A 50,816-nucleotide genomic window follows, 5' to 3' on the forward strand; every position below is an offset into this window, starting at 1 on the left:
GGAAGGAGTGCACCAGAAGAAAAAAACATTCGGGGGCCTGCTCTCATCTCCCTCCGCCAAACATTGGCGGAGGATCCGCCAATATCCTCAAGTAAAGATTATTTCAGAACACGACTGGTCCCCTCCCTTCTTTGATTTGCTGTTCGTGCAAGGACGTCCTTAGTCTTGATTATTCTTTCAATGAGCGGGTGTTGATAAATTTAAATGTCTGCTGAGCGAGTCTGAGAAGATACTTCTTTCCTGGCGCAATCAATATTAAGAGGGTAATAAAATCAAAAAGTTTTTATCGGTGGATGTTTCCCTTGACATTGGCCGTCAAAGTGGATGTTTCACTTTCCATTGCTCTTGACCTACATTTGAAGTTTGTTTGCAGAATTTCGGAACAGATTGTGCAAATTATTTTTAGTTACATTTCTTGGTTTTCTCAACCACGTCATTCTGCAAGTAGTTGTTAGAGGCTGTGGATTGCAGCTGCAGAATCGTCGGTGGATTAAACAGAAAATCCAGGAAATGTGCACTTCACCAAAATGACGTCTTCAATTGACCATTATCAGTTTAGAGGTCTCTCAAGTTAATCAACTGACCTTTCAGGAAGAAACCATTTAAAATCTGGTAATTTTTTGTGAGTATTCAATTTTGCATTGCACTTTGTCTTAGGTTGAAAGGTGGACCAGCCCATCTTAGGAAAATACAATAGCTTAATTCGAAGTGGCTTATTTACTTCCTAATTGAATAAAATATGTTGGCTAGGCTAATTTATGATAAATACAAAAAGACTCAAAGGTATGTCTCTTGGCCTAGTGTATTCCTGGTTGTGGTCTAAGCCATGGTAACTTCTATTAGCTACATAAGCTGCTAAAGCTAATAGTAAATATTGAGCAGTTCACACAACTGACCTAGGCATACTAATAGAGTGAGTAGCCTATACCACTCAATGCCTTTTTTTTGTGCTCTTTCCGAATAGGCCTAGGCTATAATAATTGCTTTACTCATAGCTAATACTGATATAGATTTAATAAAACAACAATTTCACAATAACTTAACATTGTTTGACAATAACCAGCCTATGTGCCTCTGGCTTGTTAAGAACACAAATGCCTGATTAACAAAGAGGTGTAATAATTTAAGCAGTAAAAATCAACAGGTAAACTTTTTTGGTTGAATACTTCTAAAGGAAAATGTCAATAGATAAAAGTAGTACCATTAGGTTCCTTATTTGGTAAATCTATAGCAAACAGTATTACTGGTTTTTATATAAAGTGAATATACCACTCAATGCCTTTTTTTATGCTCTTTACAAATATAATAATCGCTTCTACCGGAAATTCAGATTTAAGCACTTGTTGACCTCTTAAAAATGACCTAATTATGGAGTATAAACAAGGCTTAAAACATTGGTCTCAGACTTTAAAACACTGGACTCAAACTTACTATTTCATTATAAATCCATTTTCTTAATGTTAAATTATCCACAAGCACTGATTTTTCACAATTAAATTGGATAAATAAATTTTATTAATGTTATGGTGTTTTCTTCTTCCTTGTTGCCAAAATTTCAATTAAAACATGCGTTTTTGGTTGTTTTTTTACAAAACAACAGGATATTTGAAAGTGCAAATCTATAATAGCCTAGTTTAGAAACAAATTTGGGCTATATATTTGCACATCAGGGGGGTGGGGGTAAAGCATAGCATATATTAAATATGTAAACTAACCATTGCTGTATTTAATATAGGTAAATTTATAGCAAACAGTATAATTGGCATTTGTAATAGCCGGCTTTCATATTTTTGACCAAAAATGTATGCTTTTATTTCAAATTCAATGTTAATGAAGAAGAAAACATTATAACATTAGAAAAATTAATTTATCCAAATTAATATTGGAAAATCAGTGCTTGTGGATTGTAAGACATTAAAAAATAATGGATTTATAATGAAAGAGTACATTTGAGATCAATGTTATAAGGTAAGGTTTGAGAACAATTTTCTTATCCTTTTTTATGCCCCATATTTAGGTCATTTTTAAGAGGTCAAAAAGTGCTTAAATCTGAATTTCTGGTAGAAGCAATTATTATATTTGTAAAGAGCATAAAAAAAGGCAGTGAGGGGTATATTCACTTTATATGAAAGCCAGTAATACTGTTTGCTATAAATTTACCCCTTATTTTATGCTCTTTTTCAATATATAGTTGTTACCCTAGAATTGCAAACCCTATCTCTTTATGGCTCCAGATACAGCCTTAGGATACATACAAAACTAAAGGAAAACACTAAAACAGAGGGATCCTTACTCTATAAAATGTGGCATAATCAGATCATGTTTCTTCTATTTGCATCCACATTTTTAAATTATACTTTACCCATTGCAATTACTCAGCAAGCTGGTTTTCACAGGTCATGTTTACAAGAAACTTGTTATAACCAAGAAAACATTATGGATCAGAAGATGAAAGACAATATGGAAATATGTTATTTAGGGCTGTGTTTGGGACCATCATGGGGAATTTGGCTTAGGTTGTGCTGCTAGACTAATATCCACTCTTTGAACAGAACTGTCTAGATTTAAAAGTAAAGCCTGTCTGTTAAGCACATTACTTTAATAAAATTTCAAACATTGACTGTTTTCTTTATGTTATAATCAGTAACTTCAAGAAACAATGAGTATTTTTTAAGCTTAAAAAATCATGAATGAGACCATTTTCTTGATAGTTCTTTGAGAAAATTGATCATGGTAATGGAATTGAGATGAATTTTTAAATAATTTGTTTTTTTTCGTCATTATTCATGATAATTTTTACTTGCTGGTCTTTTTAAGCTAGATTTGCTTTCTATGAGATAGTTGCAGCTGCCAATTCTTTGCTGCAAATAGTGAGGTCTAGGTCAGGGATTGTAACCTGATACTATATCAAGTCTGATGTATATAGTCTGATCTGATGACTATATCTGATAGTCTGATCTGATGACTATATTGGTCTGAAGCCCAAATCCATAACTAGTCTAAATATGCACCCAAATACAAACTTTTATCACTTCAGATTTTAACTGAAAATCATTGCACAGTGCTCTAATTCTTATCTCCAAACCTTCCTAGTATCTACTGAAATGTTTAAATAGTATAAGAATGATGTGTCTCACCCTGCAACCAATAAGCTTATTCTAATTGATTTTTATCATTTCTAGTATTCAGAGGGGATTTTAATCTTTGAGTTATTTTACAAGTGTCTTCCAAGACTTAATGCAAACAATTATCTGCTTACTGGGCTTCAGAGCTCAATAAGGTCTTAATTGGGCATTTACTGATGGTAAACTTGGCAAGTGCAGATACATTAAAAAAAAGAAGAAAATGACAGAAATTATCCCTATCCTTGAAAATCTTCCATTTTTGTAGGTCTATGATGATCCTAATTTGTCTAGATCAGGGATTCTTGAACTATTTTGCAAAAGAGACCCCTTTTTCAAAATGAATAATACCTCATACCCCTATAACCAAATTACTTTAGAAATACTTATCAATTCAAATACTTTGCAGTTGATTAAGTAAATGAATATGATACCATCTTCTCATCAGAATTGAACAAAATAAATAATCAAAGTAAATATAAAATGAAATCAATAATAATTTGATGCAAATTACATTCAAATATTTAAGTAGGTAATATGTTTTTGAAAAAGAAATTAAAATTTAAAGATCAGAAAGAAAATGTGAAGTAAGAAGCTGGAGACTTTGTACCAATCTAGTTTAATCAGGTCCAATATTGCTGAGTTGCAGTCTTGAATCTGAATTTATTGGTTTCAAGGAGCTTCTTTGTTTTTGTCAAAATGCTTATAACCACACTGAATCTTTTTTCAACTAGGTATGATGAAGGAAAAACAGAAAGGCAATTCAGCAATCTTCCATAATGCAGTCTAATGTGTTTCAGTGTTGCACTGGGACAAGAATTTCTAAAAGCCTTTTCTTAACTTCTGCTAGCCCCTTGTCTTTGCTGATTGAGACCAAATCTTCTTCAGTTACCACTTTGGTTTTTTGACATTGTATGGTTTATTATCCATTTAAGGATTTGTAAATTTAGGGTTCTTTGTCTACCTAATATTTTTCATATATGTTTCTCTGATACTCCATCCTAATGAAATATACCAAAGTAAGATTAAATTATAATACTTTAGAAACAAATTTGGGCTATATATTTGCACATTATGGGGGATAGGGGTAAAGTATGGTGGGTCTGTTTCTCTGACACTCAATCCTAATGAAATATAAAAACAGTGACAAAAATTTAATGCTTCATTAACCAAATTATGGAAACTACAGAGGTACTTTATTCTCCTCCTGATGTGCAAATATATACCTCAAATTTGCTTGTAAAAAAACAAAAACAAAAAAAACTGACAGCAAACAGTTATACTTAGGTTGTATTTAAGTGAAGAATATTAGGTTGGAGGTATTTCATACAAGTACCTTTTTTTGCTCAAAATTTCCCATAAAGGCCTATATTTTTGATTTTATTGTAATCTAGTTACAATCATCACCTTGCAGCTGCAAATTAATAATCTCAAATATGCCAAAGATTTCAGTCAAGTTCCAGTTCCAGAAATTATATGAGGATATATGGACTACCATGCAGTCCTTTTACCACTTTGATTTCAAAGTAGTATCTTAAATCCTTCTTTTCCTTCAGTAGTCCATGCAGAAATGGTCAGCAATAATCCTTTGTCTTCATAACAACAACACTTGAAAATAAAAATACACTCCACTTTCCTGTCAATTGAAAGTCACTAATTTGATGATGGGTTGTAGGAAGTGCAAGTATCTGAGCTGCCTATCCCCAGCAGTTTAAGGTCAATAAGCCAGCCAGTACCAATATGGCTCTACCTACTCATTCTTGCTCTCTTCTGCATTTTAGAATTCTATCAATGTTTCGTTGTGTTCTTCATGATTTGAATCATCAAATTATAGATTTGTCTTTCAGTGACCAGATGTAGTTGTAAATTACTGATGGAATCAAATGCTTGGAATATTCATTTTCTGGTAGCTTATCTTAATCTTGGTGCTTTGTGATGCCAATACAAAACACTAAAAAAAAATATGTTGGGGCATTTCTATTGATGTTGAACACCACCACCAAGATTTCCAAGTTTGAAGGAGTCTGAAGGTGAAGGGATACAAGCATTTATTCCTTGGTTAGCTAGTCTATCAGCTGTCATATTGTGAGTAAATCCTTTATGGCTGAGGATATGGTGGAAGCAAATTGAAGTGTTAGCCTTCATAAGGCTTAGGAGAGAACCTCCAAGTGATTTTAAATCTGATTCAGCAGCCTCATAATTTATTTTTTGATTATTTGGATGACAGACTTCAAATCATAAATAATTAACACTTATTTTGAAGCAGGTCTGAGGTTGGCCATAAATTCCAGTGCTTTTTGAATGGCAAATAGTTCTGCTGACAAAATTTGAAGCATGGGATGGGATAGTTTCTGATATATTCAAGGAAACATAAGGAATGCAAACCCCTGCTCATATGTTTGATCCCTTTACTGAGCCATCTGTGTAAACTTGAGTATATTCAGGAAATAGTGAGGAATTTTTATTAGCAAAAGCTGACAAATGTACTGATCAGTATAATAAGTTTTATCCTTAGGGAGCAATTAGAGATGACTCTCAGGGGCCTCCATTTCCCATGGTTGAGAATTTGGAAAAGGGTAACTATCTGCATGTTCATTTTTCCAATTTGGAGGATCTTTCAGATATTTGCTTTTGGTGAATATCCCTATTTTAGATCACAGGACATTTACCTTTCTTGTTGATAAATTTCCTTTTACCAGCTTTTGTTTCACAAGGCATGTGTGAGATTATTGTCTTTATAGCACAATGATCACTCTGTAGATCTGTTGCTCTACTAGTTGACATTTGATCAATAGCAGATGCAGGACCTAGTTGAATGTCTATGGTTGAATGTTTAGTATTTTTGGAATTGTAAAAGGATGGCAGATTATATGATTAAGACCCCCCACTAAATTAATTTTGTGATCATGTTGCTTTGATGGCAGTGGGGAATGAACTAAATTCTAAGCTGTTTATCTTTGCAGTAGCATTTGTATCCTGGTATGGACACTCTTTTAAGATTATTCAAATGTGTTTTTGGAGATAAATTATATCCACTTTCTCTTTATTTAAATACAATTAGAGTTCTATTATTTTCATTTTATTAAGTAAGAATGTGTTCTACTGCAATACAATCAGTTTATCTATGACACTAACTTTGTTAATCAGTTGGGGGGGGGGGCGAGGGCTGTTTTCTAATCATTGGTAAATTTGAATATTCTGAGGAGCAACTACAGCAACTAGCTCCCTAAATTCATCTGTCACTTCTTTCAGCAAGGACTCTGGGAAGTGCTTCTCTAGTGCTTTCTCACATAATTTGCCTTTCATTTGTATGTCATAATTTGATGTTTGAATAAATTCCTGGATAACAATGGATTTTGTCAAATTCCTAAGTTGATTACCAACTAAAATTGTGGGTGTTGGTGGTTTTATATTTCTTCTTGGACGTCCAGTACCTCTAATAGATAAGGAGGTAGGTCATTTTGGTTTCAAAGGAAATAAACCTGTTGAAAGTCCTTCTAGTTCATGATCAAGCTTGGAGAATGAAGGGCTAACCAAACTTATGGGACAGTCATTTGTTGACAGGGATTAAGTCTTTTTGAAGTTGGAAGAAGGTATTTTTCTTTTCATGCCTGGTGTGGATGTCTTCTTTGTTTTTGGGCAGGAGTTGAGGTTCTGGAGGGTGTGTTGGGAAAGTTTAGCTGAGGTTGCCTAGTCTCTTTTCTTATAGCATTTGCAATTATAGTTGCTGGTATTTTTCTTTCCTGAGCTATTTTTATAATCTGACTTCTTTGTTTGTATTTCACGTGTAGATTTATGTTTTCAGAAAGGTGTGAACCAACACAGTTTGCACATTTTGTTTAGTTTTGGCAATTGATTTCTGAGTGACCTCTCAACATACAATTTTCACAAACAACAGCTGTGGCAAATGGACAAAATTTTTGTGTGTGCCCTAGTTTTAAGTAATGCTTACATTGTATTATTTTTTCATCATAGTGTCTAAAGGCAACTCTCCACCAAACAAAAATAATTTTCTGGTGAATATTCTCCTTCAAATACACAAAGAACTGAGTTGCTTGATACTATTTTTTTTTCATTTTTTCTTAAGTCTTGTTGTTGACTTTAATTGGCAGTTTGAAAGGGAACTATCAGTAAGACCTTCTTGGATATCACTATCTGTATATAGAGTTGGTACATTATAAATGACTGGCCTAGTTTCTTTTTAAAGAATTGGTTCTTTTGGTTTGCAAGTTACTTCCATGGTACTAATCTGTTTCAGGTCCAGCAGAGAGATAAGACAAACTGCATCATTTGCTAATACGTCAGCATCTTCATTATTCCTAATGAATAGGTCAAATTCCTGGCTCAATTTCTTAAAAATATTCATTCTGAAAAAAATCAATGTGTTTTTGGGTACAAATTTTGGGGGTAGGGTATTTGTCTGATCTGGTGAGATCACTACAACAAACATTGGGATGAATATTTCATGACCAGGGATTGGGGCTGTTGAATCATCTGAGTTTATGGATAGTTTAAGGCCATCAACTTTACGTTTTTTGTTATTCTTTTTCTTATGTTTTTGACCTACTTGGAAGTCTTCCCAAGCCAGATGGTTTTCCCTACCTAGTAATTGACAGTTAGGGTCACTCAGCTGGGATGAATCTACAGAAATCGTTGTTCCATCACTAGAAGGAGATCGTCTTGATGGCAGTCAAGAGGTGGCTGTTGCTATTTTTGATTCTCAATGTTTGTAGGGTCAGGAGAAGGAGAAATAGCTGCATCACTCCAGGGAATCGCCTGGTCCCCTTTGATGGAGGGATCAGGTGGATCTGGTTTGGACATCAAGCACAGAAACTCAAAATATCTAAAAGGCACTAAATGTTTTAAATAAATCGAAGATAATACTTGATGAGAGGCTAATCCTTTGGGTATTCCACCATAAACAATAATATATTCAATAAATATATAAATTGCCAGCATGTGTTGTAAGTGATAAATATCTGTTTTGCGATTGTTTGGATTTTCTTCTTTTCCTCTTTTTATAATAGAGGCCTCTTGGCAGTAGCCCATTTTGGCCTATTCCTTTTTCCACATCCATTTAATGCTGGGAGTGGCATGACCAAATGATGACTTCACAGAGGTTCAAGCAATGGCAGCAGCTATGTTGTGTATCTAGTTGCCTTGAAGATCATGAAACTCAAAAAGGTCCAAGTAGACCTCCCTCTGGGTTTGCTGGGCATGCTGTAGTTGTATTAGAGATTTTGCTGCTGATGTGACACTTAGATTCCAGAATTTTCCCAGCAGCTATAGTTGACTGCTGTTGGATTTTATCTCAAGAGCACTACAATTTGTCATTAAGTGGTCCAGATTGTAATCTTCTTTTTTGACAAAATCAACACTGTGGAGATTGGAAAGTACAGCCAGATACTGTGGGTATCTTATAGGTGAAGGCATAATGGTTAAGGCCTGTTGCATCACTTCTTATTCAGTGGTATTTTTTATAGTACAGCATTTATATTTTCTACTAAAATATTTGTCATTCTTATAACAAGTTGGTACAAATTATACAATTCATACAGTATAAAAATTGATATTTATAAACTAATAAATGAGATTTAGCTTTAGTAAATTTTATAGACAAACATATACTATGACTCTTCACTTTTCAATAATAATGGGAAAATTATCTGAAGAAATGGTAGATGAAGTGGATATAAGTAGTACCTCAGATTAAACCAAGTTTTCCATTTTTCTAGGCCTCTCATCCTGAGGCTAATTAGCTTGAATTGACTATTATGGTATGAAATGTATAATGAAAAACAGCACCATTACTACCTCCTGGCAGGGTAGGCAACAACAAACGATTTATACTTTTATTGGCTGTGCTTTTCCAAGTCTAGTGATCTTGGTGTGCTGTGTATTGGATTTTTTTTACAAGCTACATAGAGGCATTTTGTTGACAAATCAAAAAGATCTTAAATATAATATTGATGCCATTAAATCCAGAGAAAAAGAGATACCAAAGGACAACAAGAAATAACTAAGTGTGGTAGTGTTTTATGTACTTTTTGAACACATCTTATGATTGTAATACCAACTGAAAATGGATATTTAAACCCTGGCCTTAATGCACTAAAATTTTATGTTTTTGTTGGTTTATCTTTTATGCTTATTTATTGTCAATGTTTGGTTCATAATGCCAAATAAAATCAATTTGAAAAAAGAGCCAAGAAACTTATGCAGTCCTGCATAGCCTAGGAATGTATCTGGCCACATTAAGGTGATGGTGCTTGGCTGGTATGTAATTGTTATGGCAGAATGTATTTATAAAGAGAATTGAATGGAGAGTCTAATGATGTATTTCTTTTTTCCTATCTCATTTCTGTCCTGTAATAAACGTTAACCCATAGGGCTAATTAAGGGAAATGGAACTCTGGAATGGATATTAAGCTTAAGCAAGGGCCTGGGAAGTTTCCTGGTAATATTCTTGGGTAAATTTATCTTGTAAGACAGAAAGGAAAATGTTTTGATGTTTATATAACTTTGTTAACTGAAAGATGTATATGCCACTCAGTGCACCTTTTAATGCTGATTCCAAATATTCTAATTGCCCCTCTTGCAAACATCCCCCCCCCCTAATAGGGACAGTTATAGTTTTAGAATATATACACAACTTTGCTATATTCTTTTTTTATTGGGTTTACTCGGCATTATGAACTAATAATTGGTGAGTACACAAAACAAGTGAAATCCAACCAAAATTATCAAGGTTTTGCATTTAAGCTTTGGGCTATATCTGGTGTCATAAAAAGAAGGGGACAGCAACCCATTTGCAAGGGTAGCAATTAGTATATTTGAAATTATTTTTAAGAGGTTCATCAAGAGGTATGTTCATCTTTTAGCTAGCAAAGCTATCTTAAATTTACTCTCTGCAAGAGTTAAGAGCTCATATGGCACTTGTGACGAGGTTGGAAGAGCCAAGAGCCAAGATCTCACATGGTATAAGCTCTAGAAAAATACTAAGAATTAATAGATCGATTTAAAAGGAAAATCAGAGACTAAATGCCGGCTGGGATTTAAAATAAGACCTCTGAGACACGAGGTTATTCTAAATATCAAAATTCATTAAGATCTGATCACCCGCTTGTAGGTTAAACTGCTTCATTTTTTCTAATTTTTCCTCTTCCTTCAGCCCCCGGATGGTCGAATCGGGGAAAACAACTGTTATTAAATCAATTTGTGCAGATTCCTGACACGCCTGGCAATCTTCATCATCCTAGCACGTCCAGAAGCACCAAACTCGCCCAAGCACTGGACCCCCCTAACCCCCCCCCCCCCCAAAAAAAAAGGAGCGGGTCCATACGTAATTAAGTCAATCACGTATCTACGACATCTGCTGATTCTCCTCACCAAGTTGTATCCCGATCTCTCCACTCTAAGCGTTTTCCAAGATTTCTGGTTTCCCCCTCCAACTCCCCCCAATATCACCGGATCTAGTAGGGATTTAACAAGATCCTTAATAAGTATCAAATTTCATTAAGATCTGATCACCCATTCGTAAGTTACAAATACCTCATTTTTTCTAATTTTTCTGAATTACTCCCCTAAACAGAGCAGATCAGGTCCGGTTATTTCAGTCACGTATCTTGGACTTGTGCTTATTCTTCCCACCAAGGTTTATCCTGATCTCCACTCTAAGCATTTTCTATGATTTCCGGTCCCCCTCCCCCCAACTTACTCCAATGACACTTGATTTGGTGGGATTTAAAACAAGAGATCTGAGCTAAACAGATCTTCTAAATATGAAATTTCATTAAGATCCGATCACCCTTTCGAAAGTTAAAAATACCTCATTTTTTCTAATTTTTCAGAATTAACCCTCCCCCCAACTCTCCCAAAAGAGAGCAGATCAGTTCCTGTTATGTCAATCACGTATCTAGGACTTGTGCTTATTTTTCCCACCAAGTTTCATCCCGATTCCTCCTCTCTAAGCATTTTCCACGATTTTAGGTTTCCCCCTCCAACTTCCCCCAATGTCACCGGATACGGTCGGGATTTAAAATAAGAGCTCTGAGACACTATATCCTTCTAAATATCAAATTTCATTAACATCCGATCAACCGTTCGTAAGTTAAAAATACCTCATTTTTTTTTAATTTTTCCAAGTTTACTGGTTAATACCAAGTGCCATAAAAACTGAAAAAAAAACATACCATCTGATTTCCCATTGTCCAGTTAAGTTGTCCAATAGAAAAAAGAAAGAAATATATTGTTTTATTCCTCATTCAATACCCTTTTCATGTATAGTATCCCGTCACAGTTGATTCATATCCACAACAGTAGCTAGCAAGCTAGCAACCCACGTCCCAGGCTAAGAAATAATAACCCGTAACTCCTAAAACTAGTGTCAGATCAAAACACAAAGCACACTATTAGAGTCGCCTTGTCCAAAACTCCTATATAGGATTCTCTTGGCTTAAACAACCAAGAAAATCCATTGGCTTGGAAAACAAGAAAAGTGGCTTGACCTACGATATTCTGCATCGACGGCATCTTTTTTTTTCGTTTTTTTTCTTCTCAGCTAGCTGGACACTGGAAAATCTTAGAGAGCTGTTTAATGGTTCATTTTAAAGGAAATTAGTCCATCTAGTGTCTTTCGTAATTAAAAAAAGTTTTTAAAATAGACTCAAAATAAAAAAAAAATGAATTTTCGTATTCAAGCTTGACGAATGACGTCATAATCGTAGGTTATAACCATATATGACGTAATAAGTGAATGCATTATTTATACACGCTTATCTTTTGACAAGATAATATATGAAATTTATAATGAACTGATCTAGTTCAGTATATTATGATCACGTCCCATACTAAGAAATACAATAACCCATAACTCCTAAAACTGGGACCACCTTGTCCAAAACTCATATAGGAAACTTACAGTCTCTTGGTTCAAACAACAAAGAAAAATATGTTGGCTTGAAAAACAAGCAAAGTGGCTTGAACTACAAAAATTCTGCATTGACGGCATCTTTTTTTCCTTTTTTTTCTCCTCAGCTAGCTGGGCACTGGAAAATCATGGAGAGCTGTTTAATGGCTCACTTTAATGAAAAGTGGTACATATAGTACCTTTGTAATAAAAAATAGTTTTTAAAATAGAATCAAAATATACAAAAAAAACTGAATTTTCATATACAAACTTGATGAATTACATCATAATCGTAGGTTGTAACCATATATGACGTAACCATATATGACGTCATTTCAGACAGAAGGCTGTACTAAAAGTGTGGTTCAATCCCACTTTCGGGGGGCTATGATGAGGGAAAGTTTGAGATGGCTAGGGCAGGTTCTCTGGATGAAGGATGATAGATTGCTAGAAATAGTTCTTTTTGGCCAACTGTCTTGGGCTAAACAGAAAGCAGGTCGTCTGCGGTTTGGGTGGGAGGATGTCTTTAAAAGATTTAAGGGAAATAGGAACTTCCTGGGAGGGTATAAACAGAGAGGCTTTGAATCGATTGGGATGGAGGAGGACTCTGCATATCCGTTTTGGCCTCAGGTGCCTTGTTGGTGTGGTAAGTAGTTAGCAGTAGTAGTAGTAGTAAAGGGACTCCATTAAAGCTATAATATAGCCATTTCAGCAGGCAGAGTCCGGAGATAAGGGCTCTTTCCCCATTCTTTGGAAAGATTGTACCCTACAAACACTTCATATGTGTTTGACCACCCCTCCTCATCGCCTGAGAAGATTTCTGATCTGCTTTAAGGTCGAAACTAGGTGTATCCATAAAAATCACCAAAATTTGTTTTCTTTTTCTTTCTAGGTGACATCAAGTCACGAAGGCTTGTAAATGAAGCTATGGAATTCTAAAAAGTCTTTCTTTGCCCCCCAAGGACCCCTTCTTGCTGGAAGAGAATTGGGCAGGAGAGGATGTATTGGACAAGAAGATGCTCTTTTCCGTGATCTGTATACGTCATGTCTGCCTTGTAGCTCTTGGGACTTTGGACGGGATTCAAGTTTTGGCTACCATGGGGGTATTTTTAATTTGGAATTCTCACCGGATGGGTAATTAGCTTTAATTATACTGTTAATAATATTTGTAAACTAAGGACCACTATATTAAACACAATGACATACAAACGTGCAAAAATAGTCATAAATGTAGAGATAAATATGTCAAAAGATTCAGCAAAAAAAGTAATCATTAAAATTAACATATAGACTAGGTAAAAAAAAATACTTCATTTCAATTGCTATAAAGCTGCATGCTTACAGGTTGTAAAGGCGGAGAGACCCACTAATTAAATAAAATAATTATAACTATAAGTTTATTAACGAAATAATTATTTATTAACAATAATTCTTTCATAAATAATTTAAAAAAATTGTTTAATGATAACCATTTATTACAAAAATGTAAAATAGTAGAAATTTTTAGTAAAAGAAAAAGCAAAAAACCTAACCCAGTTATATGCTGTACATAAGAAAGGGTGATCTCTATATTAGCTACAAAAATTATAAGTTAGCTTAGATTAATATGAAGCCAACTTGTTTTGTTTTTCCTTTATTTTTTTTTTTAATGAGAAGTATTTATCTTAAAAATTGTGAAATGCATTAAATGGATATTCATTAGTAACCGAATAAATAGGTTGGGATTTTTTTTTAATAATTAAACATTTGCAGAAAAACAATGGTTCTCAATAAACAATTGTTTCCAGAAAAGACTCCTTTAATATTTTGAAGGAATTATTATTTAAGGAGATGATAAATATTTCGAAGGATATTAGTAATCAAACAAAGGGGTTGAAATAATTTTAAATGCTTAAACATTTGCAGAAACACAATGGATTTTCAATAACCAGTCGTTTCCAGACAAACTTTCTTTAATATTTTAAAGGAAGTATTTGAAGGAATTATTATTGATGGAATTAATAAATATTTTGAAGGATATTCATTGGTAACCGAATAAAGAGGTTGAAAATTTTTGAAATGAAATGAAACTCGCACCTGCAATGTTTCATGAGAAAAGGTTCATTATGTGATTTTTTTTTAAAGCGATGGAAAAAGATGAAGTTCAAAAAAATATAGAATCAATGAAAAGAGTGGAAGCTTTACTTTCCAAGTAAATTTTTATATATTTGTTTCTAATAATAAAAATTTTACAATGCGCAAAATTTCAGGTAACTTCCTGTCACAGATAGAAAGCTCTGGAATATTTATCTATTAGTATAAGCTAACAATCATTTTGGTTAGTTTCAAAGGACTCGGCTATCATTTGGGGTGGAGGACAAAATTGTTCGGGACAAATACGTATTCAATTTTTTTCCTTCATATTTAGGAAAGGGATTGTCATACATTTCATGAGGAAGACGCATCTATCATACATTTGAGTTAATATAGACAAAAACACGCAAGAACTCAAAATTCAAATAATTGAAGCAATGGTGCAATATTTACAAAAATAATTTATTGGTATTGTACAAGAAGTTGGAAAGGCAACATTTAATCTTTTTTGAATCCAATAGTATGAATGATTGAAGGGCTAGAGATTGGCTTTTAATTATATAGAGAAATTTTATCACCATAAATGAATAGATTTGGGAGAAATTTCTAGCCAAAAAAAACGCAAATCTGGATATTTTGGTATAAAAAATATTATTTTTATTTTAAGTGAAACAGCCCTAAGGAGATTAACAGATCTTTTTTTCCAGTAATTGCGTTTCCTATAAAACTAAACAAAAATAAACCGTAAGTTTCAAATATAGACTTTATTCCTTCTGGATTTAAATTCTATGAAAAGAAACTTATTTCTTTTAGCTTTAGCTTTATTTTTCTTCACTATGGGTGCAGAGAGGCTTCACCCAAGGCGATGCTCAAGAGTGAGGGGTGCTAATATTCAAGTATTCAAAATATTGTCTGCATATGTACTTAGTATGATGATACTTTTTAGACTTAAAGATGCTGTTGACAAAGTTTTAAGAGAAGAACTGTTCGGTCTTAGGAAGGGTAGAGGATGTGTTGACCAAATTTTCACTATTAGATTAATAATTGAGAAGTGTATGAGTTATCAAAGACCTTTAGTCCTCAGTTTTATAGATTATGAGCAAGCGTTCGATTCAGCTGATAGAAGAGCATTAGCAAAGGTCTTTGTATGGTATATCAGACAAACACGTTAAAGTGATTAGTGATATGTACAAGAGTAACGCTGCTAAGGTTAAGGTAGGAAATGAGTTTAGCTGCTGGTTTTGTATTAAGTCAGGAATTAAACAGGACTGCGTTTTATATGGAACATCTTAATGGAGTTTGTCTTAAAGAGCATAGGAAAAGCAATGGGAGACCGTGGAATCAAATGGGGAAATAAAAATCTCCTGTACTTAGATTATGCTGATGATTTAAGCATCCTAGATGAAAGTGTGAGCAAAATAAATGAACTTTTATAGGTTTTCGAGTTGAGGGTGCAAGAATAGGTTTTAGGATTAATATTAAGAAGACTAAGTCGCTAAGACTAGGAATAAGTGAAGATGAAAAGATGGAAAAGTTGGGTAACGAAAAGAGCGATCAAGTCGACAGCTTCACTTACATTGGTAGTGTTATTAGTGAAGACGGTGGGTGCTGTGTAGATGTTAAAAGTAGAGTAGCCAAGGCCCAGGGTGTTTTTTCACAGTTGAAAAAAGTTTGGAAGAATAGGAAGATTAGTCTCCAAACCAAGATTAGAATATCGGAAGCTACAGTGATGACAGTGGTCAAGTATGGTTCTGAAGCATGGGCGCTCCGATAAACGGAAGAATATTTGCTAGATGTTTTCCATAGAAATTGCCTGCGAATAGTTTTGGGTACCCGACAGACTGACTGTATCTTAATTATTAGGCAGTACGAAAAATGTGGTTCAATCCCGCTTTTTAGGGCTATGATGAGAGAAAGGTTGAGATGGCCAGGGCACATGCAGTGGATGAAGGATGACAGGTCGCCGAAGTTTTTCCTTTCCGGCCACCGTCTAGGGCTAAACAAAAAGGAGGTTGTCCTTGTTTGTGGTGGGGGGTGTCGTAAGGAAAGATTTAAGGCAAATAGGAAGCTCCTTGGAGGGTGTAAAGAGGAGACTTTGAATAGATTGGGATGGAGGAGGAGTGTGTGTAGCTGTGATGGGCTCAGGTGGCTTGGTGGTGCGGTGAGCTGTTAGCAGTAGTAGTAGTATTAGATTTTGATCAAATTGAAACAACACGCTTCAGTTTTCTCCCCCTTCTGAAAAAAACGAAAACTAGTGCTTGGAAGTCTCTTGAGAGTAACCATTGCTAATCCAGAATTTTAGCTATGACCGTTCCTCCCTCTCTTTCTTTCTCTTTATTTTACAAATATCTTTAAATAGCGAATCACTGCCAGTCATTGGCTCTGGATACCATACAATAGTCAGCAAAGACTCACAATTATCTCTAGATTCCGTTTGTAATGAAATAGTTAATGTACTCTCTGTACAAAAACAACGTTTTAAACGTAACTTCCCTTTTATTTTACTTTACTGTGACTGCAGAGAGAGGGAACCTCACTCAAGACGACTCTCTCTTTTTTCTTTTGTAAATGTGTCTAAATACATAATTACCAACAGTCTTCTGTTCTGTATGTTCCCTGATACCATAAAATAGTTCAATAAAGAATATAGAATAATATGTAAATTCAGTTTGTTTTAGAATAATACAATGCTATTGGCAGACATGGGCACAATGCGACATGGGTGTTGATATTAATGTTTAAGCCTCAGGACAGCGATATTTTGTATTTATTCAAAAGTCCAGCAATAAATTTTTTTTTGTGAATTGGGGATCGATACAGATGCTAAAAAAATAGTCTCCAAACTAAATATTTCCGTTCTGTGTTTTCGTGTATTTATAATTTCTTGAGACCACCTTTGTGAAGAATGCAAGGTAAATTATAAGATCAGGCTGGGCTTTAATAAACTCTGATGGACTTGTCTGTCTGGTGCCACTGTAGATAGTTGTTTGTTTTTCTCTGTTTATGTTTGTAAACTTCATTCGTAATTTATATTAGTAAATCTCGTAATTAGCGTGGATTCAAGAGGATTATTGTCATTAAAGATAATTTAATACATAATAAGTAATGATAATTATATTTCTCGTGTTCCGAAACATCAGGTAATAAAAAAAGGTTGATTCTTTGCATTATAAATGCAGAATCAACTAAACTGTTAGTCTCTTTTGCTTATTATGAGAATATAAGAGGTTGAAATTTGACTATCCGTTATTTTAGGATTAAGGTAATAATAAATAATTGACTCTAATTGAAGACAATCGGCTTCTGGAGCGCAGCCTTAATGTTTTGTGGATTTATAGGAAAATTCTTGTAGCAGCTTGTGAACAGCGAAGTTTTATCACCTTTGATCCGTTAACACACAAGCCAATTCATTGCGTTGAAAATGCACATTTGGACTGCGTTAACTGCGTAAGGTGAGTGTTATCTAATATATAGATCTTAAGTACAAAAGCTTATAGGCCAACTGTGTAGACCACAATTGTGTGAATGGATACCATTATATTTTTTGGGTATTTTCGCGCTATTTGGTAGATGACACGAAAGACAAAGTAGATTACCAAGTTATCGTCACAGGAAAACGACATGGAGTTTGTACGATCTACAGTATATTCTTCTTCACATTTGCGATAATCCACCATGTGTCAATATTTAGGACTTTTAGATCTGTTAAAAGCTCCTGGTTTTGATTTGTATTTGGTTTGGACTATAATTTGATTTGAGCAGTAAATAAATAACGGAATTATCTTATATATAACAGACCAAATGAGTAAAAGAATGATTTTATATGTAACCGAACAAATAAATAGCGAAATGATTGTATCAAACAGCTCGTGGCAACGAAATGTAAATAAGGAGCGACTCGGCTCAATAGTAATTGAAACTCTAAAAACAAATATCAATTGAGGTGTCAAAAAAATCGACTTTTTATGCTGATTCCATGTGAACCAGATTCATTAAGTTTAGTTCAAGCGATCAAAAGCTACGAGCCTGATAAAATTTGCGTGATTTTAAGAAAAGGGAGGGGAAAAGCACCCACAAAAGTCAGATTCAGCGTATCAGAGGACCCTACTGTTGAGATCACCGATACGTGTTTTTTTTCTCCAGAAGTAATCATATTGAGCCAGTGGTCGTAGAATTTCGAAAAAGGGCTCGTTTGAAAGAAAATTGAAGCCCTAGTTCTATTAACGTGATCAAAAAGATTGGAGGCCGCCTAGCTCTCCTCTCACGCCCCTTTTCCTCCAAAGTCCTCCAGTCAAAATTTTGAGATATTCACTTTGTTCAGCATAGTTGAAAGGCCCGATGACTATACCTTTGGTTATAACATGACCGTCGACGGCCCCTTGGGAAAGGGCCCTAATTTGTGAAATTTGTCCATTGTTTATAGTATTTGTTATTGGGAAGTATACTGATTTTTTTTTGGTGGGGGGGGGTGGTATGCCGGAGGAATTTTCCACGACAAAAACTTCTCATGGGGGGGGGGGGTTTCTGGAGATGAACTTTCCTGGGGAAATTTAACACTAGGGGTATTTACCCGAATTCCAATAGGCTACAATATTTTTTTAATTGTCTTACTTTCTCTTTTACGACTCAATTTTAAATGTGGGGTTGTTCCAGGGGAATTGTCCGAAGGAAATTGTCGACAAGGTTGGGAAAATATGGAGGGTTTTGTTCTGGGGGGGGAGATTTTCCACGGGAGAAATTGTCAATAGGGGAATTTTTGTGGGAACAACTTTCCGGTAGGAGGGATATTTCTGTGAAAATGTTCCACGGAGTTGAGGATTTCCGGTATGATTTGAAAACAACCAGATACTAAAGTCTTCTTCAAATGAAAGTATGCCAAGCAGAATTTTCCAGGTTGAATCGTCCGCAAAAAAATTTCGGAGAATTTTCTGCGAGGATGGACTTTTCTGGGGTGGGGAATTTTTCACGAGAGGAACATTATGGAGGAATTTTTCGTTGGGGAGGCACTTCTCCATGGAGCGGGAGCTGGATTGCCCGGCATTCTTTAGAAGAAGATCAGAAATTAAATAAAAGAAACAAGTTTTTTTTTCAACAAAAAAAAAAATTATTCCGTATATGAGGGGGTTGCCCACTCCTAAATACCTCACTCTTTACGCTAAAGTTTGTCCAATTCTGAAAGAATTGGGACTTTTTGTCCTAGTCCTTTAAGGACGACTCCTGAAACACAAGGGCCGTTTAATTAGTATAAGAAGATTTTTTTTAAGTACTAAAACACTGTAGTATGAAGAGCGTAGAATTGAGGAGGGGGTAATCCCCCTCGTATTCTCAATAATTTCTGTTCATTTTAAGTTTTAATGTTACTCCTTACTTTCAGTTGAAAAAACTTTGTTTTTGTTTAATACATAACGGAACAAATAAGAATTTTTTCGGAACAATTTTTTAGCGGAACAAATAAGACTACATCACACAAGTACCTTTTTTTTATTAATGTTAATGTTTGACTAACGAAATTAAAATCCTATGCTTATTTAAATACGCGTTTCGATATATTTTTTAATTCTATTTTTCTTTCTTTCCACCTCACACGGAAATCGGTTGTAAGTGTCATTAACAAATACTTCGTTATCTGGATTTTAAGACTCGAAAACATTTGCCACCATTAGTTACGGCACAACACTTATATTAGTATTATTTGAATATTGATATTTTGCTAACGAAAATTGAAATTTGATGCTTATGTATATACGCACTTCGATACTTCTTTTTTTAAAACCACTTGTCTTTTTTCACCTCTCTTTTTTCTCTTTCCGCCTCACATAAAAACCAGTTGAAAATGTCATTAACAAAGACTTTGTTATCTAGGTTTTTGGACTCGAGAACTTTTGCCACCTGTAGTGACGACACAACAATCGGATTGTGGGATGTTCGAAACCTGAGGCAACGGATTACGTCACTGAAAGGTCATTCCAACTGGGTGAAAAACATCGAATATGCACAAAAAGACGGACTCCTCATTACATCTGGATTCGATGGCTCCGTCTATGCCTGGAATATCAACAAGTAATATTAACAACTACTTTACGAGTACTGGTCAAACACCTTAAAATGTTATACACTATTTACCGCTAAATATTTTATTTACTGTTTCAAATATTTGATATTATATATGAATATTGACTTTCTAATTATTAAGTAATTTCCATCCCGCTTTTTTGAGAGTAGAATTTACCTCATACTAACTACTAAAAACTTGCAAAATTGAAGAAAATAAATAATAATTGAAATTAAAAACACTTTAATGATAATAAAGAGTAGTCCTATTAAAAGTAAAATATATTTAGATAATGCTGGATGTATGTTTGTCATTGACGCTTTACAGATATTCTGCTTTTATATTTGTTATATTTCTGCCAGAATATTGTAATATTTATTTTCTAAGATTTATACACTTGGAAAGACAAGAAACTGTGAATAGTGAGTCACCATTGGCTGTTTTCTCAAAGTAGCCAATTCCACTGACAAACCGGATTGTAAATTCATAATCTGTATTGAAGAATATACTGTCACACTGACGAGCTTGATTTTGGAAATGTTGTTTCATTGACTGACAATCTGGATCATGAAAATGATGTTTTGCTGACAATCGGAATTGTTAGTTCCTAATCTAGTTTGTGAAGTCGACAGTCTTGCTCGAAGCAAGATTCTGGTTTTGGATTGCGCCTTTGAATTTTGATCTTGCATCTTCTGGTGTTCGACAATCTTCAAAGTCCTCGAGTCTCGGTTCAAAAATTTTGTTTGTCAGTCGAAAAATTCTCATTTTGTCGCGCAGCAAATGTAAATCATCTTGGATTTCTCAGTATAAACATCATTCATGTCGTTAATCTGGTAATATGAGGTCTTTGTTGTCCATTTAAAGAATAAAATGTTACTATGAAACTACATTCTGTGGTTTACTCCTTCAAATACGTGTGGGTATGCACAACGCATCCGAACCACGAAAAGATGAGCTACAACTGTAATACTGATATCATCTTATAATCGTACTATCTGCACCTGGTTTTAGTAATATATTATTATGGCCAGACTCGACAAACTGAGTCAAGACTCAGGCTGGATAGGCCTGTTGACTCCATTTTTAGCTATGTAGTAACTATCTAGCCTCTATTTCCAAAAGACAGGTTAGATCTAAACATATTGGAATAAAAATCTAAAAAAAAACCTTAATCATAATCAATTTTTTTATTAAATTTAAGATAAAGCTAATTTCAGCTGGTTTTATTTTTATTTTTTTGTGGGGGGGGGGGGCTCTTCTGGGTAGTACTGAATTTTCAGTGACATTATTAATTTAATTTCTTTTATGTGCTATGAAGTTATGTAAAATTTTTTCTTTTTTTTATAAAGTTTTATTGCTTAAAATATCTATTTTTTAGGATTAATTTAAATTTTTCTCATTTTATTTCTTTTATTCTTTGTTATTTGTATTATTTTATAATTCGATTTATTATTTATTTATTTTTATATGTTTTATCTTCTAATTGTGAAAAATAATGTAAAAGCCATGAGCAGGATATGAGTAGGATTACTTTCCTGTTACTATAAAGGGAAATAAGATATTTTGAAAGTCTTGGAAAATGGTGAAGTATCTAGAGTAATGCATGAAGTAAGAATTAGCTTATGAGTGTACTGCGAAATATTGAATTTTCAGAGACCATAGTGAAACTTCACTGGAGCATCCGTCATCTGTCCAAACTCTAATGTCAATCGTGGCTAAAAAGATTTGCTTAGTGGCAGAAAACTTGCTGGCACGATTTTCTAAGGCTAGGTGTACAATAATTGTGTGTGTTCACTCTAAAAATCAGCTCAAGACTAAATTAAAACTCAGATCAAGAATTCACTGATAAATATTGAGTTTTAAGCCTAGACGTCTACCATTGCAAATACTTTGGTAGTACCAAAGTTGAAAAAAGAATTAAATTCACCAAAAAAAGAATTGCATATTGAAAGGGAAGTATGTAAAATTTGGCCTGTGTCACACTTTCGTGTTTTTCTCTTTTATGATGAGTTTTCGTAAACATTAGGCATATGTGTCGTTCTCGGCCACGACATTAGTGGCATTCAAAAATATAGCTCTTGCTTTTTCTTCAATTCTTGTTTTGGTAGTTTTATAATTGGTTTAGATAAAAGCTCAATTCGTATTTTGGGGTAAAAAAAAGCTAATAAATTTAGAAGAAGGGAAAAGAATCTGACAGCCAAACCTAAAATAAGGATGAAGATCCTCCAGAGCCATTGATGATGCACTAATATGTGAACCATCTTGTGATCATCTGAGTGGACCATCAAGTGAACCATCTTGTCTGTAGAAACCAACAGATTGGTAATGTTTGAATTTTATGCAGACCAAAAAGTGTTGGCAAAATAACTAATTACTGTTATTTATTTATTTTCACGGTTCAAAGTGGCAACACCGACGAAAATATGGTACTACTATAATACTTTATAATTTTAAAATAAACTGAAAGAAATATCTTAAAAATAATGAATATCAGGCCTGATCAGACCTAAGATGGATCCAGGGGCGAAAAACGTTTTTATTTTCATGTCTTTGGTACTTGTTCTTTGTACTTTAAAGATGAACAACTGAAATTGTTTAAGACTGAGCAATCTCATCATGTGATTTGGAAAAGCATTGCTGTCAAACCCAACCCACCGTGCTATTCTCCCCGCAGATGTCCCACCAAACAGAAAAACCAGACAAAACTCAAACTGATACCTACGTGCACAAACAAACCGACATTGTAATTCATTTGTGCCATTTTTTACTTCTATGTTTAACATGTAATGTTGTAATGTTTATGTTTATCCATTTAATGTTGTAACATGCAATGTTGTGCCACTTTTTTCACGCCTATGTTTAATATGTAATGTTTTTGCAACTGTAAATTAGCCAAGAGCTACGAAAGTTGTGTAATATACCATTCTCTCTCTCTTTCTCTCTCTTCCTCCCTCCCTCCCTCTCTCCCTCCCCCCTCTCTCTCTCTCTCTCTTTCTCTCTCTTTCTCTCATCTAATTGGTTGATTTATTTGATAGGAATTAATATTGGTGTTATGATAGGTCAATATTTGCACACAGGTTGTGCTTTAGGGAGAAACAGGAGGGGTCAACAGCTTTCTACTAGGTTGAGGGAAAGAGTTTAATTTAAAAAAAAAACATTTACAACTACTATTTCTCGATTTTTCTTAAGAAAAGGTCCTTCAAACAATATCAAGGGGGGGGGGGATTTCCTCCTGCATACAATTATGTTTCTCGTCAACTTTATCAACTGGGCTTAAAACACTTTTAACATATAAGTCTGACTAAATTTTTGTTTGGGCTAGCTTAATCTGCTTCCTTTCCTCCATCTAAGGCCGTGATTCCCAACGTGGGGCACAGGCCCCGAGGATGGGGCATTGCAATATTTTGGTGGGTCATGGGTAGGACGTGTGCCCTTCGACTGACTATTCTTTAGAGTATTAATTTTGAAAGAAGTATTTTCCATGTGAATAACTTCACATTCAAATGCATTTAAAAAGCAAAAAAGATGCATGATAGTATTGCAATGACATTATACGTATATATAAAAGGTGTTGTATTCAGGTTATATTTTTCATTAATATAAAATATACGTAGAGGACGACCAAGTTACTGACCTTTTAAACTCCCTTCAGGTAAATATGTTACCATGAATGTCGACATTCACCGGTGAATGTCCGAAATACCTTTTTTTCTCTTTGGATTTAGTAAGCTTTGTCAGTAAACTTTTCATTTTTATGCGAGGTTTGATGGTGACAGGTTAGGTTAGGTTTTTATACTTATAACCTAATTTAACCTAGCCTAACCCAACCTCACTTTAACTTTTACCATCAAAGCTTGCATAAGACTGAAAAACCTGATTCGAAAAGCTAAATGAATTCAAGCAGAGGAAAAGGAATTTGGGACATTTACCTGTGAATGTCGACATTAACCAGATTTTGGACATTCACAGTAACAAATGCACGAAAATATTTTTTTTCATCGAGAGGGGGGCATCAGTATTTTAGAAACGACATTCCTAAAGTTGGTTGGAACTACTGGCCTAAGGGATTCATGCATAATTTTTTTTTTGTAGCTACACTAATGAAGGAGTTTCTCACTCGAGAGTTTTCCACTCTAATGGATTGATGAGAATGAGACTAACGCCAGACGCATCTAAGATGGTTCTATGTACAACAAATGGCTACTTAATGATCGTTCATGATTTGGATCTAAAGCAGATGGCCGAAGATTTGGCTGGCTTTAAGGTAAACCTTTTTTGTGCATGTATTACTAAAGTCATGCTTTCGAATATTGTATGTCAGGATTTACCAGGGTTGCCAATGGCCAAAAAGAACATGCGTAATCAAGTCGTCCTATTAAACCCCCTTAATATCCAGATGGATTGAATCCCCGTTTAGCCCTATTTTTTCAACATCATCACTTATTACAAAACCTTAATTTTAAACTCTTGAGACCCGATGCAAATATAAGGATAAAACTAGAAATCTAGAATTAATCTTACTTTATGTAATTGGTAAGTATGTATAATACCTAATAATACGTGACATTTGCTATGGGTAGCTGAAACTAACATTTCTTCGAAGTGAGTTTACAATCATACTAATTGAAGTTCAGTTGATTTTCAATCAGAAGAGAGTATACCATGTTTTGTCTCACGGCTAGTGATCGAGTCGGAATTTCTAACCGAAACTAGAAATTCTAACTCTCTCAAAGTAGTTAGAGGCAGACATTAAGAAAAGGTCTGTATACTAATTAAAATAAAACCTTTAGCGAAAGAGAAGTGGGGCTGGAAGGGAGAAATTGCAGAGAAGGGGAGAGAGAGGGAAAAAAAAACAATAATTGAAGATCGGAGGAAAAGGTGAATTTGAGAAACGGGAGAAAATTTTACTAACACGAATTACAGCAATCAGATATAATATAATGATAAAAATAGGGGGGGGGGGGTGGAAATCTTAAAAATGGAAGGAAAACCTCGAAAAAACAGTTTATATTGATAACAATTATAATCAATAAACCGAAGGATAAATTCCTGTACATGTACCTTCTATTGTATGCTGGTCTTTCTGAAAATGAAGTTCAGTGGCTGCATTAAGAGATAAAATTGAATAAATAAAAACTTACGGAGATAATTTAAGTATAACAGGGTCCAGTACCCCTAGAAATCCATGATGCAAAAGTTACCTGTGTCATGCAGGTTGTTTTAACTATCGCTGTTCGTGTTCCCCGTGCAAGTCAGGATGAACCTCTTCTCTTGATTGAAGGCTGGACAACACCGCTCTTAATTGTGGTACAAATTATGGAGGGATTTTAGCAAGCCTCGCGCCGGTTAAAGAATTGTTTGTTTAGGAGTACAAAGAAATCGTATCAACAAGAGGTAGAGGACCTGAAAATAGAAGAAATAGAACGAGTATCAGCTGAGGACCTTCAACACCTAACAGACTTTAGAAACCGTATAAAAACAGCAAGGCTGCTACAACCTGTGAAAGTGGAAGCCTGTATAAGTAATACATCAGCTGAACATTGAGCTAGATCGTACTCCCAGGTTTTCAGCTCCAATGATACATTACTGAAAAATGAGTTGAAACAACCCTAATTAAAAAATTAGAGTTGTTACGTAGACGAAGGAACAATTTTGCAATTTCGAAAAATATGGTTATTGAAGCCATTTCTATACTAAAAAGTCCTGATGGTATGTACCACCAATCACCTTATCCGTGCTCCGCTTATGCTTATAGAATGCCCAACCATCTTTTTTCATATTTTGACACCTGCTCATTTCCCAAGTTTTTCTTGTCTGGTCTATTTGCGAATATTATGAAAAATGGGCTGAATCCGAACAATTGTTCTAGGTAACCCATGATAACTATACTTACATAAAACCTTGATAACTTACGTGAAAATTTATTTCATTTAAACCATGTGTAGGTACACAGGAGCCCTAATCAAGGCCAGATATTAAGCTCGAAGCTGTTTAAGGTATCAACGACCATGGCGAAAGAAATATTCAGGGATTTATTTCTATTGGCGATGGTAATGTAGCTTAATTTCTTAAGCCAATGGCCTACTGGTAAGCTGCTGATTTTTGCGCTTAGGTGGTATTCGCCTGTGGCTCTATCACATGTTTTATGTGCATCCCCTCTGTGGGATTGGCTGAGTGCAACTGATAAGTAGAAAATAAGATCAGCCCAGAACAAGTTGGAATCGAGAGAGTTAAGAAAGTGCAGCCTGTGAAAAAGCATTCGAGTTTCTATCCGAGCCTCTTGCGAAATATGTTATTATCAAGAATTAATGTTGTCTACATTTGGGCGAAGTGTACTTTTTCTTTTTATATTTATATTTATAGTTTCAATTTTATTTTCTTATATTCATTTTTTTTATATATATATATGGCAGATTCGAATAAATATGTTTGAACAATACAAATTTATTGCTTTCTTTAGTACGAAGTTCTTTCGGATACTAATCTCTGATTGGTTAAAAAAAAATATGTATATAGAAAGAATGTATTGTATACAATACATCCCAAAACCACATCTTCTCTTCCAGCATAGTTAGCATACATATTGAGGCTATAATTTTATCACTGTTTTATCTTAGAAATCCAGTAAACATAGAAATCTGCTGTCCAGGGCGTGACTCAGCCGGTTACTTCGTCTTTCAGCTCCCCCCATCTAAGTTCAGAACTGCTGCTGCTTAACCAGAGGTGAAACCTGTATTAAGTGCATCAATCCTGATACAAAAGAACAGTCAGATCTTGGGCTAGACAAATTCATTGGAGAAACCGGGCAATAAGTGGAAAGAGGGGAAATGATCGCCAAGGTTGTTTGCTGTAAAATATTTAAAAAATTAAGAATGACTATTCAAATCACACGCCGTGGCAGGCTGGTCTCAGTTACTAGCTTTTTCACGACAAAGCTTGACCTCTCACTGTTCAGGGTGGTGAGAATGACCAAGGATCTTTTGGGACAGTTTAAATAAAATATCTGCAATTATCCACGTTTTAGCCTAAATTTATACCCAGCAATTACTTGTACTTTCAAAGATGTAGCTTGGACCTCAGCATTTTTGGTGATGATAAAGAACTGAAAGATAAGGTCCTAGGGTGGCTCTATGCGGAAGGTTTTATGCAGATGGAATATCTTGCTGCAGAGGTACGATATGAGAGGTATGTGGATTAGTGAGGCGTTGAGGAGGGGACAGTCCCATTCATATACGGAATAAAATCTGTTCGTTTTAGGTTTAAATGTCGCTCCTTATTTTCTGTTAAAAAACTTGTTTTTTTTTTTAATGTCTGTACGTTTTTGAATTGATGCAGGCTTTGAATTTGGGTCACCGTACATGAATAATTAAGACGAAATTTGCATATTAATTTTACTTTTTTTTACCCTTTTTTATGTATTTTTTTTTATTTAAGAATGACTCCATAACACTTAATAAGAATATCACTTCTTGTTTATATCGGCCATTATCTAACGAAATTCAGACTTTAGCGTAAAGAGCGAGGTAATGACGAGGGGGAGAAACCCCTCATATACGTAATAATTTCTCTTCGTTTTAAGTTTTAATGTAACTCCTTACTTTCAGTCGAAAAATTGCTTGTTTTTTATTTAATTTCTGTTAGTTTTCTAAATAATGGTCGGAGATCCTTCATAGAAATTCTCTTCCCACATGAAAAACTCCGCCATGGAAAGATCTTCTCACGTAAGCCCTCCCCTCAACCCCACCACCAGAAAAAATCTACCTGAAAACGCCTGTATACTTCCCAATAACCAATACTATTTGTAAACAATGGGTAAAGTTCATAACTTGCAGCCCTTCTCCGGAAGACTCCGGGAGATTAAGTCGTCCTCAAAGACATAGTTGTTAGGTTTCTCAACTATGCTGAACAAAATGGCTATCTCAAAATTTTGATCGGATGACTTCCGGAAAAAAATGAGCGTGGGAGGGGGCCTAGTTGCCCTCCAATTTTTTGAGTCACTTAAAAGGGCATTGGGACTTTAATTTCTGTTCGAATGAGTCCTCTCGTGATATTCTAGTACTACCGGGTCGATATGATCACCCCTGGGAAAAAAAACAAATAAACACACATACGTGATCTTTCTTCTGGCAAAAAATACAAAATACCACAACCTTGCAGATAGGAGCTTGAAACCTCTACAGTAGAGTTCTCTGATACACTGGATCTGATGGTTTGGTTTTCATTAAGATTCTATTTGGGTGTATTTTCTAAAATAAAGCAAATTTTCTTAGGCTCTTAGATTCAGCTGCTATTAAGTTGGGTCGCTCCTTACAGTTCGTTGCAACGAACTGTTCGATTGCAACTATGGTGGAAATTAGAGCAAAACTGTAGTCTTAACATTTGTACAATATATTCTTTATGTATATATTTTTTTATTGTTAATATTGTCGCTGGAGGTTACTTTGGAACAACAAACGTAGATAAAAAATTGTAAACTTTTTAAATTAGGCAGTACGTTTTATCTTTAAAAAAAAAAACATTAAAAAGGATGATAGATTGTTCTTAAATCCGACAAAAATCATTTTTTTGGCGTTGTGCCTCAAACGATATAGACTTTTTTTTTCTTTTTTATGAAACCATTTATTTCATAATATTTTGGTAATTCAGGCATCGTTCAGTAATAATAAACAATTAATAATCCATCTTGTAAGAAAATTAGAATGTCTTCAAATAGAAATTTTCTGAACGTCCAAATAATGGATATGGTTTCATAATTAACCCAGGTTGGGAATGTCTTCCTTTTTGATAAACTTGATGGTGGAATTGTTTTCATCGAAAAATATTCCGAGTTCCGACGTCAATTCCGATTCTAAGAAAGTCAGTGGTTTCCTTGGTTCTGGCTATTTTTCTCATCAATAATAGTTCTGGTTGGCTTTACCTCTTTTGAAGGCTAATACCTACTTTTCTTGGGATATTTCTAAGGTCTCTTAACCTTCCTTATATTATGAATCAGTTTAGTCTTATCTGATCTGTGGACTAACTGTCCATACAGCTCGTATTTGACCAATTGCCCACATTACAACTAATAGATATTGGAGACAACAGTTCAAGTAGGGATACAAGGGGGGGTGGCGGGGGCGATCCTCCCTAACGAATTTCTTAAGAATCCTTCCTAAATCATACTATTGAGTACTATTTACGAGAAATAAGGACTAAAACATCAATTCTTTTCTGAAATAAAAACAATGAAACATATCTACACAATAAAGTGGTTCAAAGATGTTATGTGCTATAAACGCAAGACTGAAACGTCTTAGTGCTGTTAGGGAGAGCCCAAGGGTGTGCAGACCTAAGACAAGAAGGTTGGACTATGACAGTCTTGTGACCTTTATGAGCATCCAAAGATTGGCATCATTTATCACTGTTCACCGGAAATAGACACAGATGAAGTGTATGTAATACATACGTCCAAATGGAATAGTTTTATTTCCATCACTGAATTTGAAAAAAATCAGGAATCCTTCACCAACGCTATAAACATTTGCCTAATTGCTAGCAGCCACACAACATTATGTGAAGTACCCTGGCAATGATGCCAATTCTTCTGCCAGCAACCTAATGTCTTCTTCATTTGGTGGCACTGAAATAGCTTAGATTCGTGATGAAGATATCGGCTTGTCATCTATTATAAGGGTCAATGTTGTATCTTTTTTTATGCCGAATGGCTTTATATACTACTGTAAAGAGATTTAAGAATCATGTGTCACCTCATATCAATCAGGAGTCGGAAATTTCGCTTCTCAATTTCTTCCGCCAAGTCTATGTCAATAGTTAATTGGTTAGATTTCACATCTAACTTGACATGAGACCTGGTTATACTTGTTTTTTTTTCTCACATGTGGAACCCGTTGCAGGGCACCATAAGGCCAACTATTCTTTCTTGCCTACCTCAACGAGATCCTTTGAGCAGTAATATTCTTTGGAAGATGCATTTCCTGCTGCTAGGAGTAGGTATACTAGCACCATTTATCATCCCCTTTACCCATTTGTCCTTTTTTTCTTGACATCATATTCTGAACCTGATAAAGTTCTCTTCTAGTCTCAAAGAGAAAAACTTCGGACAAAAAATCAAACTGGCTCAAGAGTTTGCTGTTCACTGCATCAAAACGTACGGTTTATCATCTGCCAATCTTTTGCCGCGTCTGCTTTTCACCTTGACTGGGATAAGTTTTGCAGCCTCAGCTAAGCTTGTCTTTTATTCCAACCAATAAGACTAGGCTTTTTCTTATTTCTTGCCCTTTTTCTTTGCTTTTGAGTACCTTTGCCAAAAGTACCGGTAACAGCTTTAGAAATAACCCCCTCATCCTCAAATATTTTCGTTTAAACAATGGGTGCTTTTTCGAACATAGTATTTTGAGAGAGGATTTTTCTATAATTTTCTTTCCTATTTCTATAGGAGCCTTTCACGTTAGTGTCCAGACGCTGAGATTATCCATTCATCTTATATTGCAAACTTACAAGACTGTGATGGTATCGAACAGCAATCGAAAATATTACAACTCGCCAAGTGCAACAGGCAACGAGTGCGTCACCTTCCCTTTGACTGGGGTCAGCTCTGATTGGCCAACGGATATCGATGTTTAGTGGCAATCACGTCCTCGGACAAAGTTTTCCAATGCCTTGTGCAAGCGGCAAAGCGAACTAGTTGATCTTTCTTTGTGTTACGTTACGTCGATAGCAAACCCAGCCTTAATTCAATTATTTTAAGCAAAATCGTAGAGGGGGTGGGGGTGTTACACTTTCTTCTTTTGGTGCTGCCGCCCCTCCCAAATAAAGGCTCTGGATCCGTGCTTGCAACAGTTACAGTTCAAACGAAATATATGTTAAAAACTGGCAATTTTTTTTAATAAGGCAAATAATACAAACTTCTTAGTTCAAAAATAATAATAAAAGTCCAAATATTTAGGTTTCAAATCTGAAATCTTTCGTTTTTGTATTTCATTTCATTTTTCCTTTAGTTTTTTCCCCTTTTGAATAGTATTTGTTGTGTTTTCTTTATGTCTTTTTTAGGCTTTTTTGGGGGGAGAGGGGTCGTATTTTGTTAATAAAGGCGTCCGGATGCGAAACAGAGATATTTAGGCTTCTGTTGTTATTTTACGTTGACAATTTTTTTTTGTTTTTTTTCCCTGTCTTATTAAAAAAAATATGTTTTTGATATATTCTTGCTTCTATTGTAAATGGGAGGGTAGTATGATTTAAGAAATTATTGAATATAATATTTATTTGTAAAAAGCTATCCCAAGCTCTAGGATCAAGTAATAGGTGGTGTCATTGATTTGGCATTAAAAAAAGAAAAACATTTCGCTGTTTTTTATTGTTATATTTGTAATCTCTTTTATCTGACCCTATTCTTCTTTTTAGCCCAACATGTATCGTTTGATGCAAATTAGTCAAACCCCTATCCCATTTGCAATGACATCAAGTCACCTGTTTACAGCTAAACGGAATCGCGTAGAGCTTATTACTGATTTTCCTGTGGGTAACGATGCCGAAGTTATAAGCTCTCTACAGATTCACCCGCATGGATGGTGTGCTGTCAGTAGAAATACGAGCAGCGATGAGCAGTCTGAGGCAAGTCTCTTGTATGGAATTATTAGGCCTGTTTTTTTCGCTGTTTAACCTGTTTATCTGGTGGTAACAAATGTCACAATTATTACCAAAATTGTTAAATAGTTAAATAAATCGTTTTTTAGAGTATAATAAATAGTTAGATGTCAATTTGTAGTTGACTAAAAATGCGCACCACGTATAATTTGTAGAAAATTTTTACAAGTTTTATTGAAGTATATATATTAAAAGTTTTCTTTAGAACCGAAAAATTTATTTCCCCCCTTTTAGTCCATTTGTAAAATGTGGTTTTTAATTTTCTTTATAAAGTATTTATTATTGTTTAAGTCTTTTGTTTTTATAGCAGAAAATTGTTAGTAATGATTGGGATGCTGGAGGGTGATCTATTAATTTTGAATAGGTATGTTTATACTCAAGTCTCAGAGCTTTCATAAAAGTATTTTAGAATCCAAGAAATATAGTCAGTTGGTAATTGTAAGCGTTTTATTTACCAACGGCCTTTCAAAACATTTGAACAAAGACTGGATTGTGTATAACAGATACGACTAAATGATTCTTTTCATCCTTGAAGGGTTAACATTTTTAGAACAGTCTTGCATGAGACCATTCATTCTTGGAAGTGATAAAGTATAACTAATTTTTCAAGTGGTTTTCTTTTAGCTTCGAAATACTGCATTTAGAATAAAACTTGATACGAGGAGACTGCCGCCTCCTCAATGAGCCTTTTCATCTTGGAAGGGTCAAAAGTAATGAAATCTAGCTAGTTCTTCAAATGGTTTTCTTTTCGCTTCGAAATACCATGGTTAGAATAGACCTTGATATGAAGAGACTGCCACCCCCTCAACCCTGCTCTCTATGCTAATGTTTGCTCTACCCTCTCCCTTGCCCATCATGTTGATCTGAACACCCACATATGGAAAATCAAAAATTTACATCTCAAAATGTATTTTCGGGGTGTTAGACACCCCCCCTCTAAAAAAAAATTGTTGAACTTTCTTTAATTGCTTTTACGTACTTGTAATAGCTTAAAACGTTCCGTTTATGACCTAATAACAAATGCTTTATGTAAACAATGGGCAAATTCTATAACTTACAACCGTTTCCCCAGGGGCTGTGGAGAATCATGTTATCCCCAGAGGTGTAGTTACTACACCTTTCAACTATGCTGAATCAAATTTCTACATAAAATTTTGAGTGGATATCCTTGGGAAAAAAAGGGGTTTGGGAAGGAGATAGTTGCCCTCTAATCTCTTTGGTCGCTTAAAAAGGGGCACTAGTACTTCTGGTTTCCGCTTGAATGATCCCTCCCCCGATCTTTTAGGACTATTGGATTGATATGACCACCTCACCTGGAGCCCATTCGTTCTATCCCTCGTGCCTAGCCTGTCAACGTGACTGAGGTCTGAGACTTTCAACATTTAATAATTGTCTTGTAATAAATCCTAATTGTTGTCACTTCCCGTCAACTGGAAACAAGTTGCACCTTCCTCGTCATGCTTCCTTCATATTCTTGCTCATCCCCCCACCTACAAATCCCCAAGGTAAATCCTTTTCTTACCCTTCTTTTCTAGATCGTCACAATATTAAATTAAAACCCGACTAAGGAAATTCTCAAACTCATAAAGTCTCCCTGTCGCGATTCCCCTATCAGTTTGTTTTTCCTAAACTTTTAGTTACTAATGCTGAAACTCTTAATTATGAAAAGCTTACCGAAATCGAGGTGCTTTCAGAGTTGAATCTATTAGATATTGTAGCTATTACTGAAGTACAGTCCCATGACCCAGGGTCCCTGCGCCTGACAAATTATTCAGAGTTTATTAAACTCCGTCCTTTATATTACCAACACGGAGAAAAGGTGGCAGTGTTTTGTTTTTTACTAAAAGTAACCTTTACCCAAAGGTTATTCGAGTCCCTAGTTTATCCGAGTATGATGAAATCCTCTGGCTAAGTGTTAGACCAAAAGTACTCCCTCTTCCATTTTATAGTATTGCAAAAGCTGTTTTCTATTACTCCCCAAATCCAAACGACTGGGGGAAATACCTCTCTTGATGTTATTTAAGTAATATGTATAATTCTTACAGCCCTCCCTCAGCTTTGCCCCCATTAGGTGGGAGCTATCATCTTTTGATTCTTTTATCCACTCCTCAAATTTTAAAGCATTTTTTCTCAATAACTTATGGCACTTATCGGTCTCTTCAGAATTCTGGTCTTCTTTCTTTTGGCATGTGACTGAAGATTGGTCTGATATTTATAGTTTAAAAAATCTTGATGAGAAAATGGCTACGTTCCGCAAAAAGCTAATTGATAAATATCAAGTTGTTTCCCATAAAAAAAATTAAAAGGCGCTTCAGTGATAAACCCTTTATTAACCAAACTATAAAACACTAATTAGAACCATATTGAAGCTTTTCAAAAATGGTAACCTGGATGAAGCCTATAAACTAAGAAAATAAATTAAAAGGGAAATTCGTAGATTGGCCCGATCGTACTACAAAAATAAGATTGAAGAATTTTTCACTAATAAACCAAAAAATTGGTATTCCGAGGTCAAAAAGCTGTGTGGCAGGAGGCTTGAGCAGCTTAACTTCAATCTACCCGAGTCCCCTTATGTTACTGCCAATAATCTAAATAAATTCCTCGTTTTCGTTATCTAGAGCCTTCCGGCATTGTCCGACCAATTACCAGCAGGAGCCCTATCCCCTTATTTTCCCACTGTTTCCCCATCTGAGATAGAAAAAAGAATTAAAAAACTAAGAAAAACAAGTATTTATCCTTTGGATATCCCGTTTCTTCTTGTTAGTGCCTTCGGTGACTTCCTTTCTAGGCTCCTGTCCTTCCTGTTTAACGAGATTACCGAGTCTTAGTGAATTCCAACAATTTGGAAACAGTGTTTCATAACCCCTTTGAAAAAGAACAAGAGCTAAGAGCTCATATGGCATTTTTGACGAAGTTGGAAGAGCCAAGAGCTCATATGGCATGAGCTCTAGCGAAATATTAAGAATCATATATTGATTTAAAAGGACAATTACAGGCTTAATGCCGGCCAAGATTTAAAATAAGAGCTCTGAGACACGAGGTCTTTCTAAATATGTAAATTCATTAAAATCCGATCACCCACTCGTAAGTAAAAACTACCTCATTTTTCTAATTTTTCCCTCTCCCTTCAGCCCTCCAGATGGTTGAATCGGGGAAAACGACTTTATCAAGTCAATTTGAGCAGGTCTCTGACACGCCTACCAATTTTCATCGTCCTAGCACGTCCAGAAGCACCTAATTCGCCAAAGAACTGGACCCCCCCCCCTAACTCCCCCAAAGAGAGCGGATCCAGTCCGGTTACGTCAATCACGTATCTACTACATTTGCTTATTATACCCACCAAATTTCAACCCGATCTCTCCACTCTAAGCGTTTTCCAAGATTTTTGGTTTCCCCCTCAAACTCCTCTCAATGTGAAAAGTTGAATCTATCCAAAAAGAGCCTTGCGAGTAATTTTCAAAGAAGGCAAGGTGGCATAATCTCTGCTCCTAGAAAAAGCTAGTTTGGAAGCCCTTGGGCGAAGGAGGGTTTCGTTGTGCCTTCGTTTTGCAAAAAAAAAAAAATGCAATAACAAGCCCTTTTTGGAGGGCAATTATTTTCCCCAAACGTCACTTCCCATCCAGATTACGGCCACCTCAAGCTGTTTCTGAGCCCATCCTTATTTTGTCCCCCATTCGCTGCGTTACTTACAGATATGAAAAAACTTTTGTCCCCTTCATCACAGAAAAAATGAATAAAAATCCCACTAGTTTCTCCTTCTGTAGTTTCCCTTTTAATTTTAGTACATTTTATATTTCGTTCTTTTTTTGTTTTTATTCACTTATTTTTGTCCCTTCCCTTTTTGACCAGTTTTTATTTTTTAAACTGTTTTATTGACTTTATGCTGAAGAATTATTGCCACTTTTTTAGTGTCCCTTTTAATTTATATATATAATATATATAATATATATATATATATATATATATATATATATATATATATATATATATATATATATATATATATATATATATATATATATATATATATATATATATCTATATCTTGTTCTTTGTTGTGTTTATTCGCTTATTTTGCCCCCCCCCCTTTCCCCTTTTTTGATGTCTCTTTTAATTCTTTTTCTGAGTTGTATTTGTTTAAGTTTAGCTTGACCAGTTTTTATGGCACTTGATATTAACCAAGTGACATATAGCGATCGCAAATTCTGTCGGTCTGTCTGTCCTGGTTTTGCTACTTTAGGCACTTCCAGGTAAGCTAGGACGATGAAATTTGGCAGGCGTATCAGCAACCGGACCAGATTAAATTATAAATAGTCGTTTTCCCTATTTCACCATCTTGGGCGCGATTAATTCGGAAAAAAATAGAAAAAATGAAGAGTTTTTAACTTACGAACGGGTGATGGGATCTTAATAAAATTTGATGTTTGGAAAGACATTGTGTCTCAGAGCTCTTAGTTTAAATCCCGACCAGATCCGGTGACATTGGGGGCAGTTGGAGGGAGGGAACCTATAATTTTGGAAAACGGTTAGAGTGGAGGGGTCGGGATGAAACTTGGTGGGAAAAATAAGCAGAAGTTCTAGATACGTGATTGACATAACCGGAACGGATCTGCTCTTTTTTTGGGTATTGGGGGGAGGGTTAATTCTGAAAAATTAGAAAAAAATGAGGAATTTTTAACTTACGAAGGAGTGATAGGATCTTAATGAAATTTGAAGTTTGGAAGGATATCGTGTCTCAGAGCTCTTATTTTAAATCCCGACTGGATCCTGTGACATTGGGGGGAATTGAGGGGGCACCTAAAATCTTGGAAAACGCTTAGAGTGGAGGAATCGGGATGAAAATTGGTGGGAAAAATAGGCACAAGTCCTAGATACGTGATTGACATAACCGGAACGGATTCGCTCTCTTTGGGGGAGTTTTTTTTAATTCTGAAAAATTAGAAAAAATGAGGCATTTTAACTCACGAAGGAGTGATCGGATCTTAATGAAATTTGATGTTTGGAAGGATATCGTCTCTTGGAGCTCTTATTTTAAATCCCGACTGGATCCTGTGACATTGGGGGGAATTGAGGGGGAACCTAAAATCTTGGAAAACGCTTAGAGTGGAGGGATCGGAAGGAAACTTGACGGGAAAAGTAATTATAAGTCCTAGATACATGATTGACATAACCGGAACGAATCCGTTCTCTTTGGGGGACCTGAGGGGAGGAGGGTTAATTACGAAAAATTAGAAAAACGAGGTATTTTTAACTTACAAAGGAGATCGGATCTTAATGAAATTATACAGCCCGTTAGCGAAATTTACAGTCCTGCGAAATTTTTAATACGTTTTGAAAGGCTTTAAAATTACTAAACAAATAATGAAAATGGAAGAAAAAAAAAGAAAGAGAACTTAAAAGTGGCTAACAATTTGAATCCCATCAGGGACAAAGAAAAAAAACATAAAGTGGATAAAGAAAATAACTATAGGAGCTTTAAATTTATCGTCATATAACAGAGTGCTAAAAATGAATTATCTTTTGATGGTTTGAAGAGTTCGATATCTCCCTCATTATTTAATTTGTATTGTTTTTTGTTGTTTTTTTTTATATCAAAAGATTTATATTTTTACTTTCTTTTAGTGGACCTGTGTGCACGACATCCAAACCTTATCAAAGCCTCCAAAGTGTGGAAAGAGAAGCAGAGAATTTGATGACGGTGACGATCAGGATCGATCCAAACGGTCAGCCCATTCAGCATCAGATATATTTAGAGATACCATCCCTGAACCTGTATTGAGAACTGGACCTGAGTTGGGAAGCTCTGTATCCCTTATCGACGAGACTGCAAGTGATAGTGACGAGAATGACATTTTCAGCTCACCTAATGACCTTGAGGATGCTATCAGCAGAATGAGTGACGACTCATCGGGCCTTCAAGGATCTTTGGTTATCAGGTATAATGGCGATGAGCGGTCATTTGGTGGTGAATCTAATAGTACTCGGTATAGGTTTACTTTGCATAGCGCAGAAAACGCCTCGAATCCAGTGAGTCACTCATCACCTAATAGTTCTAGAGGTAGTATTCATCTTGAATCCCCAGGTGGACCTGTTTCTGATACAAATCAGAGAGGTAATCTTTTCGGACGAGGGTTTCAAGTTCGTATAAGAGCACCTCTAACGTTAGAAGAAAGAGCTGATGGCCCAATTGAATTTCGGTTAAGAAGCTCAGGTGACCCTGAACCGACTAGAGATTTGGAAGTTCATTTGCCTAATTTGGAGTATCTTGAGGCACTTCAAGCGATCCGCAGCAGAAGAAGTAGAATGAGAGACGACCGCAGTAGATTCAGTCGCAGACCTAGCCAGCGTCAAATTGAAATGATAGATTTATCTGGTGCATCAACATCTGCGGTTTTTGTTCAAGCTGCAACTAATTTTGCCGCGAGGACAGCCATGTATCAGCATTCAGTTGAACGTAGACCAAGTCAAAACTACGATCTAGGGATTCACAAAAATACAACTAGGCTGACGCATTATCTAGAAGAGCCTAATGTTGGTCGTGGATTCATCAAAGAGCTGTGTTTTTCGAACGACGGTCGGGTTGTTGCCTCACCATTTGGTTATGGTGTGCGATTGCTAGCATTTGATAAGGACTGTTCTGAAATGTCTCACAGCCTAGAGGGCTGGAATCAGCTACCTGTAAAGCTTAGAGAAATTTCTGGCAGTGTTTGTCATACTAATGTGGTTGTTTCCACTCAATTTTCACCTATTCATTGTATGCTAGTTTCAGGATGTTTGAATGGAAAGATTGTCTGGCATCAGCCTATTATGTAGACCTTTCTTTTCTTTTTTTTTAGTTTTTGAATTGCTGCGATTGATTTAGATCCCTGTCTTTGTTTTCATTGTGACATGATTTAAATGCTTTAAAATAGTTAGTTAGGAAAATAAATTCAAAGCTGGTGGGAGGGGAAATGCTCATTAAAGTACACAGTTGCATCACTTTTTCTAATTCATTGCATCTATGTTTTTATTATTATTATAATTATTTTGTCATATTTTTTTCCTAATTTTTTCTTGCTTTGGAAACAGTTTTGATTCTCCCGTTCTGTTTAATTTCCAACAAAATCTTGTCAGGTCCAGTTTATACCCTTCTTCCTATTTTCTTCATAGTTTTTTTTTCTGCTCTTTACTTTCTTTCTTTCTTCTTTTTTTTTATTGTAACACATTTTAATTGCTCCAAAAGATTTAGATAGGAACATAAATTCAAAAGCTGGTCAGGTGGAAAATGCTTGTTGAAGTACACAGTTACATCACCTTTTCTAATGCATTATATTTATGCTTTTTTAGCCTTGTTTTTAGGGGTGGCGTTGTAATTTTAGTTATAAATGTTTTGTATTAGGTGAAAGTGATTATACTGACCTGAAGACCTAACCACTATATAGTAATAACGTGAATGGAGCTAGTTAAATGCTCTTCATGGTAAACAGTGTATAGGTTTTTTATTCCATTGCTATTTCTCTTAGAAAACTTAAAAAAATGGACTTGTAAATTGTTTTAAAAATGCAGATAAAAAGACCATTAAACCTCCAATTATTAAAGTTCTGTTGATAATTTTTTGCGCCGGTTTGAGCATCAGGAGGGGATGGGGCTATGACATTCAGCTCTGTTGCTGATCGAGAGACAAACAATTTTAAATGCGAGACAGAATCGGATAATTGAAAACATATCTTAATGACCTATCTTAATTAGTAAAAGTGATTTGACATTTCTATTTCATTTTTGTCATCTTTTTATTCTTAAATCGCTACCACTTTACAAGAAAAATAATCTCGTATTTTGGCCTATCTAATATTTTTTTCTCTTTTGACTATCGGAAATCCATTAAGTAGTCAAAATGGTGTCCGTAAGTGTAAATTATCTTTATTTTTTGTCGAGGGGGAAAGCAAAAAATCTTTTTTTAATGTTTAATCTTGGTTGGGAGTGAGTATAGTAACCTGCATAGGAGGGGGGATGGGTGGGAGGTCCGTCTGCCTAATTTAACAGCTGAGTTCAGTGATTTAACTCAGCTTGAAGCAGTAAAATGGTCTAATATTTTGGAAATTGGAAGAAGGGGGAGGGGCACGAAATTTAAACTGAAAGAACAAATGTCCGAAAATTATTTGTTATGATAGCTGTTTTTTCAACAGTTTATACTTTGTTTTATTTATCCAATCTATATACCTTGATGAAGATTTTTGGGCAAAAGTCGTTAACAGTTTAGAAATTTTTAATTAAATTTTTATTTTTTATGATTACGTTTATTGTATTGTTCGTTTGCTTTTTGTTTTGTTTTTTTACTGCTAAAATTGGTAAAATTTATATTATTTTAAATAATTTGCTATTGATAATTGAATAGTAATTTATAATATTTTATTTAAAGTATATATAAAACTCGTCAGCCAAAAATGTTTGGTGTTGTAACATATTACCTTTTTATTTTTATAAGTTAATATACTGCCCTAATAAGGAAAAATGCAAGAATAGATTTATATATTTTGGTTATTATCTATTACTATTTATCATTTCATATTTGTTTCTTTCTGTCATCTTTGGAGATGGGCAATCTGTGTGGCTTCCAAAATTGTGGCTGGAGTAAAAAATCTTTTTTTATGGACCTGGCCTCGGGAAAATCCATGGGATGGTCAAAATGTTGTTTTGCGCTATTAATGAGTAGTTGAGCTGTTGCAAATCAGTAGGCGTTATGTTACATGATATACATCTTTGAGAGAGCGGAAAATCTGAACTAAGCTTTTGGGTCTTTTTTTACTGTTATCAAAGACCAGGTGTTCATTCAAGAAATCTATTTTTTAGGGAGCCAAGATACAAAAGACTCATTTTGATATCAAAAGATCCATTCTCTGCTATTTCCTCGCGTGAGAACAAGGGAATATAATATGTTTCTATAAACGAAAAAAGAAAAACATCTTGGAGTACCAAACAGTATAACAAAACACTTCTGATAGAATGGCCGAAAAAATTTTGATGGTTTTACTTTTGATAGAATGTTTTGAATTCATCTTCATCATTTATTTTTTGATACTAAATATAACATAAACAATAACATAAACGGACGGAAAAAGTAAAAAAACAGGGTCCCTAGAAGGAAGCTTGTGGAGGGGTCAATGTATAAAACTACAAACTGACAACACACACACACAAACTGACAACTCAAACAAGTCTGAGGGAGTAATAATCGCATTTTGTGAATATCTGATAACGCCTTTTGAATGATCGCAGTTGATCAATTGCATGTTCGCTTTAACTAATACCTTTGTAAGATGACAGTATTTTTATATCATCTACGAGCAAGTTAGCCAAAACACTAAGCTATTATATGCAAATAGTGAGAACAATAGACATTCTCTGTATTGTGTTTTGTATGCAAAGTGTTCTTACTGTGGAAGTCATTATAGCAGCCTTTTCTACGTAGGTGACTAATGCATGAAAATGCTTAGTCTGCTTCTTTAAATTTTACATGATGATCAAAGACGTTTTCATACATTTCATAGGGAATAGTTTTTTCCCTCTTTGTTTTGTGTTTTTTTGGGAGGGGGAGGGTAATTTAAAATTGGGGAAAATATGCCATGGGTACATAGTCGTGTTTTGAGCATCAGTTTTCTCAGGTATAAATGTGGTCATTCAACTTCTTAAAATTTTCCATGACTGCAAGATAAAATCTTTAAGCATTCGCTACGAAGTTTTTTTTTCCCTTCAGGAATTTAAAATAAAAAAAATTATGTTTAAAAGCTACTGTGTACTGTTAAAAAATGTTTTTTTTTGTTTTTTTTTTTTGCGGATAAAGGGCCTTAAATTATAGCCGGTATTATTTGAGCCGCGTAAACTGAAATGCTACGTAATGAAGTCTGGCTATGTCCCTCCCAATCTCTTATGATTAAAACACAACTACGCAATAGTGATAAATGGCTAAAAAAGAATAAGGTCTCATGGAAGGGATCTTGTCAACGAATTTTTTTAGGGGGGGGGGGTGAACGCCTCCATATGATGCTACAGGGATAGATAACCGTGTTTGAAAATTGGCATGACATAGAATGCTGTGTATAGCTTTGCTTAGGATCGTGCTAGGACTTTTCTTAGGCTAAATATCTCGAAACACATATCCTCTGCCAATCAGAGAAGGTTCTCACGATTTCTCCTCTGAGATATCCCTGTACTGTCCTTACAGAATATCCCTTTTCTCTTTCTGGATCCAGGCTTTCGTTCAAATATCTTTGGGTCCAGGTTTTATTACAATACTGTTGGAGACTGTATTGTTGCGTCATTGGAAGTTCATTTTTTGTCATTTTTTTTTTCCTTGTGTGCTAACCTGCCAAAAATTGGATAATTCGATTTTAATTTTGACTTCTTGTTATTTTTAAAAATTAAATTCGCGAAATGATTGGATATAATTATGCAAAATGCATCCAAACCAGAACTCTAAAAGAAGGAACAATGTGACGAGAATGATCCCAAGATAATTTTGCAGTTATTCCTAAAATATTCAAATTATGTAATTTAAAACAACTAATTTTTTTAGGTTTTTTTTGCTTATTTTGAAATATTGAACGATGTCAAGGGTTTCTGCAAATTCTTCATTAAGGCTTCTCTGGGTTTATAAAATAGATATTTAGTTCTTGTAGGTTTGGCTCAAGTTTTCCTCATGCAAACCCTAAAAACAGAAAAGACATTACAGTTTTAATTAGGACAATAAGGCGGCCCATCAAAACGACCATCATGCCGCCCAATAAGTAAAAAAAAATACGATTTCAGATAAATTATGTGAAGGAAATAAATTTCTAGCATAATACACAATAAAATCGAATCTTTTAGAAAAAGGAAATAGATTCTTGTCACTTAGATAATTTTGTGTTTCTTTTTAACTAGGAAGGAATGCCATATTTCTGATAATTTGGTACACCTCTGGAAACCTAGACGAAACTTTAAAAGCTCGAAACCTCGATATACAAACCTAAATGATTGCGACTGTAATCCCATGACGGGAACAATCATTCAGTTTTTGTTGCTGATATCTGCAAATTGGACTTTATATTTCCCTAATGGGACAAATTCCCTTATTGGGGCTTATTTGGATATATTATACATATAGCGTTTTTTAATTATTGGATTTGCTTCTTTTCTGCGAAAACTCTTCTAGTTTTTGGTAATCATCTTTTTTTTATAATAATTTAAATGGTGTCATATTGGTGAAAATTTTTATTCTTAGAACTTTCAAAATTTTCAAAATCGAGGCTTTAATTTGAAACATCTGATGAGTGGGGTATCATCCCATTTGATGGGTATAAATATTTCATTTTTGTAGCTGGTATCTTCAATCTGATTTTTCTATTCGTGGTTTATTTAGATTGGATTTTTTTTCATATCAGTGAAATTCAACAACTTCAACGGTTTGTATAACTGCATTGCGAAAAGTACGAAGTGTGTTTTTTTTGCAATGATTTTAGTTTTATCCGGTGGAAACTCGGTGTTATATATATAATTTTTTTTTCTTCGTAAACTGTTATTTGAAATTTATGTTTATTTTTTTGCTATTTACTTTTTTATAGTGGTTTCACGAAGTCTTGTACCATGATGCTTATATTATAGACGTATTTATAACGCAATACTGACTTGTATTATTTTTTGAAGAGTTACTGGTCAGATAGAAGAGTTATGTTAAATAGCGGAAGTTTAGGCTTGTGGAAAAAGCCATCTATCCTATGAACATATATAAAATCATATTTTAGTCAATCTTGCGGCTAGTTCAACTTCTTTTAATTAAAAAATTAAGGAGTAATTCAAATATCTATTTTTGAATGTTGTTAGTTAATTCATGTTGGGGCATTACTTTTGAGAAGTGACAATGTTTATGCAACATCTATATAATTGAACCTCTATATACATCTCTATTAACGTCTAACTTTTAACTGACTCATCAGATTTGAAGATAAAAACCTCAATACAATCTCATTGTAATCGAAATCTTTCTGTATTTCAGTAAAATTGTGGGATAAACCTCTAAATTGTTATTGCTGCTTCAAATCTGATAAAGGCAATTCAAAGATGTATACCCCTGAAGGAACATACAAATGGGACAAACCCAAATATGTAATTTTCTAAGTCTCTTGACGCTTTTTCTTCATAATATCAAAGAATTATAAAATATTTTTTATTAAAAAAAAAGTAGAATCCTGCATTTGACTAGTAACAGTTTGTGCAGAAACATGCAGTTGTTATTATGTGGATGTAGATGTGCTTGTGCATATGCAGATGTGCAGTTGTTATTATTAAATATGAAGATTATGCATAATCTCTGCTACACTCGCCATTAGTTGACCAAGGACGAGTATTATTGATAATTGTTTGTGCAGAAACAAAATGCAGATGTCCAGATGATAGAACGAAATATGAAATTATGCATTACTTCTGCTGCAGCCGCCAGCAGTTGACCAAGAACAAGTCCGATTGATAATAGTTTGTGCAGAAGCTTCTGCAAATGTGCAGTTATTAAAATGAAATATAAAGGTTATGCATTATCTCTGCTACACTCGCCAATAGTTGACCAAGGACGAGTCCTTTCGATAATTGTTTGTGTAGATGTTCAGATGATGGAACGAAATATGGAATTTTGCATTACCTGTGCTGCACTTGCCAGCAGTTAAAAAAGAATTAGTCCGATCGATAATAGTTTGTCAATCGTTTTTCGAGTATATTTAACTAAACCCTGGATTAACTGCTGTCAAACTTAAGGCCGTGATTAAGTGAACTGATGGAACTCGAAAATCCCATGTTAAATTGAAAATTTATATTTAAAAAGTACTCAAGTATTCATTGGCGGAAGATTCCGCTTTTAATATCAGGCCATAGCTTCTTGAAGATGCTACAAAATGTTTGCAAGGATTTTGCTCTATTTCCCCTAATTGCTTAGAAACCTTAGAAAATATCTAGGTCTTTTTCACAAGTGTACTCTATGAAGGATATTGCTTTTAGAACAAATCGGTACTATCATGAGCAGAAGACAATAACCTGTAAGATGATTGGAGCCATTTTTCGATGTATTTTCCTGTTTTCTAATAGTACCATAGAATATTTTCAGCTACCTGAAATTTTTACAAGTCGGTTGCCAGAAAAAATCGTTTCAGATCGCCGATAATACCCCCTAGAGACCAGAATTACAAGCTGGTATAATCAGCTGCTTGTTAATAGAGTGTGAAATTTTCATATATTATTTCAAATCAATGAAGAAACCTAGAAGTGAGGAATAGTCAGGAGCCTTCAGTAAATTTGTGCACACAAAGCCGAAATCATGGGGGAAATTAAAAGAATCGCATTTTAATGCTGATTTTAAATATATAAGCTTCATCAAGTTTAGTCTTACCCATCAAAAGTTACAAGCCTGAGAAAATTTGCTTTATTTTAGAAAATAGGGGGAAAAAACCCCTACAAGTCATAGAATCTTAACGAAAATCACACCTTCAGATTCAGCCTATGAGAGAATCCTACTGTAGAAGTTTCAAGCTCCTATCTACAAAAATGTGGAATTTTGTATTTTTTGTCAGAAGGAACATCACGGATGCGTGTTTATTTGTTGTTTTTTTTCCAGAGGTGATTGTATCGACCCAGTGGTCCTAGAATGTTGCGAGAGGGCTCATTCTAATGGAAATGAAAAGTTCTAGTGCCCTTTTCAAGTGACCAAAAAAATCGGAGGGCACCTACGCCCCCGTCCAACGCTGATTATTTTGCCAATGTCAACGGATCAAAATTCTGAGATAGCCATTTTATTCAGCGCAGTCGAAAATCCTTATAACTATGTCTTTGGTGACGACTTACTCCCCCACAGTCCCTGTGGGAGGGGCTACAAGTTACGAACACTGATCAGTGCTTACATATAGTAATGGTTATTGGGAAGTATACAGACATTTTCAGGGCCGTTTTCATTTGGTTGGGGGGAGGGGTTGAGAAGAGGGGGATATGTTGGGGGAACTTTCCTTGGAGGAATTTGTCATGGGGGAAGAAAATTTCCATGAAGGGAGCGCAGGATTTTCTAGCATTATTAAAAAAAAAACAATGAAAAAATAAATATGACAAAGTTTTTTCAACTGAAAGTAAGGAGCAGCATTAAAACTTAAAAGGAACAGAAATTATTACGCATATGAGGGGCTCACCTCCTCCTAATACCTCGGTCTTTACGCTAAAGTATTTTTAGAAATTTCAACTATTTATTCTACGGCTTTTGTAATTCAGGGGTCATTCTTAAGTAATTGGGACAAAATCGAAGCTTTAGCGTGAAGAGCGACGTACTGACGAGGGGGTGAACCCCCTCATATACGTAATAAGAATATGAGAATACAGAAGTTCGTTACGTAAGCTAATGTGTAAGTTACGTATATCTTTAACTAATAAGATTTATTTTTACTAATAAAAACATTCGTAAAAAATTAAAAGTTTTAGTTGCCTTTTTAAGTAACCAAAAAATCGAAGGGCAACTAGACCTCCTTCCCCGTTCCTTTTTTTTCTCAAAATCATTCGATCAAAACTATAAGAAAGTCATTTAGCCAAAAAAAAAAATATGCAAATTTCGTTTTAATTATTCATCTGCGGAGAGCATAAATCAAAACATTCATTGATTCAAAAACGTTCAGAAATTAAATTTAAAAAAAGTTTTTTTTTTTAACTTACAGTAAGGAGTGACATTAAAACATAAAACGAACAGAAATTACTTCATATATGAAAGAGGCTGCTTCCTCATCAACGCCCCGCTCTTCACGCTAAAGTCTGACTCATTCTCTTAACTCTATTTTTTAAAACAGTAAAAAACTTTAGCGTAAAGAGCAGGGTGTTCACGAGGAAGCAGTCCCTTTCATATACGAAGTAATTTCTGTTCGTTTTAAGTTTTAATGTCACTCCTTACTTTCAGTTAATTTTTTTTCAATTTAATTCGTAAGATAACTTCGGTTTTCTAAGAATTCTCGAAGAAAGCTTTCAAGTAAGTTCGGTGTTTAGTTTCGAATTATAACTGATTTTAACTGAGGTATTTTAAATAGCCTATCCCTAGGAAAAAAAGTGGAAAAAACAATAAATTTTAAAATGCACTCTATACATGCCGTCACAGTTTCATATATATGGGCATTTGTACTTGAGAATGATAGTGCTCTTTTGCTCATTTTCTCTTCTCCTTTGGTCGGTGACCAAGCTTTGCAAGACGCAGCCAAATATATTACTATTTCTCGGCTGAAGCATCTCGCCAAAGGAACCTGTCTATCAAAACCTTTCACAAGACTTGATAATTGGTGCTATTTGAAGTTTTGACAATCGACGGTCTCTAGAGAATTAAAAGACAGAAGGCTAACCTAACTTCAATTTTGAAGCTCGATGTTTTCAAGTTCACTTAATCACGGCCTTAAGGTTATATTACCCAACTCGCTAGTAAAGATTGCAAATTGAAGACCCTGGTTATAGTTTTTGCTTCCAATTCAAGTTTTCCTTCTTTTTTTTTGAGAAACTCGATAATTCTGAAAATTTTGAATTTTCGAAAAAATTTGCTTAGATAAAAACAAATATTAATGAGACCACACTAGAGACAAAATGACGGTTGAAGAGACACAAATAGAGACAAAATGACGGTTGAAGCTTAGACCGAAAGCTCACAGAGCTGCGGTGACGAAACTTTTAGAAAAAACGTTGCCACAACCTTTTTTTCTAAAGAAAAAAAGGTTGTGGCAAAGGTTTTTTGGGCTGCAAAGGGTAAAAATATAGAGATAGGTGGAAGTTAGCGTTGAATGTTACACGAGATTTTTGGATAAATTACATTCAATAACTCGTGAAAAAAGAGTAAATTTATAAGTCAAAGACTTTATTTTTGTCGGCAAAGTTACCTTGTGACGAAAGTGCTTCTACAACTGCCTTTTTGCATAAAGTAAAAATTGTTGGGGCGTCCACCATGTTTCTGTATTTTGCTTCCTCTTCGTATTATTTGTTTCCAAACTTGAAAATTTGTCCTAAAATATATTTTTTCGTGTAGGAATCTTTCCTTTCCGAAAAACCTGTTTATGCCTGCCCTAATCCCCGAAACTGGGACCTTTTTGAACTTTTGGTTTAAACTTCGACGTTTGCTTGTCCAGTAATATATATCCATCATGTTTACCACAAATAAATTTCAGAATTTTGAAAAGGAATCCCCTGGAAAATACTATATATCCGGAATCCGGACGAAAAAAGAATTGACTATTTATTCAACTGGTAAAACATATTGCCGTAATTAGCATATCAATAAAAAGTCACGCTTTCATTCTATCCAAAAGCAAGCTCCTTTTGAAGAGCACAAAGAAGTGGCAAAGAAAAGAAGCCGCGTTTATTTGGCCTCCAAAATCGAAATTCCAGAAGACTTGAGGTTTGAATTTGAGACTCATTGGTCGGGTTTTAGAAAGCTGGTGTTTCCAGCACCATTCGCTCAGGACTTTTGTTCTAAAATAGTCAGACTAGAGCGTTCAGTTTTTTAAATTACTGTTAAACAGGGGGGAGAGTGGTTCACCATTTAGCGAACAAATGGAAAATTTCCGAAACCGCACTGGCTAAGCATGGCAAGATAAGGAAAAACTAGAAAACTAGAAAAGAAGAAAAATGTAGATATTTCCAGCCTGTGAACATGAAAATACAAAGAATGCATGCATTTTTCTAATCTTGTCAAAAGCAGAAGATACGTCTCTAAATATGAGCAAGTTGATCAGGGAAGAAAATGTTCGGACAACATTTCCAAATGTTTGGTCTCTCATGGTTTACCTCTTAGAGTCCAGAATAAATTGTTTAATTACTAAAATAGGTTTTTTTTCGTATATTTTAGGAAATGTCAAGGAGGAGATAAGGTGTACTTTGTTTAACTGCTCGAGCCAAGAAATTGGAAAAATTATTGTAAAAAAGAGGAATTGGGTAGTTACATGATCTAAGTTCCTGAAAAGCAATATTTTTGGTCATTTTAAGGGAAAAAAATCTATCGGTAGTTCCATAATAATCTTTGAAAGTTATATGTTTTTTTTCAATTTTAAGGGTGGTAAGGGGATCCTAGTCTGACCCCCCTTCCTACATAGGGACCTGAAATTCAAATAAAAATTCTGAATTATGTGTGCATTTTTATGTAAATTGAATGCAAAAGATATTGTTTACATCTTTCTATCTAATATGATTTTCTAACTTTTAGGTTTTGTGGTATTTTTGTGAATTTTAATAGCTACCTGGCTATTTCAAGCATAAAAAAAAACCTTTCATCATTTGTTATATCATTTTTGAGGCATTCTTTTTTAGACATTGTTAAAGTGAAAGGGTATGTGTATTTTTCGTTGTTGAAAATTCACGAGAAAAAGAAAAATAAACAATCGAAATTATAATAAAACATATTGTAGTTACTTGTACTTGCTGCAGGATTAGACGTGGGCGCCTCCTCTGGCATCTGGAAGACGCTGTATGGTTGACTGCCATTTGTCACGATCTTGTGCCAGCTCTTCAGCAAACCGGACTCAGCAGCCCTTTCACTTTCTGCCAAACTTTCGAAATCCACCAATGGAGTTGTAGTTGTTTTTGATAGTTGCCCACCAATTCTTTAAATGAACGTCAGGACGCATGCGCCAGTCTGTCAAAGAAGCAACTAAAAACACTTGCTGGATGATTTGGTCATTGGGTCTTCGCAAGACATTGCCAAACCTGCGCTGTTATCTCTGTTTGACAAGTGGCAGTGGGCTCGATGTTACAGCAGCGGTTGCTTCTCTCGGAGTATTGAGCCGTCAGGATCTTAAGTAGACATCAGTGTTCAAAGACCTCCATATCATGGAGATGAAGCACCTTCAGTGGCCAAGTCTCGACTGCATAGAAGAGAAAACAACAGTTGCTTAATAGACACAAATTTTCATCTTCATGCTGATCTCCCGCCAGTTCTGGAAATGGCGGTGGAACTTTAAAAACATTTTAAGAACGGATAGCATAAATTCCATAAAACCAACAGTGTTTTAATACACAGCAGTGGAAAAATAGCACCTTTTGATTGCTCGAAGCAAGAAAACAAACAGCTGCTGATGGTTACGTCTGATCAAGAAACGTAAAAAATCTTGCAGAACAGCTTGGAAATGAAAATAAATTGCTGGAAAATTATTTCACTTTGCTCAGAATTAGTTCTTAGCTCGTTTTTAGATAGAATCAGGACGTCACATCAATCAGCGAAATTCTAAAGCTCAGACTTAGATTGGTTTTACACCAAGTCAGTACTTTGCTTGATTTTGCACCGAGTCATGATCTAGCTCAGTTTTGTACAGAGTCAGGATTCAACTTTTTTTCATACTGTATCAACTTACTGTGTACTTTTAGTTTTTATTCTGCACCAAGTAAGGATTAAGCTTGTTTCTTACCAAGTGACAACTTGCCTCATTTTTTATCGAATCAGGATTCATATAGATTTTTACATAAGTTGTTTTCGCACTGCCTCAGGATTTAGATTGCTTTTCCACTAAGTCTGGACTTGGCTTGTTAAAACACTGAAAAAGGACTTAGATAGTCCTTTTTGCACAGCGTCGACTCACAGGTTGGTCTTAGCCGATGGCTTCTGCACTGCATCACCAAAATTCCTCATCATTGATTTACGTCATATTTGCACCAAGCTAGTACTGAGCTAATTTTTGCACCGAGTCTGTCTCCGAGTTTGTCTGTAGCTTAGACTCTGCTCGTGTTTGCACCGGTATAGTCCTTTCAATGTTACAGCTTGAACAATATACAACATGTCTACCTTTCTGCTAAAGATTTAGCAGAGGAGGGGAGGGGCAACGGACCTAATTTTCGTCTTCAGTCATACAAAACTTTATTCTTTGCATTATTCTGGTTTCAATAGGATGCAGAAAGCCTAAATTCTAAACTAAAATGTATCTGTGGAGAATGCTCAATTGTATAATTTGAATCCTTTCCCAATGAACTACGTGGGCTCCTTAAGACGCAATTTTTGGATTTTTTTTTACCATTTTGAAGCGAA

At 34.9% G+C, this 50,816-nt stretch overlaps 1 protein-coding gene across 2 annotated transcripts; it reads left to right on the forward strand.

Moving 5' to 3' along the window:
• The first annotated feature begins 401 nt into the window (after positions 1–401).
• LOC136027473 (DDB1- and CUL4-associated factor 10-like) lies at positions 402–43,607 on the forward strand. Of its 2 annotated transcripts, none has more exons than XM_065704770.1 (7): positions 402–612; positions 12,923–13,164; positions 17,442–17,555; positions 19,966–20,163; positions 24,248–24,419; positions 31,556–31,765; positions 37,421–43,607. In XM_065704770.1, exons 2-7 carry the CDS (start codon positions 12,950–12,952, stop codon positions 38,609–38,611), a joined length of 2,100 nt encoding a protein of 699 aa, XP_065560842.1. In that variant the 5' UTR covers positions 402–612; positions 12,923–12,949; the 3' UTR covers positions 38,612–43,607. The 2 variants fall into 2 exon arrangements, with proteins under 2 accessions (XP_065560842.1, XP_065560841.1); XM_065704769.1 differs by having other exon boundaries at positions 403–622.
• Positions 43,608–50,816: the final 7,209 nt, after the last annotated feature.

The sequence above is a fragment of the Artemia franciscana genome, chromosome 5 (genome assembly GCF_032884065.1).
Source record: "Artemia franciscana chromosome 5, ASM3288406v1, whole genome shotgun sequence".
NCBI lineage: Eukaryota > Metazoa > Arthropoda > Branchiopoda > Anostraca > Artemiidae > Artemia > Artemia franciscana.

What these genes read in the sequence shown, in the direction of transcription:
- LOC136027473 (XM_065704770.1), top strand. Translation starts at nt 12,950, where the DNA reads ATGAAGCTATGGAATTCTAAAAAGTCTTTCTTTGCCCCCCAAGGACCC. An exon ending in GACTGCGTTAACTGCGTAAG is followed by an intron (nt 17,556 to 19,965) that starts GTGAGTGTTATC and finishes TTTGTTATCTAG; the next exon opens with GTTTTTGGACTCGAGAACTT. An exon ending in GCAGCGATGAGCAGTCTGAG is followed by an intron (nt 31,766 to 37,420) that starts GCAAGTCTCTTG and finishes ACTTTCTTTTAG; the next exon opens with TGGACCTGTGTGCACGACAT.